Source organism: Trichosurus vulpecula, chromosome 5 (assembly GCF_011100635.1).
Source record: "Trichosurus vulpecula isolate mTriVul1 chromosome 5, mTriVul1.pri, whole genome shotgun sequence".
NCBI lineage: Eukaryota > Metazoa > Chordata > Mammalia > Diprotodontia > Phalangeridae > Trichosurus > Trichosurus vulpecula.
This window is the reverse complement of record NC_050577.1, coordinates 205,787,166-205,859,254: the sequence shown is the minus strand read 5'-3', so window position 1 is coordinate 205,859,254 and position 72,089 is coordinate 205,787,166. Positions and strand designations below refer to the sequence as shown.

Here is a 72,089-nt window from a genome sequence, read left to right as displayed (position 1 = left end):
TGGAGCCAAGATGGCAGCTGGAAAGCAGGGACTAGCGTGAGCTCCCTGCCAAGTCCCTCCAAAAACCTATAAAAATGGCTCTGAACCAATTCTAGAACTGCAGAACCCACAAAACAGCAGAGGGAAGCAGGGCTCCAGTCCAGGACAGCCTGGATTGTTGCTGGGTGAGGTCTTTTGTGCATGGAGCTGGGAGCAGAGCAGAGCCCAGCGTGGGCCACGCGCACCAACCAGACCAGGAGCCGGAACGTACCCTAGCGCCCTGGATCAGTGAGCTTCAGCAGTTACCAGACTTCTCAACCCACAAACACCAAAGACAACAGAGACGGTTAGTGGGAAAAGCTGCTGGGGACAGGGTGATAGAGTTGGAGGTTCAGCCACCACCCCGGGGGCAGTGGAGGTGGGGCAGTTACAGAACTACAGCTGCAGTTGCTTCCGGCCCCAGCCCCACCTGGTGGGAGGAATTAAGTGGCGGATCAGAGCAAGAGTGCAGAGCCTGCTGAAGATCTAAGTCCAGTCTGGGTTGGGGGTTCTTGGGGAAGGAGGAGTGCTGGTGTGGCAGAGCTGGCTGTAATAGCTCTGACATCAACAGTGCATCCCCCCAAGCTTGGAACATAGTATTCTTTACTCTACAAGCAGTCATACCCCGCTGAAAAACTCAAGGGTCAAGTAAGTTGGCTGGGAACATGGCCAGGCAGGGAAAACACACTCAGATTCAGTCTCAGACTTTGGAATCTTTCTTTGGTGACAAAGAAGAACAAAACATACAGCCAGAAGAAGTCAACAAAGTCAAAGAGCCTACATCAAAAACCTCCAAGAAAAATATGAACTGGTCTCAGGCCATGGAAGAGCTCAAAAAGGATTTGGAAAAGCAAGTTAGAGAAGTAGAGGAAAAATTGGGAAGAGAAATGAGAATGATGTGAGAAAACCATGAAAAACAAGCCAATGACTTGCTGAAGGAGACCCCCCCAAAATACTGAAAAATATACTGAAGAAAACAACACCTTAAAAAATAGACTAACTCAAATAGCAAAAGAGCTCCAAAAAGCCAATGAGGAGAAGAATGCCTTGAAAGGCAGAATTACCCAAATGGAAAAGGAGGTCCAAAAGACCACTGAAGAAAATACTACCTTAATAATTAGATTGGAGCAAGTGGAAGCTAGTGACTTGATGAGAAATCAAGATATTATAAAACAGAACCAAAGGAATGAAAAAATGGAAGACAATGTGAACTATTTCATTGGAAAAACCACTGACCTGGAAAATAGATCCAGGAGAGATAATTTAAAAATTACTGGACTAAAGCAAGTTAGAGAAGTAGAGGAAAAATTGGAAAGAGAAATGAGAAGGATGCAAGAAAACCATGAAAAGCAAGTCAATGACTTGCTAAAGGAGACCCAAAAAAAATACTGAAAAATATACTGAAGAAAACAACACCTTAAAAAATAGACTAACTCAAATAGCAAAAGAGCTCCAAAAAGCCAATGAAGAGAAGAATGCCTTGAAAGGCAGAATTAGCCAAATGGAAAAGGAGGTCCAAAAGACCACTGAAGAAAATACGACTTTAAAAATTAGATTGGAGCAAGTGGAAGCTAGTGACTTTATGAGAAATCAAGATATTATAAAACAGAACCAAAGGAATGAAAAAATGGAAGACAATGTCAAATATCTCATTGGAAAAACCACTGACCTGGAAAATAGATCCAGGAGAGATAATTTAAAAATTATTGGAATACCTGAAAGCCAGGATCAAAAAAAGAGCCTAGATACCATCTTTCAAGAAATTATCAAGGAGAACTGCCCTGATATTCTAGAGCCACAGGGCAAAATAGAAATTGAAAGAATCCATTGATCGCCTCCTCAAATAGATCCCCAAAAGAAATCTCCTAGGAATATTGTCGCCAAATTCCAGAGCTCCCAGATGAAGGAGAAAATACTGCAAGCAGCCAGAAAGAAACAATTTGAGTATTGTGGAAACATAATCAGAATAATCCAAGATCTGGCAGCTTCTACATTAAGAGATCGAAGGGCTTGGAATACGATATTCAATGGAGCTAGGATTAAAACCTCGAATCACCTACCCAGCAAAACTGAGTATCATGCTCCAAGGCAAAATATGGATTTTCAATAAAATAGAGGACTTTCAAGCTTTCTCAGTGAAAAGACCAGAACTGAATAGAAAATTTGACTTTCAAACACAAGAATCAAGAGAAGCATGAAAAGGTAATCCAGAAACAGAAATTGCAAGGGACTTACTAAAGTTGAACTGTTTTGTTTACATTCCTACATGGAAAGATGATGTGTATAATTCACGAGACCTCAGCATTAGGGAAAGCTGAAGGGAATATGCATATATATATATATGTAGTTATATATATAGTTTATATATATATATGTATATGTGTATGTATGTATATAAGTATGTGTATGTATATATAATATATATGTATATACATACATACATATATATACACACACACACACATATATATATGTATATATATATATACATATATATATATATATATATATATATATAGAGAGAGAGAGAGAGAGAGAGAGAGAGAGCGGGCACAGGGTGAATTGAAGATGAAGGGATGATATCTAAAAGAAATAAAATCAAATTAACGGATGAGAGAGGAATATATTTTTTTTTTGAGAGAGGAATATATTGAGAGAGGGAGAAAGGGAGAGATAGAATGGGGTAAATTATCTTTCATAAAAGTGGCAAGAAAAAGCAATTTTGTAGGAAGGGAAGAGGGGGCAGGTGAGGGGGAATGAGTGAATCTTGCTCTCATTAGATTTGACTTGGGGAGGGAATACCATACACACTCAATCGGGTATCTTACCCCACAGGAAAGAAGGAGGAAGAAGATAAAAAAGGGGGGATGATAGACAGGAGAGCAGATTGGGGAGGAGGTAATCAAAAACAAACACTTTTGAAAGGGGACAGGGTCAAGGGAGAAAATTGAATAAAGGGGGATAGGTTAGGAAGCAGCAAAATATGGTTAGTCTTTCACAACATGAGTATTGTGGAAGGGTTACACATAATGATACGCATGTGGCCTATGTTGAATTGCTTGACTTCTTAGGGATGGTGGGTGGGAAGGGAAGAGGGGAGAGAATTTGGAACTCAAAATTTTAATAAGAGATGTTCAAAAACAAAAAAAAAGTTTTTGCATGCAACTAGAAAATAAAATACACAGCCAATGGGGCGTAGAAATTTATCTTGCCCTACAGGAAAGGAAGGGAAAAGGGGATGGGAGGGGACTGGGGTGACAGAAGGGAGGGCTAACTGGGGAACAGGGCAATCTTGGAGTCTTTTTGACCATCCTTTCTCTTTGTAATTTTTCCATGTTCTCTTTCAATTATTTTTGATGGATGTTCTTTCAATTTACACTGTTGTAATCATTATTTGTATTATTTTGTTGGCTCATCTTACTTTACTCTCTATCCATTGAAGTCTTTCCATACATCTCTGTATTCAATAATTAGCTATTTCTTACTAATAATTACTAAACAGTAATATTCCATTGCATTTAATTTACTTAGCCATTCTCCCAACTAATGAATATGAAAATCTACTTTATTTCCAGTTATTTGCTACCACAAAAATTTTTTCTATAAGTATCTTGGTTTATATAAGGTCTTTCTTTTAAAAAATTTTTGTACTTTGTTTTTAATTTATGGAATAAAACAAGCATTTCCATAATAGTATAATAAAAAAGATGGTTGTGCATGAAATTTCATATCTATTATGCACAACTTGCTCTTCTTTTTAATTATATAATTATCACATAAAATTTTTCCCCTTTTTTTCTTGAAAAGTTTGATATCTTATTTTTCTTCCCTTCCCCCACCCCCTCTCTGGGGTATATGCCTAGTAGGAGAATCTCTGGGTCAAGGGGTATGGATATTTTAGCCAGTTTATTTGCCATAACTCCAAATTTGTTTTCTAAAATAGTTGTTTGAAATCATCACTCTCTCAATAATACATGTGTATGCATATCAGTTCATTAACCCATCCAGCATCAATGATTCCCATGTTTTGTAAACTTTGCCAGTTTTCTGGGTATGAGGTGAAACTTGAGGGTCTTTTGATTTACATTTCTCTTGTTACTAGTTATTGGGAGCATTTTTTCATATGGTTTTTAATAGTTTGCCACTGTTCTTTTGAAAACTTTGAGAACTTTTTTTGTTTATGTCCTTTGATGACTCATCTATTGGGGAATAGCTTTTGATTAAAAAAATCTTTATCTATATATCTGTTAGTTGCTTGGATACCAAAACCTTTTTGGGGAAATTTGATACAAATATTTTTTCCCGTAGGCGATCCTTTCTTTCTTATCATAGATGCATTAATTTGATCTGTGAGAAATCTTTTTAATTTCACAAAATCAAAATTATCCTTTTTACTTTTTTGTATTTGCATCTATCCTTTGTTTGGCTAACAAAACTGTACTAGTTGGGAACCACTTTCAAAACTAGACAGATCTAACAAAAAAAAATAAACAAGAACAAGTTAAGGACACAAGTACAATTTCAGAAAAGTTAGATAAGATGAATCTCTGGCAATAAGAAAAGAAAGAAGTATACACATTTCTCAGCTTTGCATTGCAAAAATTGATAATGTAGTAAGACAAAAACACATAAACAAATGCAGAAAAGCCTAATATTTAACATATTCTTTACTATCCAAAATACAATAGAAATTATGATCAATTTAGATCAATAAAGAAAATTTTAAGAAAACATTCAAATTTAAATTGAAACTAAATAATATAATCCTAAAGAATTGGTGTCAGTTAACAAATCATAGAACCAAGTTTATTGAAGAAAATGAAAACTATGAAACAACATACCAAAACTTTGGGATTCAATCAAGGTAGTAATTAGGGGACAATTTCTCTTTTTAAACACTTTGATCAAGGAAAGAGAGAAACGGGGCAGCTAGGTTGCTCATTAGATAGAGCACTGGCCAGTCAACAGGATCTGAGTTCCAATCCAGCCTCAAACACTTACTAGCTGTGTGGCCCTGGGTAAATCACTTAACCCTGATTGCCTCCCAGAGAAAAGAAAAAAGAAAGAACAGATCAGTGATTTGGACATACAACTAAAAAACTAGAAGAACTATAAATCACAAAAACCCAACTAAACATAAAAATAGGAATCCTGAAAATTAAAAAGAGACAAAAAATTTTAAAAATCACTAAACTAGGACTTCTGGGTCATATGACTAACAAGATAGAGGACTAAATATTTTCTCTGATCCATGTAGCTTCTCAAATCTCATTCAAACAGAAATTACGTGCCAAAGATAGAGCAATTTAGCTGTCTCCATGGTCCAGGACACCAGAATTCAAAGGCAGGTTTAAAAAAGAAAGACTCATGAACTAAGCTCATTCAGCCCTCCCTCCTCCACTGCCCATTACAATACCAGCAGCAAGGCTGCAGTAATCACCCAAGGACTAGACACATAAGTTTGCACATAATCCAATTCCAAACCATGGTTATCCTGCCCCCTTCTTTCTAATGCTGTAGAGATCTGGGTTCCAGGAGACAGAAATTTGCTTGGGCCACAACAGAAAGACTGTGCTGCAGTGGTAGCATTCAATGCTGCAGACAATTTCTACAGGAGAGCAGAAGAATAGAGGGCAAAAAGCAGGACAAGTCCTCTGGGCTTGAAATAGAGCTTAACTCCCTCCATTCCACCCCCACTTCTAGTCTTAGAGGCCTAAACTACAGAAATCAGCCTTGTAGCACTAGAGTGACAGCTCTCTAAACTGATGGTACCAGTCCAGAGAACTGAGGGAACAGTATAAGACACTGGGATAAGCACTGTGTATGTATGGGGGGCTAGGAAGGGCTGCTTGTGGCATTCCACTAAGCCTAAGAGAAAGAGTTCAGTATTCAGCTGGGGCCAATTATGTCCCCCCCAAAAGTTACTTGAGACCTAGACTAATAAACCATAAATTGTCCACTATGGGAGGAAACTGAGAAGCTTTGAGATCCAGCCCCTAGGGAAATCACCATTACAGAGGAGGGAGTCAGAAAGTGAGCAATAGTGGAAAATAAGGGAGGGGGGCAGGGCACATGAAATTACCAACGATCTCAGGAAGAAAAAAACTCAAAGAGCTAGAACATAAACAGATAAACCAAAAGGGAAAACAGCAACAGCAGAAGGAAATAAAGCCTCCAGATCTAGCAAATAAGTTAGGGCATCTGTGAATAAATATTGCAAAATAAAGGAGAACAACCCAACAACTTAATGAGACAGAGAGCCCTGTGTTCCCTGTGGAGAACACAGAACTACAACACACTGTTCCTGAGTGGTTTAAAAGTGAAATCAGGGGGCTGCTAGGTGGCGCAGTGAGTAGAGCACCGGCACTGGAGTCAGGAGGACCTGAGTTCAGATCCAACCTCAGACACTTGACACAATTACTAGCTGTGTGACTTTGGGCAAGTTACTTAACCCTAATTGCCCTGTCTTTACTCTCAAAAAAAAAAGCAATATGAGAATTATGAGAGCAAAATTTATGGCCTACATAGCAAAAATAATGGGCAGAATAGAAAAACTGGAATCTGTGATAGCAAAAGTCACCAATGAAATGGAAGAGAGAATAATAGTTTGGAATGCAAATACACAGAAGTGAAGGGCAATCTAGAAGAAGAAAAAAAAATAACATTAAAAGAAAATATGTTCCCTCTCCAAGAAAAACATACTAATCTTAGAGATAGAGTGTGTAGAGACAACCTAAGGATCATAGGTCTCCCAGAAGAATATAACAAGACAAAAAACCCTGAATACCATAATAAGAGTACAATAAGAATAATAAGAAATGATGCAAGGGAATTTCTCAGAATTTCTAAACACAGATAATGAAATACCAATGGAAATAATTTATAGATTGCCTCCAGAAAAAAGCCAAAGGCCTCTAACTTCAAGACACATAATGGTTAAATTTTATAAGTCAATTTAGAGACAAGTTCTGCTAGTGATCAGGAGATCTTCACGTATAAAGGAAATAAAATTTAAATAACACAAGACTATTCTGCATCATATATGAAAAAGGTGGATGTTTGATGACAAACAGGAGTTTGAAACATTCTTAGAAAGAAAAACAAACCTGAAGAGATTATTTGCTTCTCAGACACACCAGGCAACAGAAATGCAGCAGCACTGTACAAATGCAGCAGCTAAGGACCCCCACAACAAAAGAGAGACCACAGAGAGACCATTAAGAGACTTCTTTCTAAATACACAAGGAGACAGTGTTGAAGATGGAAATGCCTACAGGTGAATTAATTTTGGGGGGGAAGGGAGGGAATATATTACAAAATGTACATGAAAGAGGGGAGGAAAGAAGGATAGAGGAGAGTGTGTGATATGCTCAGGTCAAATTGAAGGCTATCAATGAGTGGAAGTTGAGCCCTGTGGTCTCAAGAAGAGAAGAGCCTACAGGGGGATGAGTGAGGAGGTGGGAGTAAAGATAGAAAAGGATCAGGGGAAGGAGCGAGGCCTAGCTTTGGTGGTGAGAGGAGGTTCCACTGATAAATGTTCATGTGGCTGACCAAAGATTTTCTTTGAAAGGATATGGGGACTTGTGCTGGGTGTGATCTGGGGGATTTGGTGCTTGAAAAATCTGCTCGTGCTAAATCTGGAAGGAGAGTTGGAACTCCTGTGGGGAACTGACACCTTGAGGAATGGAAGAGTATGGACTGACTCATGGAGGAGATTTTGAAGCAAATGGAGAAAATAAAGGTAACAAGAGAAGGATATAGATCAGGGATGGGTTACATAAGCAACATGATGGGGAGAAGGAACTATTTGTTAATATCCTGAGAACCATTTGTTAATATCCTTTGACCTTTTATTTACTGAGGAATAGGTATTAGTCTTCTATATAGCTATTGTTTATTAAACTTTTAAACACAAATATGATATTTTTGTCGTTCAGTCATGTCTGACTCTGTGATCCCATTTGGGGTTTTCTTGACAAAGACACTGGAGTGGTCTGCCATTCCTTCTCCAGTTCATTTTACAGATGAGGAGCTGAGGTAAACAGGGTTAAGTGACTTGCACAGGGTCACATAGCCAGCAAATGTCTGGGGCCCGATTTAAACTCATGAAGATAAGTCTTCTGGATTCCAAGCCCAGTGCACTATCCACTGTACCATCTAGCTGCCCAATTGTTTACATACCTTAGATACCAAGCCCTTATCAGAGAAATTTGATACAAAGGTTCTTTTGACCACTTCCCTTTTTATCCTAGATGCATATTTTCTGTGCAGAAAAAAAGTTGTTTTCAAACTCCCTCTTCTGCTGTAAACACAGTATAATGTTAATGTTCCTTCAGTTACTTTAGTCTTTAAGATTTAAAGTTGCTAAAGTCTACTCCCCTTCCCAATGATCCAGTTTTCTTGTTTTTTGTTCCACCTTTCTCTTTTCTCTTTCACTTAATCCTGTACTTTAGTTTTTAAATTTCGTATTTTTTGTTCCCCTTTCCAAAAAGATGTCTCTCACTCTCTTTCTTATCCATCTTCCCTTTATGTTTACTAGTACTACTACTATCAACTAGCACTCAACTAGCACTGTGCTTCACAATTTACAAATTTACAATTTTTAATTGCTTTACAATTATTATCTCATTTGAAACTCACAACATCATAGGAGGTAGGTGTATAATTATCCCCATTTTACAGTTAAGGAAACTGAGGAAAACAGTTTAAGTAGACTTGCCTAGGGTCACACAGTTAGTATTTATCTGAGTCCAGATTTTAATTTAATCAACAGTATTTCTATGTAATAATAACAGAAGAAGAAGGGGAACTCCTATCCCAAATAACTATAAAATGCATAAAATATTTGGGGACCAACCTCCCAAAGCACATAGAAGACTTCTATTGATTCAATTACAAAATGCTCCTTAAAGAAATAAACAACTTTAATAGCTAAAGGAATGTTCAATGTTCATGGCTAGGCTGTGTCAATATAATAAAAATAATAATACTACTAAAGTTAATAGTTTTACATAGTTGTATATAGTTTTTATATCTGTTATATTTATACATGTATTTATATATAGTTTTATAGTTAATACAGTTTTAATGCTATATAAATCAGATTACCAAGGAATACTTCATAGAACTTGATGAAATAATAACAGAATCTACTTAGGAAAACAGAAGATCTAGACTATAAAGGGAAATGATAAAAAGAAGTAGGAACACAGGAGGATAGTACTTCCAGACCTTGAACTATAGATATATTTTTTTGAGGGAGGAAGGCAAGACAATTGGAGTTAAGTGACTTGCCCAAGGTCTCACAGCTAGTAAGTGTCAAGTGTCCGAGGCCGGATTTGAACTCAGGTCCTTCTGACTCCAGGGCAAATGCTCTATTCACTGTGCCACCTAGCTGCCCCCTCAAACTATATTAGAAAGCAGCAGTCATCAAAACATTTGGTATTGGTTGAAAAATAGATCAATGGAACAGACATAATATATAAAATATATAATACATATTATATGTTATATTATTACATTGTATTAAGTATGTAAATGCTATATTTCTTTATTGATTTCCCAACTACAGGTTGTCAATTAAAATAAACTTGAATTTGTTTATCCAATCAATGCCTTTATTTACCTGAAATTGTTCTATGATCATTTCAGTGCAGGAGATATAACAATACTTCTGTCATTCTGATGTCCTCTCTGGAGTCTGTCCTCCAAACTCCTTGAAGACAACTGCAAATGTCTCCAGTATTTAGCATTTTGCTGGCCCTGTGCAGCATTAAGGAGGGATTTGTCTTGTGATGCTGACTTCCTTTTCCTTGAAACTGAGTCTTTCCTTTCAATTACTAGTTCCCTCCCTCTCAAACTGCCTTATGCTTAACTACTTTATATTTATATTTATTCTTATTATATTATACTGTGTGTATGTATATATATATATATATGTTCTTGTTGACTTCTCATTAGAATGTAAACTTGTTAATAGGGTTTATTTCTCATTCATTATTTTTGTATTCCCAACACCTTGTACAGTGAATGGAATGGAATCGAATAAACATTTATTAAGCACTTCTATATGCTAGACACTGTGCTAAGAATTTGGTAAATATTATCTCATTTGCTCATTTGATTGTTGATTAATTGAGAGCACCATAGATCATAGCAACCTTTTTGGATTTTGGCTTATCTTGATGTAAGAAATGGGAGGAGGAGTTTTGTTTCCACAGAACTAAAGGTGTGCTTCCCTGCTCTCCCCCACCCCAGCTTTAGCAGAGACCAGGCCTCAAGGTTGGTCAGGTGAGAGGTCAGAGGCTTGTAGGCATGTGCATACTTTTTGAGAAGGCAGTCTGGGGAATTAGAGAGGCCAAACCCACTTGAACCTGTTCAAGCTTATCTAGGGTCTGGTCTTGGTCAAGAATCCAGGGCTACTGATTTGCATCATTTGCATATGTTAAAGAGGGAAAGTAGGGGAAGTAAAAGAATATAGTTTAATCCTAAACTAAGACAAGGAAAATCTAATTAACTTCACTTTTGCTTCTGTATCTTATTATCCTATTTATATAAACTGTATAAACTAGGAAAACTATGTAAAAAATAAAGATTGTAAACTAACCATAACTCTAGCAGGAGTGGAGGGAATGGTTACCCCTGCTCCTGCAGCTGTATTGGTGTGAGTGTTCCTGTGAGCACTACACCCGCTCTCCTGGGGAGTGTAATAAAATTCCTTCCTCTGCCCACTCTGGTCCTGAGTTCTTTGGGTATGAATGGGCAAATCACATGGGTTTTCCTAAGGTCAAGTGAAGGGAAGCAACAGGCAGCGGAAGTTTGCCAGGCTTACTCCTGGATCTTGTCTTGGGGTGTCCTGTGATCCCCACTGCGGTGTTAAGAGGGCTACCACTCTGGATTCCTTTGGGGAACCCTGTGGTCTGCATGGCCTTCTTAAGGGGACATCACATGGGACTTTCGGCCCTGTCTCGTGTCCTGTGGTCCTGTACAGCCTTCCCTAGGGATTATCACAGGGTTCTTCTTCAGGACTTTGGCCCTGCCTAGGAAGTCCAGTGATCCCCAAAACCACGTTTCTCACATTGAGAAGCATTCAGAATAAATTCCTAACCCAATTCTGTTCCCCATCCATCCTCTCAACCCCAACCCCCGAGACAATTTCAGGTTATAAAATTTCCATTTTTGTTTTACTAGCCCAATCTAACATTTACATGGAAAGTCCTAGTGATTTAATGACTGTGAGTTTTAAAGGTAGTCCTACAAGATGTTCACAGTTGATTTACATATCAATGTTTGCCTGAAAGAAACTTCTCCAGGAATTTCCCCTAGGTTTGTTTCTGCATATCAAAAGCTTTAGTCATTACTTCTTTTTCCTTGCTTGAAAGCGGGAAACTGAAAAATACATTTTGTATTCTTCAACTACTTCTAGTTTAGCTGCTTAAAAGATTTTGGGGCCAAACTCCAATTTTCTTTGATTTATTATAAATTATGCCTGAACTTTTGTTTGAAAAGAAAGTTTTATTGATAGTTTTTGTTTTTATGTCATGTTAATTTCAGATTATATTTCTCTTCCTTCCCTATGCTTTGAGTCTTTACTTATACGAAATTTTTTTTAAAAAGATCAGCAAAACCAACTTAAATAGATCCATTTGACAGCATATTCAACATTTTGTAACATAGCCTACCTTCTACTCAACCCAGGAAGAATGGACAACACATTACAAAAAATACACAGAGATGGCTTAAAAGGAAATTCAGAAGGAGACATAGAGAAATAGGACAATTTTGTTACCGTTGTGTTAAATTTAATATACACTTAAAAAACCCTATTGTAATAGTAGTTTAGAGTTTCACATACAAACTTCTTGCTTGTGTTTGTATATTGAAATACTCATATTTGTTTATTTTTGTGAGTTCATAATAGAATTATTTCTTTTATGTTACGTTATAAACTTATGTTTATAACAACTTTATGTTATGTAAGAAAGAATTTTTAAAATGCTACTTAGAGGCTCTTTCTTTGTTTTTTTTTGGGGGGGGGAACCCAATAATTCTTATATTGTTATTCTAAACTCTATCTTGTAGTTCCACTAGTCTTTACTTATAAATTTTACAAGGGTTTTCCCTGAGTTGTCCTTAGTTCTTGTTTTGCTGAATGTTCAACAACTCCTGCCAATTTATCTTCTAGTTTAAGAAGTTTACATTCATTTGATTTGATTCAAATCCCCTTCTCCCCATGCTTCTAGCTGTTCACTTTTTATCATTATTTAGGTTTATTTATTATTTGGGTTTAATTTTTCTCATGATAGGGCTCTTAGTAGAAACAAATCCATCTCTCCAGTGTGGAGCCATAAACCCTAAACTCTGCTATTATTCCTGAATGGAGTGTGTTTGCTCTACTCCCTTTGGCTCCATTCACCATCTCTACAATGTTCTGAACCAAAGCGTCCCTTTCCTGCCACCCCTTCCCTTAGTGTGTCACCTCCTTTATTAGAACATAAACTTCTTGAGGACTTTGGTCCTAAAGGACTTTGCTTTTGTTTTTGTACCCCCGGGCTTGGTATATGGTAAAAGTTTACTAAATGTTTTCCCATTTACTCATTATTTATGCATTGATTCATTCATTGATTATTGTCTGATCAAACAGCCATGCTTAATCTTCATTCCAGTGATCTTTCATTGTGAGGCAACTGATGGCTCCATGGATGGAGTAGTTAGCCTAGAGTCAGGTGGAACTGAGTTCAAATCCAATCTCAGACACTTACTAGCTGTGTGATCCTGCAAAGTTACTCATCCTCTGTTTGCCTTAATTTTTTCAACTGTAAAATAGTGTAATAAGAATACCTACCTCATGGGGTTGTTGTGAGGATTAAATGAGATATTTGTAAAAAGCACTTAGTAGGTACTAAACTTAGTAGGTGCCTGGCACACAGTAGGTACTACTAGATGTTTATTCCCTTCCTTTTCCATCTCCTATGCTAAGGAAATCATTGGCTTAAGTCTGATCCTGATGCTGCTGCTGCTCCAGCTGCTCCAGCCCTTCTGGAAACTTTCAGTGCTCACAAGGTCGCTCCCTAAAGGAAAGATAACATAAAAAAGAGAGAGGAAGGCAGTCAGGGACTGCACAGATAGTTGAGTTGACAGTCTGGGTGGGGAGTATCAGCCCCTGGGGGCATTGTGTAGAAAAGGACTGTCCTCTATCCCTGATGGAATTCTATATTCTTACTTGGAGGACTGAATCCAAAAGGCCCACCAGCCAGAACTTGTCTCTTCTTCTATCAGGTATACCCCACATCATTAGTTCTTCTGCCTTGGCAACCAATTAGGAGACTCTCAGCTGATAAGTTACATCTAGCAAGAATGTTCCCTACAATGCCCTAATGTCCCCAACAATGGTTGACCACAATGGTGACTATACATGGTATAGAGAGGGGTGGAGGGAGAAGGGCCCTATTAAATTTAATAATTTTATGTTGATATTTTGTTTTACATCACCTACAATTTCCACCAATAGCCTTCCTTTATGATAGTCCCCCAGACTCATAACCTAGATATCGTCTTCTACTCCCTACTATCTCTCATCTCCCAAAATTGAATCTGTAGTCAAGGACTCTCGATTTCACCTTTGCAATATCTCTTGAAGATACCCTTTCTCTCCTCTGATTCTGTAACCACATGGTATAAGCCCTCACCATTTCCTCATCACCATCCGGACTGTTGTAATATCCTGCTGATGGGTCTGCCTCCCTCAAGTCTCTCCCTACTCTAATCCATCCTCTATTCAGCCACCAAAGTGATTTTCCTGAAGCATAAGTCTGACCACGTCAGGGGTGAGCTGTTGGTGTCTACTTAGTTTCTGCCAAACTGCTCTCCAGTTTTGCCAGCAGTTTTTGTCAGAGAGTGAGTCCTTGTCCCAAAACCTTGGATCTTCGGGTTTATCAAATGCTAGATTACTACAGTCACTTTCTCCTGTGTATTGTGTACCTAATCTATTCCACTGATCCGCCACTCTATTTCCTAGCCACTATCAGTTGGTTTTGGTGATTATTACTTTGTAAAACAGTTTGAGATCTGGTATGGCTAAGCCACCTTCCTTCAAGTTTTTTTTTTTTGATTCCCTTGATACTCTTGAACTTTTGTTCTTCCAGTTGAATTTTATTATTATTTTTTTCTAGCTCTATAAAATAAATTTTGGTAGTTTTATTGGCACGGCACTGTATAATTTAGGTAGAATTGTCATTTTTATTACATCGACACAGACTTCCCATCAGCAATTGATATTTTTCCATTTGTTTAGATCTGACTATTTGTATGAAAAGCACTTTGTAATTGTGCTCATCTAGTCCATATTTAAAGTCATTTCCCTTTCCCCTGCAACAGATTATTATGGGAGTAGAGTAAGGTGAAAGTGGAGCTGTGTCTTGGCAGGTAGACTCCCAAGTATTTTATATTGTTTATAGTTATTTTAAATGGAACTTCTCTATCTCTTGCTGCTGGACTTTGTGAGTAACATATAGAAATGCTTAGGATTTATATGGGTTTATTTTATTTCCTGCAATTTTTCTAAAGTTGTTAATTATTTCAACTAGTTGATTCTCTAGGATTCTCCAAGTATCCCATTGATCATGGTTCTTTTTAATTGTCATACTTAAATCCCTAGGCCTAGGCTGAGAAAATTCAATTCACTTAAAAAAATTATTTAGCATTTACTATGTATAGAGCACTGGTACTAGGTACTAGGAAAGTGGCAAAGTTTAAATGAAATATACAGTAGCATTTAAAAGAGACAGCCTCCATCTGTTAGTTTCACTTCATCTTCCTTTTTTTTTTTTTAAAAAAAAAGATTAAATAAAATTGAAGACCTTTCTTCCATTTTCATTTTATCATATCTACTCTGTAACCCAGAGTAATTTTTTGGATAGTAAAGTGTTTACCAGAAGGACGGTGGACTTGTTAGTAAGCACCCTGTTCCTATTTTCTGGACCTCATAAGTTTGGAGCCTTATTGTTCTATCACTTAATTCTAACTGTCTTGGAATTAGACTCAGCCACTTTTGGTTTCCAGAGACCTTTGCCTCAACTCTGCTTCATCCACCGCTCTTTGAAGGCATCTGTATTCGAAGTGAAACTGAGTGTCCTGGGTGAAGTGAAACTTCCCCACAGGAAGTAAAAGGAGCTGGTGAATTCACTTTGTTTCTGTTGAAGCAGCTGTTTGGGGGAGCAAGCTTGCAGTCTGCATTTTCTGGAGCTGCCTTGAGGTAACTGAGGTTCTGTGGGACTGGGTTCTGAGAACTATTGGTTTAACAAGAGCTAGTTAGAGCATGTAAGAAAATCTTTTTCAGTGGGGTATCTGGAGTTTGTATATTACAATCTCTGCCTCCAGGGACTTGTCAAGACAAGGACCTATGTAGCATAAGGGTTTGAGTGACACAGACATAGGTGATTAGTTCTTTTTTTGAGTGTTTGTTTTAAAAAGTTTCATATTTAAAGTCATTTCCCTCTCCTTCAGCACAAATTATTATGTGAGCAGAGTAAAGTGAAAAGGGAGCTACGTGATGGTAGGCAGTTTACCACTGTGTCCTCACACAGTAGGCAGAAAATGCTATGATGTTAGGTTACTGAGCAGAAAGAACTTCGTGGGGATGCTGCTGTATTTCTAGGGTGGGGCAGCCAGGGATTGTTGGCATCCTGTGTAATATCACCAGGAGAAGCAGGCATAAGGCACCAAATGAGCATAGGGGACCTAAGAAAAAGTAGATCTGGAGCCTGGGGACTCCTGTCTTCTTCTATCTCTCCTGAAGACTCCTGGTCAAACACCTAAATAGCTTTTAGTATCCTTCTAACACTGGATTTGTTGACATTCTAAGCCTAACTTCAATATACCTTCTCACCCCTTCCTTTCCTATTTTTGTTGTTTCTTTAAAACTTCCATTACATTCATCATTAGGGTTATTGTTTTCATTCTTTATAACTCATCACCACCCTAAGTGAAAGGCTTACCCTCCACCTGCAGTTTCGTAGTTTATTTCATTGTTATTGTCTTGTACCTTCTCTGCCCATCACACCCTTAGCTAATTACTTACAGGCCCTAGGGCTAATATTTCAATACTTCATCATCAACAAATATTTATTTGGTGCTCTAGGGGGACCACCACTTAATTGGGCAAGTAGTAAGAATTTTAATATTGCAGCATGTTAATTTAAAATTTAAGGTTTGTGATGTGTTTTCCTCTCAGCAACTCTGAGAGGTAGGTGCGAATATTGTCGTTCTAATTTAAAAGGCGAGCAAACTAAATCTAAGAACTTAAATAATTTGTCTATGGTCATATACCTCCTGAATAAGACACAAACATGAAAATATAGATAGCAATACTTTATACTGACAGCATTTAACATGATATATTAAATAGGTGTTAAATATATATGTAACACTAATTATTGTAACCATCACTTCCTGAAGGTTGGGTGTGTTACATTTCACCCCTTCCCCAGGGTTGTCTGGAATTTTAAGGTTCTTGGGAATATCTAAGATGTCTGCAAATGACTTCAGCCCCAACCGTGATGTTCCACCAAATGTAGGAGGGTCCTCTGCACCCTACTTGTATTTAGCCACTAATTCATTAACTTCTGCAAAGGAATATTTACTTTAAAAGGCGTAATCACAAATATACAAACTTATTCCCAGAACATGTAGGGCCTAATCTACCCTCTCCCACATACTACCTTAGTTTCTGGGGAGGGGAAGCAGATTAGTTTCACAATTGTTTCAGTTTCTATAGAGCACAGTTCCAGTCCAAAACCTGGCTTGGGCTTAAGTCCCAGGAACTCTGGTTTTTCATGGCTTCCCTGCTGGGCTGGATGGATTCCCAGGTAGAATTTTGGCTGTAAGATCACCATGGCTCAAACTCCTGGATCTGGTGGGGATTGCCTTATGCACCTTAAATTGAGAAGGACAAAAGAAACAGAATGGAGACTCCAGACCCATTTCTTAGAACTGAGGTAAAAGAGAGAGGAAGAGAAAGATATCTCCACCCCCACCCAACCATGGTTCAGTTCAGGCCTCTTGCTTTGGGGAAACTGTGATCTTTACCTTCTGGATGCAACAGGAAAGAGTGTGTAGGAAAAAAAAGAGAGACTGTCTCCATGTGGCAGTCTTTAAAGACTCAGCCCTTTTTTGCTATGTAGCAAATTGAAGGAGACCACTCTCATCCATGTGGTCGGAGAATGCAGGATGCAGGGTACCTTCATATTAGGGAATCTGGGCACGCTCCCAGACCCATTACATATAGTAATTGATGGATTGATTACGGAACCTGAACCTCAGAAGAATAAAATGATTCACCTAAGGTGGGAGGTTAAGAAAATTAAAGCCCTGAGTTTTAGCAACATGATGTAGTGGGAAAAACTCTGGAATAGAAGCCAGAAACCCTGGGTTCTGGTTCTGGCTTTACCACTTACTAACTGACCATAGGGAAATATGACCTTGGGGAAGTCACTTCACCTTTTTGACCCTTTTTCTTCATCTGTAAAATGGGGATTAATTATATCTGCCCTTCTTCACAAAGTTGTCACAAGGATCAAATGAAATGATTAACAAAACACTTCAAAAGCTACAAAGTGCTATGCATATACAACATTATGATTGTAGAGTCCAATGAACCGGATGACTGTTCTCAAATATTCCACCATCCCTTTAGTTGTTCCTTTTGATTCTTCAATCTAATTTAACTGCACTCCCTCAGCTATTTCATTTTCAGTTGATCCAGTTTCTTACTTCTTGAATCACCAAGCTGGTTTCCAATAATTTGATTTGTCCACAATGGGTATTCACCCAAATCCTTCTTCTTTTTCTAGGTGTCCCCATGCTGCTGACTGGCCAGACTAAATGGTCAGCCCTGCTGCTGGCCATAGTGGTCTCTTCCCTCTGCTTAGCCCTTCCCTTAGATGATGAGCGCAAAGCTCTTATAAGGAAAGAAGAAATGTTGCAAATTGGTGGGAAGCTGTTGTTAACAGAACAAGAAGAACTGGCCAATAAGAAACTAATGGACCTCAAAAATTCAGAGATTACACAGGCAATGAAGAAAAGTCAATTTCCGCCTAGTATGCACTTCTTCCAGGCCAAGAAGCTCATTGAAGAAAGTAAAATATTTCATGTCTTAAAGAAGATGCCAAAAGGTAGGGGCCTTTACCTAGGGGTAGGGTGAACTTATCTGGGTGTTAAGCTCATGAAGAGGTGGGAAAACCAATTATCTGGGGAACCTGAAATTAAAACTATTGCTTTGGAACTCATTTTCCCGTTACCAGTTCTTCTGAATGGAAAAGAATAGGGACATAATTTTATTTTTCTTGGGTTTTTTTTAGTGCTTTTTTCTTTTGCAACATGGCTAATATGGAAATATGTTTTTCATGCCTTCACATGTATATTTTTTTTTTTTGCTTTTTGGCAGGGCAAATTGGGGTTAAGTGACTTGCCCATGGTCACACAGCTAGTACATGTGTCAAGTGTCTGAGGCCGGATTTGAACTCAGGTCCTCCTGACTCCAGGGCCGGTGCTCTACTCACTGCACCACCTAGCTGCCCCTCACATGTATATTTGATATCACATTGCTTGCCTTCTCAATGGATGAGGGAAGGGTGAGAAAAGGGAGAGAATTTAGAACTCAGAATATTCAGTAAAGAATGCGAAAAATTTTTTACATATCATTAGGAAATATTTATTGAAATAAAAACAAAAAAAGGAAAAGGATAGGACACAATGGGGAGCTATGCCACTAAATTGCCCTGTTCCCCATATTTTTGCCTATAAAACTGAAAAAGGCAGGCTGAGGATGGTGATCAGTATTGCTTCACAGGAAGCCCAAAGCCCTGCCTTTAAGAAGACTCCACTGACCAATGCTGTTGGAGCCTCAGAAGTATGAGGCTCCAGCTGAGATCTTTGGACCCGGATGAACTTCCAGGATAAAATGGGCTGGAAAAACGTCTGGCATTAACAAAATACTTCAAAAGCTATAAAGTGCTGTGTATATACAACATTATGATTGTGGAGCCCAGCGAGTTGGATGACTGTTCTCAAATATTCCACTATCCCTTTAGTTGTTCTTTTTGATTCTTCAGTCTAATTTAATTGCACTCCCTTAGCTATTTCATTTTCATTTGATCCTGTTTCATACCTCCTAAATCACCAGGTTGGTTTCCAGGGACAGACTGTCACTATCATTCCTTTCTTATCTCAGGAAAATATTCCCCAAAGGCAGGTGTCTCTGTGGAGCCATTCTATCACTGAAGCCCTATACATGAGTGATGAGGAAGTCACCTTAGGAAGTGTCACTCTGAGAGCTGGAGCAAAGGGAGCTGTGGCCATAATTCAATGATCTGGGGCTTCCCAAAACACAGGAGAGATGCTCCAAAGCTCAGCTTGGCCAGTTTCTTGGAAAGCAAGTATACCTCACTGTCATTCCTTCCTACACTGGACAAAGTAGGTTTTAGGAGACTCTAGAGAGGAAAAAAAAAAAAACCCAGAGCTTTGAGAGATTAGTTAAGTAAAGATCTGTGTGTAGGGTGTGTTCAGGCAGGACTGGTACCTCTGGTGTGATGGCTGCTCAGCCCTTCTCAGGGCTGCTTTCTACCTTTGGTGTCCACCTGTTTCAACCTGTGGCTCCAAGAAGCTGTGGCATTGGCAGCGGCCACACCCTGGTAAACTGTTTCGGCAGACGGGCTGAACCAGGTTGAGGGTAACCAAGGGGTCTTAAACCCATTGGTGAGTTAGTGGGGTGTCTACCCCAAGCATGCGAAGACTTCACCTGGTGGAATGGGCAGATGAGAACAATTTGTTCCAATGGCCATGAAGGCAGCTGAAGCAGGCACTGTGGAGTACTTAGAGCTTGGTTAGACATCGAAGACACCAAGGTCATCCACTGCATCTTGAGCCATCACCAGTTGTCTTGATTTTGTCCTGCCACTGGACTGTGATGACTCTGGAGGAGAGAGTGAGGCCAATGACTTCATACAACTGTACCTCACTTAAATCCAATTTATGCACAAATCAAAAGACATCATGTATACCATTTTACCATTATACCTATCTTAAAGTCCTGTGGTGACAGGCAAGTGACAAAGCAGCAGGTGTGGATGTACTGGGAGCTGTAGTCACAATCTTGCACACAGGCAGCCCAGGCCATAGGGTCGTTTCTCACTGGAAGCAGCAGTGAGATTCAGCAGCCCCTGGGTGTCTGAGCAGCCTTTTAAGGATCATACTGCTCACTTCCTGGTGTGAGGAAGGGGCTAGAAAAGGTGCCCTAAAAATTGTCTGCTTACCCAACCCTGGCCTGATTACCTTGGCAGGCAGGGAATCCCACTCCGCAGTCAAAACACAAAGAAATGTACAAAAATGTCTACAAAGATGATTCCACTCACCATTGGTACATGGAATGTGCACATGCTTATCGATAACACAAGATCCAATAGAACTGAAAGTTGAACAGCTCTTGTTGCAAAAGGACTCAGTAGGCATCCCATCCAAACAGCAGCCCTCAGTGAAACAAGGCTGGCAAATGAAGGCCTGCTTACTGAAGTCGGAGCTGGATGCACATTTTTCTGGAGTGGCTGCAGTGAAGGGGAGCGCTGTGAAGTTGGCATAGGTTTTGCAATCAAAACTAATCCAGTAATTGATTGTGTGACATGGGAGACACTGTCACAGGACTGCTCAGCATGGTGTTCCCACATCAGAGAAGGTGCTGTGCCCTATGAACAATGCAGAATTGAAACAGCTCAAAGGCAACGCAAGATGCACAAGTTTGGAGTATCCACCCCAAATGTTCACATGGACTATTTGTGCCCGACCTGTGTTTGAGCATCCAAGCTCGTATTAGTCTGATCAACCACAGTCAGACACATTGAATCTGGACTCAAGCATAGTGATGTCATTTTGGTCCTCTTCGAGAACAAAGGACGACAACCAATCTAGAGTTAAATCCAGAAATTTCCATTAAGGTTTGGATCCAAGAAATTTGGCCAGGGTGGGAATTTCCATGCATGAGTAACACAATCATCTACTCTCTACTTAGGTGAGATATTACTTATGGCAGGGGTGGGGAACCTGCAGCCTCAAGGCCACATATGGCCCTCTAGTTCCTCAAGTGTGACTCTTTGAATCCAAACTCCACAGAACAAATCCTCATAATAAAAGGATTTGTTCTGTAAAACTTTGACTCAGTCAAAAGGCTGCACCCAAGGACCTAGAAAGCCATAGTTTCCCCACTCCTGACCTCTGGCCTCTAATCTGTAGTTTTGTTTTCCTTCTTAGGAGCTGCTTTACACCTCCATGACTTTGGCATCCTGAGTGTTGACTGGTTGGTGAGGAATGTTACCTACAGACCCCACTGCCATCTCTGTTTCACTCCATGTGGCAACCTGAAGTTCAGATTTGCTGACCCTGCCCCTCCAACCCCAAAGCCAGAAGACTGCTCTGAGTGGATTTTGCTAGCGAAGTATAGGAGGCAGCTGCAAAATGTCACTGAGTTTGACCACAGGTGAGTTGTTTGACATTTACAGAGCTTTAAGGTTTACAAAGTGAGGTAAACACAACAAGAGGTATTACTGTGCATATTTTGTAGATAAAGAAATTGAGACTCAAAAAGACAGATCTGCTGAATGTTTCATAGCTAGTAAGAATCTAAGGTGGAATGCCTCCCAGCTTTAGCGCTCAGTTTAGTTAGCTAGTCAAAAAACATTCATTGAGGGCCTAGTGTGTAGAGAACATGGTACATCTAATGTATCTTGCTTCGAGCAATTTCCCTGCATGAAAACCTGCAATATCAATCTCTTCTAGTGAATTTAAAACATGATTTGAAAATCAAAATAAAATAGTAGTCATTGGGCTGGAAATAGAATACAATCTGATTTACTATAAATAAGATAATTTTTCAGGAAGATTTTACAGCATAAAGTGAGTTATCCATATTTGTCTTGTGAGAGGATACGAAAGAAATTCTTTCAGTCTTAAGGTACTTATAACATATCATATTTTCACAAACCTTCTATAGAACATCATAATGCAACTCTCCATTAGAGTCAAAATAACTTGAACAAAATGCTTAAGTCCTGAGAGGATGTGAAATGAGAAAGAATAGAGTATAAGAACCCAAATTTCTCTCCTTGGAGGGAAACCTCTGCTTCTTTTGATCTGAGTCTTTCAGACATTTCTGAGAATTCTGGGAAATAAGTTCCTAGGAAGGGAAACCATGACTCCTCCCTCACTCATCTCTGCCTCCCCCTTACGGAAAGATAGAGTCCTCTGGGCCCATGCAAGAGACATGTAGGTATGGATCTGACATCGCACAATTTCACAAAGAAATTCACAGGCCTCCTTCCCTGAAGCTCCTCCCTGGCATGACTCCCTTTTGCTTCGTGACAGTTTGCTGAAAAACTTCACACTGGTGTTGGAGAACCCTGAGATAGCATACTCAGATCAAGCCGTCATTTGGGCAAGGTTTGAAAACATCTTCAATGCCATCAATGGCCTTGTCCATTATGCGCCAGTGTTTAGAGAGTACTTCGCTAGAGGTCTGGAGGAGTTCTATGAGGACAATGTGCAGTACTTGGAGCTAAGAGCCACGCTGTATCCGGTAAGTCTGCCACCTTCCTCCTAGTTCTCATCCCTCTCCTCATTTGCTCCTTCTACATGCTAGGTTCTCAAGTTTCTCCTTGGAACCTTTGTTGGCTCCTTGTTCTGCTTCCTAAACTTAAGAATTGGGTGAAGGACTCTTGAATCTAACTTCTAGGTCCAGCAAAACCCCACATCAGGCAAAATTGTGAAATAAATGAAATTTCTCTTCATTGTTGTACTTCTCCTTTCAGGGCCACTTTCTTCCTTAGTGACTTCTCCTTCCTGCTGCTTGGTCCTAGAGCCCTCTTACAGTTTCTTGCTGCCCAGAGTCTTTCCCTGGGAGCCTGGACAAGTCTCATGCTTTCCTTGCTGTCAGAGGTAGATTTCTACTGTTCTTGCTTTGGGCCATGAAATGTGTTAGGTGACAACTACATAATCTGATGAACTAATTTGTATCAACATGTTAACGGATCCTGATGAATCCCAGGAAACATTTATATTTTTACATAGACCTTCTGGAGGATTAGTATCTTAATCCTATTTGTAATTTGATATGGAACCGGTATCTGAGGACACATGGGGGTGAGGAAAAGATGGGCATTAAAAACCAGACTTCGAATAGGGTAAGGGTAATTATTGCTTAGAATGGAAGTGGCAAACCTTATTTAAGAACCATACTCCCTGGAAATTAGAATAGGCCATAGAGAAATCAATAATTGCATGAAAAAATAAGAAATACATTTTTAAAAGATTGAAAAGGAAAACAGAGGAAAATATAAGGTATATAGTAGCAGAAACAACTGAAGTGGAATACATGTCAAGGAGAAATAACATAAGAATCAATGGGCTACCTAAAAATTATGACCAAAGAAAAAATCTAGGCATCATATTTCACAAAATTATAAGTGAAAACTGCCCAGATCTCTTAGTGGTGGTGGTGTTGCTCACTCGTTTCAGTCATATCAACTCTCTGTGATTTCATTTCGGGGTTTCTTGGCAAAGATCCTGGAGTGGTTTGCCATTTCCTTCTCCAGCACATTTTACAGATGAAGAACTGAGGCAAACAGGGTTAAGTGACTTGCCCAGGGTCACACAGCCAGCAAGTATCTGAGGACATATTTTTAACTCAGGAAGATTAATCTTCCTGACTCCAGGCCTGACACTCTAACAACTGTAGCACCTATCTACCCCTAACTTCTGTTAGTACCAGAAGTCGAAATGAAAATAGAAAGGATCCATTGGTTGCCTCCTGTAAAATTCTAAAATGAAAACTCCCAGGAATGTCATGGTCAAACTACAGAGCTTTGGGGTCAAAGAAAAATAAAGTACTTCAAGTATACAAACAGAGAAGGTTCAAGTACTAAGGAGCCATAGTGAAGATCACACAAGACTTTGAAGATTCCACTAAAAGAAGAGATCTTAGAATACAGATCTTAGAATTCCAAAAGGCAAAGGATAAGTTTTTCTTTACAACTTATCCTATAACTTATCCTACATAGTCCTACAGGGGATAATGAGTCTTTAATGAAATAGAAGAGTTCCAAACATTCCAGTTATTAAAATATCAGAGCTGAGGAGAAACTTTGAGATGCAAACATGGGAGGAAAGTGAAAACTAGGAAGGTTAGTTCATTTGAACACTTGGAATGGGTTATAGGATGATGAAGTACTTACATTTTAATGGGGGGGGGAGAGGAGAAAGAAGTGTCCCTTTAGAACCCTAATGTCTTCAAGGGTCACAGAAGGTCACAAACAGGATAAAAAGTTGGCCTGAGGGAATTTGTATGAAGTGAAAATTTTCAGTCATTGCAGTTTCTTTAATTTTTCCCTCTTCAGGTTTTAGCAGGTCCTTAATTTTAGCTGTTATTTTATCCACACTGGGTTTAGGGATGAAGTTATTTCTTAGAATTGCTCTGCATTAGTTTGCATTTATTGGTTGTTGTCCTTCATTCTTGAAGAGGACTAAAATGACATCACTATGCTAGATTCAAGTTTCAATGTGTCCAACTGTGGCTGATTAGACCAATGGGAGCTCAGAATGTTCTACCATAGGTTGGGCACAAATAGTCCAGGTGAACATTTGGGGTCGATTCTCTGAATTTGCGCGTCCTGTGTTTCCTTTGAGATGTTTCAATTCTGATTTGCTCATAGGGCACAGCACCTTCTCCAATGTGGGCACATCATGCTTAAGCCCTAGTCTACACCTGCTAAGTATGTTTCCAGTTTTGTTTTGGCATATTAGTGACACATAATGAGACAATATTTAATTTATACTACCATTTAATCTACACTAATTATTTGCCCACTTTAGTTTTCATTGTCATCCTCAATGAGACATTTCCAGCTCATGAGGTATTGGTATTTCTTTTTTTTTTAATTTTTAAATTCATTTTGAACTTAAATACAAAAAGACATACAAAAAAGAACATTTCCATGTATACGGTGCAACATAAAAAGAGAATTCAATATAAAACCATGAATTTCCATTTCACACTGTTTACTTTTTTTTTAAACTATGTAATAAATACTACGCATCATTTTCAAAGCTACCCTGGAGGTTGGGACAGAGCACTCTCTACTCTGGAAGCAGAGTCATACCTTGACAAATAGCTCAAAAGTCAAGTAATTGCCTGGGAAAATGAGCAGACAGCATAAAAGGACTCAGACTATAGAATCTTACTTTGCTGACAAAGAAGATCAAAACATACAGCCAGAAGAAGACAACAAATTCAAAGATCCTACATTAAAAGCCTCCAAGAAAAATATGAATTGGTCGCAGGCCATGAAAGAGCTCAAAAAGGATTTTGAAAATCAAATAAGAGAGGTAGAGAAAAAATTGGGAAGAGAAATGAGAGGGATGCAAGAAAATAATAAAAAACAAGTCAACAGCTTGCTAAAGGAGACCTAAAAAAATACTGAAGAAAACAACACCTTAAAAAACAGACTAGGCCAAATGGCAAAAGAGGTCCAAAAAGCCAACGAGGAAAAGAATGCCTTAAAAAGAAGATTTGGTCAAATAAAAAAGAAGTACAAAAGCTCACTGAAGAAAATAATTCCTTAAAAATTAGAATGGAGCAAATGGAAGCTAATGACATTATGAGAAATCAAGGAATTATAAAACCAAACCAAAAGAATGAAAAAATAGAAGACAATGTGAAATATCTCATTGTAAAAACAACTGACCTAGAAAATAGATCCAGGAGAGATAATTTTAAAATTATTGGACTACCTGAAAGTCATGATCAAAAAAAGAGCCTAGACATCATCTTTCAAAAAATTATCAAGGAAAACTGCCCTAATATTCTAGAACCAGAGAATAAAATAGAAATTAAAAGACTCCATTGATCACCTCTTGAAAAAGATCCCAAAAGGAAAACTCCTAGGAATATTGTAGCCAGATTGCAGAGCTCCCAGGTCAAGGAGTAAATACTGCAAGAAGCCAGAAAGAAACAATTCAAGTATTGTGGAAACACAATCAGGATAACACAAGATCTAGAAGCTTCTACACTAAGGGATTGGAGGGCCTGGAATATGATATTCCAGAGGTCAAAGGAACTAGGATTAAAACCAAGAATTATCTACCCAGGGGAAAAATGGATTTTCAATGAAATAGAGGACTTTCAAGCATTCTTGATGAAAAGACCAGAGCTGAATAGAAAATTTGACTTTCAAATACAAGAATCAAGAGAAGCATGGAAAGCATGGAAAGGTAAACAGAAAAGAGAAATCATAAGGGACTTTTTAAACTGTTTACATTCCTACATGGAAAGATGATACGTGTAATTCATGAGACCTTTCTCAGTATTAGGATAGTTGAAGGGAATACACACACACACACACACACACACACACACACATATATATAGACAGAGGGCACAGGGTGAGTTGAATATGAATATTACCATCTATGGGCTCAGATGTCTGGCAGCAGCTGCTGCCATTGCTGCTACTCATTCAGTCACTCCCAAGGCTTACTCTTGATTTGCTGTGGCCAGGACTGTGCTCCTGTGGCCTGCACTAGACTGCACTCCACTCTCACCCAGGTACAACAGACCTTTCCTGTTGACCTTTAAGTTCTCTTTGGCATCTGTGGACTGAAAGGTCTAGAAACTGCTGCTGCTGCCAGTGATTCAGTTGCCCTGAGGCCCGTTCCTGGTTTGCTGGGGCCGGATCTGCACTTGGTGTGTCCTGTGCCGGACTGCACTCCTCTCTTACCTTGGAGGCCCTTTCCTGCAGACCTTCCAAGTTGTCTTGGAAATTTGTTTCACTCCATCTTCCTGTGGGTTCTGCTGCTCTAGAATTTGTTTAGAGCCATTTTAAAAGGTATTTGAAGGGGTTTGTGGGAGAGCTCAGGGGAATCCCTGCCTTTACTCTGCCATCTTGGCTCCACCCCGTTGTGCTTCCTTCTAAGTTTTCTTTTGTTTTCTGCTATGCACTTTTTATTGTTTTTTCCTTCTTCCCTCCCCACTCTGCCTTAGAGAAGGCTACCATTAGACAGAAATATGTGTATATCTATATATTTATCTTTTTCTGTAGGTGGATAGTATCTTTCTTCATAGATCCTTTGTAGTTCTTTTGAGTATTTATGATACTCAAAATGAATTAGTTGCTCAAGATTGTTCTTATGAAAATATTTCTGTTACTCTGTACAATGTTCTCTTAGTTTTGCTCATTTCACTTTTCTTTATTTCATGTGAGTCTTTCCATGTTTTTCTAAAATCAACCAGCTTGTCATTTCTTATAATATAGTCAATTATATACCACAAATTGTTTAGCCATTCCCCAGTTGAAGGGCATACCCTCAATTTCTGGCTCTTTCCCATCAGAACTAGAGAGTTGCTATAAATATTTTAGAGCACATAAGTTCTTTTCCTTTTTCCCTAAATCACCTTGCATTTTTTCATATGACTATATATAGTTTTGATTTCTTCATCATAAAACTGCCTGTTCATATCCTTTGACCACAGTATTAGTATTTCTAATGTACCTTCTTCATGTGTATCTTATCTTCTTGTGTTACCAGAACACAAAGGGGCTATGGTTATCTGTCACAAATTTTGAGGAGAGCTAACTTGAAACCCTATGTCTCATCATCTATTTTTTTTGAGTCGTATCACACTCATGAGGGGAACTAACTTAATCAGACATGTATCCAAAGCCCAATTCCCTCATGTTTCGGGGTTCCTGCCAGGCCTTCACAGACACCACAGTGGTCTCAGTCCCTGCTCTGTGTTACCCTTTCTTGTTGCATTCCCTCTTTGTCATTTCTCATCTCTCACAGCATGGATAATGGTTTGGTCTTTGATGGCGTTGTTGTTATTATTGTTAATTTTTTAAGATACTGCAGCCGTGTTGATAGGGGGCCTACATTCAAGTCTCAGCAACTGCTCCACCCTGCTTGATCACTTTGGGCAAGTCTTTGGACTGCTTGATGCTCCAGCTGACTCTCTACAGCTTTAAGTTGTTGAGAAGGTATCAATCTATAGGTTTAGAAGGTATTTCCTCATTGAATTTTCCCTATACCAATGAAATTACTGGTTTGGTATAAAATATTAGTAATAACAATGATAATCAATATTTATTTAAGGTTGTAGAGTGTTTTACCTACTTTATCTCATGTAATCCTTACAACATTCCCTAGTTTTTTGGGTCTGGACCTGTGATTTCCTCCCCGAAAGCTCTCTCTTTTAACAAATATTTTTAAAGCAAAAGAAGAGAAAAATCAGCAAACTGATCTATCTATCTAGTATGAAAGTAGTGCAGGGATGGGGTGTCTTTTCATATCTCCTCTTTGGATTCATGCTTGTTCTTTACAATTTTGCAATATTTATATTTGATTGTGGGTATGTGTATTTCTGTTTACATTGTTGTAGTCATGTATATTTTTTTTTGGCTCTGTTTACTTCACTCTGCATCAATTTATGTAGATCTTTCCATGCTTCTCTATATTCATTACATTCATCATTTCTTACAGGACAGTAATATTCCATTACATTAATGTACCATTATCAACAGGCATCTCTTTCATTTCCAGTTCTTTGCTATGATAAAAAGTGCTGCTATAAATATTTTGATGTACAACTAAGTCCCAATTAGTGCAAATAATGAATTCTATGAAGTGGTCCCATTATTGAAATTTGTACTTTTTAAAGTTATAATCATGTGTAAAATGTGGTAATTTTTCTAGCCTGATGGAAATATGTGATGAAAAAGTTTAAATTAAATTTTAAAAATCTTTTTATTAACATAATACAATAGAAAACATTAAGAATAAATGTAGTTTTGATTCATTTATTTAAAAAATAATAGAGCAATTATAATTTTTAAAATGTAAAAGTTATCGGATATTATACTTGAAGATAAACCTACACTGATAATATGAATATGATATGGTTATTGTCAATTAAAACATTTTAGGAAGGTAGACTGAGCTGTCTTCTCTTTCTTAAAATCATCATACATATGATGGCATGTGCAGAGATCTTTATTCACATCTTAATGAATTTGCATGCTTACATTCTCACACAGTGAGCCAAGTATAGTTGGATAAGCTGGGGTATTACCTAAAATCAGTAATGCTTTAAAAGCTATATTGTTGTCCTTATAATATTTTTCAACAGCTGGGCTAAAATAACTTGAAAATCACCGGCGCTTTCTTATGTGATCACCAAAACCCAAGAAGCAACTGATGCCTCTTAGAGCATGAGGATTTCAAGAGTGATGAACAAGCATTGGTTTTAATTTTAAAATTCTTTATTACCTCCCAAGAAAAGTGTTAGGCTTTCCTTAGACACTTTAAACCCTGGTTGAGTTTTTTCTTCCTTAGGAATGGACAGCATCTTTTCCCAGAATAAGCCTATTTCATCCACATTAAAAATTTGTTGATGAATGCATCCACTTTTTTAGAATATTTTCTTCAAAACATCAGGATATTTAGCTGCTGCACCCTCAATCTACACTGACTTTCTCTGCAGTAATTTTATCATTATGCCATTGAACTCAATTTTTAAAGCAATTGAACCAAACAAGGCTTGCAATAAAAATTTATTTACTATGTACTTCATTTCCATTTTTTTTCTTTCTCTTAAACTCAAAGCTTTTATCTGAATGGGTTGCTCAGCTAAGATCAATGCATTTTTTTTTTATAGCAAATGTCATACTGATAAAAAGACACTCTGTTTCTGTCATTGTAACATGGTGGTTCCTCGTTGTTTTTAAACCACAAAAAGCCAATGTAACTTTGTCTTTTTCTTTTACTTTACCTATGTTTTATATTCCATACTGAAGATTCACTTCTTGTTCCATTTTGATCATATTTTTTGTGGTTCAATTACGTCAAATTTTCATTCTAATATAATTACAAGCCTCTTCTTTTTGTACTGGCACTTTTCCATCTGAAGTATTCTTGTTTTTGTCCATTTTGTTAAGGGCTCTTAATTTCTTTTTTTAGCCCAGCTGTTGGTAATATGGGCGCATTATATCCACATGTCAATGATAGGCAATGGCAGACTGACAAAGTAGTGGTATGTTAAAACCCTCAACTAGCTTATCCGTGTCACGTTAATTGAATTTTGGCTAACATTAAATGTGCCCTGGTTTTATTTTATGATTTTTACTACATTTGATTTCCCATTACTAGAACTCATATTAATTGTGACCTAGCTGTGTATGGGAACTTTCTTTTAATCAATTGCTTTCTTGGGATATAATCCTAGTAGTGGAATTTCTATATCAAAAGTGTTAACATTTTAGTCACTTTATTTGCCAAATTGCTTTCCATTATGATTGTACTCATTAGTGTACTTATCTATCTATAGCACCTCCAAATGTTCTTTTCTTTTGCCACCTTTGCCAATTTGCAAGGTGTGAGGCAAAACTCTAGTGTTATTTTGGTATACATTTCTCATATTATTAGTGATTTGGAGCAATCCTTTTTTCTTATTTGTTTATAGCATTCATTTAAAAAATTTTTTTTGAGTTCCAAATTCTCTACCCCTTGCCCCTCCCTCCTCCATTGAGAAGGCAAGCAATATGTCACTTATTCATGTGAAGTTATGGAAAACATATTTTCATATTAGCCATGTTATTAAAAAACCCAATAAAATCAAAAAACATAAAGAAAGTAAAAAAAGTATGCTTCAGTCTGCACTCAGGGTTCATCAGTTCTCATTCTGGAGGTGGATAGCATTTTTTATCATGGGTTCTATGGAATTGTCTTGGATCTGTGTCTTGATCAGAGTAGCTAAATCTTTCACAGGTGATCATCCTTACAATATTGCTGTAACTGTGTACAATGCTCTTGTTCTGCTTCCTTCACTGTGCATCAGTTCATGTAAATCTTTCCAGGTTTTTCTGAAGTCTGCCTGCTCATCATTTCTTATAGCACAATAGTATTCCATCACAATCATATACCACAATTTGTTCAGTCATTCCCCAGTTGATGGACATCCCCTCAATTTCCAACTCTTTGCCACCATAAAAGAGCTGCTATATACATTTTTGTACGTATAGGTCATTTTCCTTTTTCTTTGATCTCTTTGAGATACAGACCTAGAAATGCTATTTCTGTGTCAAAGAGTATGCACAGTTTTATAGTCTGTTGGGCATAGTACCGAATTGTCCTCCAGAATGGTTGAACTACTTCATAACTCCACCAACAGTGCATTAGTGTCCCTATTTTTCCATGGAGCAGTCTTTTAAATGATAGCTAATTGTGACCACTCATCTATTGGGGAAACCTAGCTCTCTTGAATCCCAGGCCAGTAATTTGATGTTGGCTTGGCAATGCCAATATGATTGGAGTGGTCATTTCAGCTAGCCAAGTGGAATTTTCAATTTTATATCTGAGTTCAGAAGAAAAATGGGCAATGGAAACTTCTTATTCCATCATAACATTTATGTAATGCTTTAAGATTTGCCAAGCATTTTCATCAACAGCAACCCTGTAAATTAGAGAGCAGAAATATTCCCATTTTATGGATGAGAAACAGGCTTATAGTGGTAAGGTAGTAAATAGTGTTGGAGGCTAAATTTAAAACTAGGTCTTAGACTCCCGATATGCCTCTCTGAAACTGTAACCCCTAAGACTCTAGCCATTAAAAGGCATACTCCTTGTGAGACATGGTTTTGGAGATCACTGGACCTCCCCAAATTGTGAGAAAATGCAGCTTTGGGGATCACTGGACTTCCTAGGCAGGGCCAAAGTCCTGAGGAAGAACCCTGTGATAATCCCTAGGGAAGGCTGTACAGACCACAGGACTCCCAGAGGAGGACCAAGTGGCAGCCCCCTTAATCTGTGGGGATCACAGGGCCTCCTAGGGGTCAGACCCTACGAGGACCCAAGTGATAGCCCCTTTAGAACGGTGGTAAGATCACAAGGCTCCCAAGTAAGTCCAGGACAAGCTTTCCTACCCATTGCTTCTCTTCACTTGACCTTAGGAAGATCCATGTGATTTGCCCATTCTCACCCAAAAAGCTCAAGACCAGAGTAGGCAGAGGAAGGCATTTTATTATGCTCCTCGAGAGAGCGGGTGTAGTGCTCACTGGAACACTCATACCAATACAGCTGCAGGAGCAGGGGTAACCATTCCCTCCACTCCTGCTAGAGTTATGGTTAGTTTACAATCTTTATTTTTTACATAGTTTTCCTAGGTTATACAGTTTATACAGGTAGGATAGTAAGGATACAGAAGCAAAGGTGAAGTTAATTAGATTTTCCTTGTCTTAGTTTAGGATTAAACTATATTCTTTTACTTCCCCTACTTTCCCTCTTTAACATATGCAGATTATGCAAATCAGTAGGCCTGGATTCTTGACCAAGACCAGACCCTACATAAGCTCGAACTGGTTCAAGAGGGTTTGACCTCTCTAATTCCCCAGACTGCCTTCTCAAAAATGCACATGCCTGCAAGCCTCTGACCTCTCACCTGACCAACCTTGAGGCCTGGTTTCTGCTAAAGTTGGGGTGGGGGGGGGAAGTACACCTTTAGTTCTGTGGAAACAAAACTCCTCCTCCCATTTCTTACACTCCTTATGACTCCAGACTTTCTCATTGTATTTTCTTAGACTTTTTATCACTATCTCCTCATTTCTCACCTGGTTGCACTACTTTGGAACTTCTCTGAGTGACTTCTTCACCAGGCCCCAAGAACCTCATTGTTGGAATAACTTCATCTTATAAGATCTCATCAACCTTGGTATTCTACCTCATCACTACCCTCTGCCTCTCTGAAAAGTGGGGCCATGAACAACAAACCTCCATTTAAGTAGAGGGCTCAGCTCAGACATTTCATTTCTCACCTGACTGGACTACTTTGGGATTTCTCTGATTGACTTTTCCACCATGTCCTCTAGCTGGGCACCTTTGCATCTTTCTCCCCTCCTTCTTTCAACTTTCTATTGTGTTTTATCTTCCCCCATTCGATTGTAAGCTCATTGAGGGCAGGAACTATTTTTTTGCTCCCCACTTTTGTATCCCCAGCATTTAGCACAGCGCCTGGCACATAGCAGCTGCTTAATAAATATTGATTGATTGATTGCGAACTTGGAGGGCCCTCTCCAGTCAGACATCAAAGATCTTGTAAGAATGGTTTAGTTTTTCATAGTCCTCCACAGAGAAATCTGATATCTAGCTCAGATTTTGCTGGGTAGGAAGGTAGGGGGAGTAGAGGGGAAGATTTTCGGGGAATTGAGAAAAGATAAGACCTTTCTGGCTACAGTTGCCTCGGTGGAGTAGGTAGCTTTTGTTCCTGGGCTTTAGTAACACAATAGGAGGCAGAGTTGCAAAGGGAAGTTTCATCAACATCTGTTGGGGCCTTTAATTGCCCTCACTAGTCAGGAAAGGAGTCCGTGTTTTAATTGTAAATGCATCGTTAGTTCTCTTCCGGAGCTTTGGGCACAGACATTGCTAAGGATCTTTGTGAGGGGCCAGACCCTGAACCAATGACCAAATCCTAAGATATCCAGATTCCCTTCAGCTAATTAGCTGTCTTCAAAGTCTTGATGAGGGAGCCGAGAGGATGGATTATGAGCAACTTTAGTGTGACTGAATTGTAGCCCATGCATAATGCAAAAACCAAGAAACCACTGCACTTCCTCTTTCACCTCTACCAATTCATTTTTTTAATCAGCTGTTTTTTCCAAAAAATGCTTCTAAATGCTACTAAAGATAAAAAAGGAGTCACGTCACAGGAGAGATAAGAGAATTTCCAATGTGTATGTTATAAAGATTGGAAAAAAGTACATGTATGGTATAGGGGAAAGAGAATTGGCTTTAGGGTTGGAGGAACTGGATTTGGCTCCATGCTGTGCTATTTGCATCCTCTGTGTAATTCTGTAATTTTCACGTGTGGCCTTAGGTAAGTCACTGCCCCCCAGTTTCCTCCTGCACTGTGCCCCAGTGTAAAATGAGGAGACTGGATTAGATCAGGGATTTTTAACCTCTTTTGCATCATGGATCCCTTGGCATTCTCTTGAAACATATAGACCACTTGTCAGAATGTTTTTTAAATAATTGAAAGAAATGCTAATTTTCAGTTAGAGGTTAGGGAAAATAAAACTGTAATTTTTTTCCCCACCCATGTTCATGGACCCCAAGTAGTGCAGCTAGGTGAGAAATCTATGGACCTCTTGGAGCAGGGACAGCTCGCCTCAGAGTTATTATTCATGTATTAATTAACAATTTAATAAAAATACTTATATTTATTGCTCATGTTTTTAGTCTATAGAGTACTTTCCTTATGACATCCCTTTGGCGGGAAAGGTAATCAAACAGAAATGTTCTTATTTTGCTGATAAAGAAACAGAAGCTCAGGGAGGTTGTCAAAAATAAGAGCTTTGGAAAAGACCCTCCAAGTCAATCAGTCCAGTCACCTTATTTAAAGATGACAAAAATCTGAGACCACAAGGGATTAGGTAACTTCCTAAAATCATGCAGCTAATAAATGACAAACTCGGGATTTGAACCCAGGTCTTCCAAATTCAAGACACTAGGCTGTTTGCTTAGGTCTAAACTTTTTTTAGGATCCTCTCTATCTCTAATACTAGAAAATAGGATCATAGATTTAGAGTTGGATGGGACTAGAGGCCATCTAGTTCAGTGCTTCTTAAACTGTATATGGGGTTGTGTAACTGAATGTGGGGGTCATGAAAAATTTGGCAACAGTGAAAGGTTTCTGAATGTGCAATGACAAAAAATTAATTCAAAATCAAATGCATAATGAATCCGAGGTGTTTATAGCAGCACTTGCCTGTGTTGCATCATGCAATTTCATTGCAGCCTTGGTTCTAAACACAAAGCATGAGCACTCTGCACTGTGTATGCAATCACATCATGCAACAGCAAGGAATGCTGCCAGAAACACCTTGGCTCAGATTGGAGACTATTGTATGTTATGAATTGCGGTGTTTTTACTGTACGTACAAAGTTTTCTGCCCTTACAGAAACATAATAGCTTAATTATGGAAAATAAAGACTTTTGATATTTTCCTACAGTCATTCCTCAGCATGTAAGAATCAAACTAGTATATCTTTGGATTGTATTAGAATGTTTGATTCAAAAAATTGCTGTTATCTTCTTCTTTTACAGAAACATAAGTGTTTAATTGCAATAAGTAATGACAAAAGCCCTTTCGTAATATTTCTCTACTATCTCCCCTGTATCTGTATGTAAGTGTGAACATTAATTTTTTAAATTAAACACAAGCAAATTTGATTTCATAAACTAAAGCTAGTATTTATTTGAGGAATTATTAGCAATATTTATTTGTATTTTAGAACAAAAATATTTTTGGATAAGTGGCTAAATTTAGACAGGAGAGGTAAATACTGATGACAATGAGGCAGAGTCTTTGCTACCACATTGTAGTACATCTAAATTGACAAGAAAAAGAAAATATGTCAAATCATTTTTGCAATATGGATTTACTTCTGATAATGATAATGGTGTGGAAAAACCCCTTTGCTTAGCTTAAATTGTAATGAAGTTTTAGCTGCAGAGTGCATGAAACCAGTCAAATTAAAATAAAACCTTAATGCCAGTGTACTACAATAAACCAAAGGAATATTTTGAATGACTTTTAAAATCTTCAAATAAAGAAAAACAGTGTTTTGAGAAATTTGTTATTATCAATGAAAAGTATTTACTTGCATCTTACAAAATTTCTTATTTAATTGTAAAAGCTAAAAAGCTCTATGTGATAGGAGAAGATCTTGTGTTACCTGCTGCTCTTAAAATGTCAGAAGTGGTTCATAGGAAAAAGTATGGGAATGGAATTCATAAAATTCCTTTATTGAATCATACTGTTTCCAAAAGAATTTCTGAAATTAGTAATGACCAGCAGCTTATTACCAGTCTTGAGGGCAGCCCAAAGTTTACAATTCAGTTAGATTAAACAACTGATATTTCTAACATGGCACAGTTGTTACTTTATGTAAGATATGTTTATGAAGGAAGCATACAGGAGGAATTATTGTTTTGCCAAGGGCACACAGGAGGGGAAGACATATATCTTAAAGTTGATGAATTTTTCACAAGTGAAGGTTTATAGTGGAAAACTTGTGTTGGAGTCTGTACAGATGGTCCCAGAGCTATGATGGGAGAGAATGTTGGATTTGTAGCAAAAGTTAAAGCCTGTGACATTGAATATATGACTTTTACTAACTGCATGATCCATTGGGAGGCACTCGTAGCCAAAAAAATATCACCAGAGTTAAATGTTGTGGTTCACAATACTATCAAAATCATTAACTTCATTAAAAGCTGTGCCCTTAAATGGTTGTTTGTTTTCAAACATGATATATTCAAGCAAAGCAAATTCCCCCACTGGCCTTGTTACACTGGGTTCATTATGTCTCTATAAGGAGGTGGATAGCATGTTTTATCATGAGCCTTCTGAAATCACAGTAGGACATTGTGTTGGTCAGAGTTCTAACATCTTTCAGAGCTGTCTTTAGAATATCGTTATTGTATAAATTGTTCTCCTGGTTCTGCTCACTTCATTCTGTATCAGTTCATACAAGTTTTCCCAGGTTTCTCAGGAACTATTTCCTTTATCATTTCTTATAGTAAAATAGCATTCCATCACATTTATTATCATAACTTGCTTAGGCATTCCCTTATTGACGGGCACACCCTCAGTTTCCAATTCTTTGCTGCTGGAAAAAGAGCTATTATAAATATTTTTGTATATGTGGAGTCTTTTGCTCTTTTTTAAAATCTGTTTGAGGATATAGGCCTAATATTGGTATTATGGGGTTGAAGGGCACAGTTTAATAATTTTGGAGGCATAGTTCCAAATTGCTTTCTAGAACAGCTAGACCAATTTATAGTTCTACCAACAGTGAGTTAATATACTTGTTTTCCCACAGCCCCTCCAGCATTTGGCATTTGCCCTTTTTGTCAGCTTTGCCAAAAGGTGTTTTAATTTGCTGCTCTCTTAATGACAGAGCATTTTTCATATGGTTATTGATAATTTGGATTTCTCCTCCGAAAAAAGTCTGTTCATATCTTTTGACCATTTATCAATTGAAGAATGGCTCTTATTCTAATAAATTTGAACCAATTCTATATATCTCTGAAATGAAATTTTTATCAGAAAAACTTGATGCAAAGACTTTTCTCCCATTTGCTGCTACAAAGAGCTGTCATAAATATTTTTTGTACATGGGACCTTTTCCACTTTCTTTGATCTCTTTTGGGTATAGCCCTGGCAGTGGTATAGCTGGGTCAAAAGGCATGCAGTGTTTGGTCATTTTTTGTGTTTAATTCTAAATTGTTTCCATGAATGTTTGTAAAACCTGTACACAGATTCACCATTAGTGCACCAATGTGTCTGTTCCCCCACAGTGTGTACAGCATTTATAATTTTCTTTTTTTCTCAACTTCAACACTCTAATAGGTGAGAAATAGAATCTCAGAATGTCTTTAATTTGCATTTCTTTAATAGGTAGTGATTTGGAGCATGTTTTCATAGGTTTCTTTGCTTGAGAATTACTTGTTCATATCATTACACCATTTATCAATTGGGGAATGGCTCTTTTTCTTATAAATTTATATAATTTCCTTCTGTATCTTAGAAATGAAACATTTCTCAGAGACATTTGCAATAATTTTTTCTCCAGTTAATTGTTTTTGTTTCAATCTTAATTTTATTTGCAAAAACTTTTTGACTTTATGTAATCAAAATTACCTATTTTATATTTTATGATCCTCTTTAATTCCTTATTTGGTTATGAACTTTTATCCAATTCACAGATTCAACTGATATTTTTTCCCATATCTATCTAATTTTCCTATGATATGACCTTTTATATCTAGGTTAAGTACCCATTTGGAGCTTATCTTTGTATAAGTCATGAGGTGTTAGTCTAAATCTAATTTCTTCCATATTGCTATCTAATTTTCCTAGCAGTTTTTATCAGACGATGGACCCTTATCTAAGCAGCTGGGGTCTTTCTTTGTGTTTTATCAAATACTATTAAATGCATTTGCTTCTGTATGTTGTATACCGCATCAGTTCCACTGAAAGATCACTATTAAGGTATCAAATGAGATAATAAGCTAAAAGCACTTAGTACAGTGCTTTAGTAAGCACTATGTAATATAAAATAAGATAGTAAGCACTATATAAATGTCAGCTGCTATTATTGTCATTTTTATTACTTATCACCAATTTTAAAAATAATTACTACTTTGTAGTATAGCTTGAGATCTGTCACGGTTAAGCCCTCTTCATCTCCCTTTCTTTTCATTATTTTTCTTGATATTCCTGACGTTTTTCCCTCCATATGAATTTCATTGTTATTTTTTCTAGTTCTATAGAGTAATTCTTTGGTAATTTGATTGGTATGGCATTGAATAAGCAAATTGATTTAGAATGTGTTGTTGCTTTATTATATTGGCTCCTCATTCCCATGAAAAATTAATGAATAAACAATTAACTATCGTAACTGTGAATGTGAATGGGATTAACTTGTCCAGAAAATCGAAAAGGTTAGCAGAATGGATTAAAAAGCAAAATCCAACAATATTTTTACAAGGAAACGTGAAGTGAAAATATGAAATTTGATAATATAAAGACTTTGAAATATGGAGATTCACCCAGAGCTAAATTAAGGGGTTGAAGATATATATTATCTTATAATTTTTATTAACAAAGAAGAGAAAGAATGAGTCAATGAATTGGGAATGCAACTAAAAATACTAGAAAACTATCAAATTTTTTTATACCATAGATTTATCTATTTTATTGTTTTTTCATAAAATTAGCTTTTAGTTTTATTTATTAGTTCAATAGTTTTCTTAATTTCAATTTTATTTTTTTTATTTTTATTTTTTAGAAGGCAGAGGAAGTATAACATTTATTTATACACCAGGGAATCCAATCCCAGGACCAGTAACCCCAAATCAATGTAGTAGTAATTATATTCCAAAACCAGTAGGGCCACCTTATTGTAGCAACAAGGAAATTATAAGACAGTATTATAGCAAGGAAGCAAGTCATCCTGTAACCTTCCCCCCCCTAGGGCCTTCCTGTAAACAATCACTCCTGAATCCTAACTCTCCCCTCAGCACTCTCTTCAGTTTTTCTGTGGACCACTGGTTCTCTCAATGTCTGCTCTTCAGCGCCTTTTTTAAAAATTAATGAATTAATTTATTTAATATATTTCGTTTTCAGCATTGATTTTCACAAGAGTTTGAATTAAAAATTTTCTCCCCATTTCTACCCTCCCCCCCACTCCAAGATGGCATATATTCTGGTTGCCCTGTTCCCCAGTCAGCCCTCCCTTCTGTCACCCCACTCCCCTCCCATCCCCTTTTCCCTTCCTTTCTTGTAGGGCAAGATAAATTTCTATGCCCCATTGCCTGTGTATCTTATTTTCTAGTTGCATGCAAAAACTTTTTTTTTTTGTTTTTGAACATCTGCTTTCAAAACTTTGAGTTCCAAATTCTCTCCCCTCTTCCCTTCCCACCCACCCTCCCTAAGAAGTCAAGAAATTCAACATAGGCCACATGTGTGTCATTATGTATAACCCTTCCACAATACTCGTTGTGAAAGACTAACTATATTTTGCTCCTTCCCAAACCATCCCCCTTTATTGAATTTTCTCCCTTGACCCTGTTCCCTTTCGAAAGTGTTTGTTTTTGATTACCTCCACCCCCATCTGCCCTCCCCTCCATCATCCCGCCCTTTTAAAAATCTTCTTCCCTCTTCTTTCCTGTGGGGTAAGATACCCAATTGAGTATGTATGGTATTCCCTCCTCAGGCCAAATCTGATGAGAGCAAGATTCACTCATTCCCCCCTCACCTGCCCTCTTCCCTCCTCCCACAGAACTGCTTCCTCTTGCCACCTTTATGTGAGATAATCCACCCCGTTCTATCTCTCCCTATCTCCATCTCTCAATATATTCCTCTATCATCCCTTAATTTGATTTTATTTCTTTTAGATATCTTCCCTTCATCTTCTACTCACCCGGTATCTGCTCTCTCTGTCTCTCTCTGTCTCTCTCTTTATATATATCCACATACATATACATTCACTTATATATATATATATATATATACACATAAACATATAAATATATATATATATATATACGCATATTCCCTTCAGCTACCCTAATACTGAGGTCTCGCGTATCACGCACATCATCTTTCCATGTAGGAATGTAAACAAAACAGTTTACAAGTAAGTCCCTTGCGATTTCTTTTTCTTGTTCTTTTTCTTGATTACCTTTTCATGCTTCTCTTGATTCTTGTGTTTGAAAGTCAAATTTTCTATTCAGCTCTGGTCTTTTCACTGAAAAAACTTGAAAGTCCTCTGTTTTATTGAAAGTCCATATTTTGCCTTGGAGCATGATACTCAGTTTTGCTGGGTAGGTGATTCTTAGTTTTAATCCTAGCTCCATTGACCTCCGGAATATCGTATTCCAAGCCCTTCGATCTCTTAATGTAGAGGCTGCCAGATCTTGGATTATTCTGATTGTGTTTCCACAATACTCAAATTGTTTCTTTCTGGCTGCTTGAAGTATTTTCTTCTTGACTTGGGAGCTCTGAAATTTGGTGACAATATTCCTAGGAGATTTCTTTTTGGGATCTATTTGAGGAGGCGATATGTGGATTCTTTCAGTTTCTATTTTGCCCTGTGGCTCTAGAATACCAGGGAGGTTCTCCTTGATAATTTCTTGAAAGATGATATCTAGGCTCTTTTTTTGATCATGGCTTTCAGGTAGTCCAATAATTTTTAAATTATCTCTCCTGGATCTATTTTCCAGGTCAGTGGTTTTTCCAATGAGATATTTGACATTGTCTTCCATTTTTTCATTCCTTTGGTTCTGTTTTATAATATCTTGATTTCTCATAAAGTCACTAGCTTCTACTTGCTCCAATCTAATTTTTAAGGTAGTATTTTCTTCAGTGGTCTTTTGGACCTCCTTTTCCATTTGGCCAATTCTGCCTTTCAAGGCATTCTTCTCCTCATCGGCTTTTTGGAGCTCTTTTGCCATTTGAGTTAGTCTATTTTTTAAGGTGTTGTTTTCTTCAGTATATTTTTCAGTATTTTTTGGGGTCTCCTTTAGCAAGTCATTGACTTGTTTTTCATGGTTTTCTCACATCCTTCTCATTTGTCTTCCCAATTTTTCCTCTACTTCTCTAACTTGCTTTTCCAAATCCTTTTTGAGCTCTTCCATGGCCTGAGACCAGTTCATATTTTTCTTGGAGGTTTTTGTGGTAGGCTCTTTGACTTTGTTAACTTCTGTCTGCATGTTTTGGTCTTCTTTGTCATCAAAGAAAGAATCCAAAGTCTGAGACTGAATCTGGGTGTGTTTTCACTGCCTGGCCATATTCCCAGCCAACTAACTTGACCCTTGAGTTTTTCAGCAGGGTATGACTGCTTGTAGAGTTTAGACAACTATGTTCCACTCTTGGGGGGATGTGCCAGCTCTTCCACACCAGCACTCCTCCTTCCCCAAGAACCCCCAACCCGGACTGGACTTGATCTTCAGCAGGCTGTGCTCTCCTGCTCTGATCCGCCACTTAATTCCTCCCACCAGGTGGGCCTGGGGCCAGAAGCAACTGCAGCTGTACTTCTGTAGCTGCCCCACCTCCGCTGCCTCCGGGGCAGTAGCGGAACCGTGAACTCCTTCCACTCCCACAGCTTTTCCCACTAACCTTCTCTGTTGTCTTTGGTGTTTGTGGGTTGAGAAGTCTGGTAACTGCTGCAGCTCACCGATTCAGGGCGCTAGGGCACACTCTGCCTGGCTCCTGGTCTGGTTGGTCTGCGCTGCTCACGCTGGGCTCTGCTCTGCTCCCAGCTCCATGCGGGATAGACCTCACCCAGAGACCATCCAGGCTGTCCTGGGCTGGAGCCCTGCTTCCCTCTGCTGTTTTGTGGGTTCTGCAGTTCTAGAATTGGTTCAGAGCCATTTTTTATAGGTTTTTGGAGGGACTCGGCAGGGAGCTCACGCTAGTCCCTGCTTTCCAGCCGCCATCTTGGCTCCGCCCCCCGAAAACTATCAAATTTAAAACCCGAAGTAAGCACTAGAAATCCTGAAATTAAGGAAACAATTAACACAATTAAAAACAAAAACTTTATTGAATTTATAAGTAAAACAGGAATCTGATTTTAAAAATAGACATGCCATTAGCTAATTTGATTTATTTTGAGAGAAAAAACAAAACTAATGGTATCGAAAAAGAAGAAAGAATAAGGAGAAATAAAATGTATTATTAGTAATGATTTTGCTAACTATATGCAGATAATTATAAAGCAGACAACTGAAAAGAAACAGATATGTACAAAAATGTAAAATACCCAAATTAATATAATAAGAAACAGAAATTTTAAGCAGCTCAGTTTCAGAGAAAGAAATTGAACAAACCATAAATGACTTTCTTAAGAAAGAAAGTTCCAGGACCAGAAGGATTAACAAATGAATTCTACCAAGTATTCAAAGAAAAATTAATTCTGATATTACATATATTTTTTACAAAAATATCAAAAGAAGAGATTTTACCAAGTTCCTTCTGTGACACAGATTTGGTCTTTGCATAAACTAGGAAGATTCAAAACAGAAAAAAATACAACTATAACCACTATCTCTAATGAACATAGATGCAAAGATTTTAAATTAAATTTTAGCAAAGAAAATAAAAACATGTCAAAAAACTTTACATTATGAACAAATTATATTTACACTAGGGGTTCTGGGTTGACTGACTCTTAAGAAAACTACGAAGTTAATTAACCATATTAATAAAGAAATAAATAAAAATCACATTTTTACATCAGTAGATTCAGAAAAAGGTTTTTGACAAAATATAACACTTATTTTTTGCTAAAAACACTACATAGCAGGACTAAATGCACCTTTCCTTATAATGATAACCAATATACTTTTTAAAACCAAGCGTTACCATTTTATGTCATGAAAATAAACTAGAATCTTTTTCATTAAATTCAGGAGTGAAAAAGGATGTAAAAAAGGGTTGTCATCACTTCTATTTTTACATAGTACCAGAAGTGTTCATTGTAATGATAAAAAAAGAAGAAATTGAGGGAAAAGCAAAAAATTAATTGAAACAATAATATCAGTAAACTTGTAGGATATTAAATAAACTAATACAAATAATCAATCCTTCTATATAATATAAATAAAACCCAGTAGAAAGAACTATTCCATTTCTAAGAGAAATTCCATTTAAACTTGCTATAAAATATAAAAGTACTTAGGAGCCTACCTTCCAAGATACACAAAAGAACTACATAAATGTAACTGCAGACAGGAAAAAACGTCTCAATTCTACAATTTCTAAGTTATGTACCCATTTGAAGATTATCTTGGTAAGTAGTTTGAGATATTTGTATATACCTAATTTCTGCCAGACAACTTTCCAATTTTTCCAACAGCTTTTTGTTGATTATTGATTTCTTACTCAAATGGCCAGCTCCTTTGGGTTTATCAAACACTAGGCTACTATCCTTACTTGCTTCTATATATTGTGTACCTAATTTGTCCTACTAATTAATGTCTCTATTTTTTAACCAGTACCAAATTGTTTTGATGGTTACTTCTTTGTAATGTAGTTTGAAATTTGTTCCCACTATGCCTTTCCACTTTTTTCATTATTTCTGTTGAAATTTTAGGCCTTTTATTCTTCCAGATGAATTTTGTTGTTAAGTTTTCTAGCTCTATAAAGTAGTTCTTTGGTATTTTGATTGGTATGGCACCTAATAAGTAAATTGATTTAGGGAGAATCATAATTTTTATTATCTTGGTTCAGCCAATCCATGAACAATTAATATTTCTCTAGTTATTTAGATCTGCTTTTATTCATTTAAAAACTTTTGTAGTTGTATTCATATAATTTCTGATTATGTCTTGGCAAGTAGAATGTCAAGTATTGTACACTTTCTATTTGTTAAATGGAATCTCTATCTCTTTCTGGTGGATGTTTTTGGCATATACAAAAATGCTGATGATTTCTGTAGGTTTTATTTCCTGTTGTACAATTTTGGTGAAGTTGTTAGTTGTTTCATTTAGTATTTTACTTGACTCTCAAGGATTCTCTAAGTAAACCATATCATCTGCAAAAAGCAATAATTTTGTTTCCTCTTTGCCTATGCTTATTCCCTCAATGTCTTGTATTATTGTCTATAGCTAACATTTATTTCTAGTGCTATATTGAGTAGTAATGGCCCACAATATATAGAAACAAACTAACATAGCAGCCTAATGTTTGATAAACACAAAGAAGATGGCTGTACTAAGAAATCCATAATTAATAAAAAAACTTATAAAAACTGGAAATCAGTCTGGCAGAAACTAGGTAAAGACCAGTATTTGATATTTATGAAGATAACCTCCAAATGAGTACGTCTGAGATAAATGGATAGCTTTGCTTTATTCCTGATTTTATTGGAAAGTCATCTACTTTATGTCCATCACAGATAATGCAGGTTCTTTGTTTTAGATAAAGTCTACATATCATACTAAGGAATAACTGTTTATTCCTGTATCTAGGTATCTTCCTTTTAGTCAGCTAAGTGGCACAGTGTATAGAGCACTGGGCCTGAAGTTAGTAAGACCTGAGTTCAAATGTGACCTCAGACACTTACTAGCTGTGTGACCCTAGGCAAGTCACTTAGCCTCTGTTTGCCTCCAGTTTCCTTAACTATAAAAGAGGGATAATGCATGTATCTCCCAGAGTTGTGAGGATAAAATGAGATAATATTTGTAAAGTGCCTGGCATATAGTAGGTACTTAACAAATTCTTATCCCCTTCCTTCTCTTTCTTTTCTTTTCCTAAAGAACAGGTGTTGTATCTTGTCAAAAGCTTTTTCTGCATCTACTGAAATAATAACATGACTTTCATTGTTCTTGTTATTAATTTGACCAAGTGTGTTTACAGTTTCCTTAATATCGAACAAACCCTGCATTCTTGGTATAAAACCAAATTGGTCATAGTATATAATCTTTATATGTTGCTGTAGTCTCTTTGGTGAAATTTTATTTTAATTTTTTTCACTGGCATTCCTTAGGGATATTAGTCCATAGTTTTCTTTCTGTTTTGACTCTGTCTGGTTTAGGTATCATATTTGTATCATAGAAGAAATTTGGTAGGACCTCTTTCTTCTTTTTTGGTCTTTTCAGACAGCTTTTGTAGTATTGAAATGAATTGTTCTTATTTGATAGAATTTACTTGTAAATGCATTTGATCCTGGGGTTTTTTCTTTGGGAGATCATGTATAGCTTATTCAATGTCCTTTTCTGAGAATAGGTTAATTCCTTTATTTTTCTGTTTTGTTAATCTGGGCATTTTATATTTTTGTAAATATTCATCCATTTGGCATATAATTGGTTGAACGTTTCTAATAATTTCTTTAATTTCTTCATTGATTTTGGATTATCCTTTTTTTTTTTTTTTTGGCAGGGCAATTGGGGTTAAGTGACTTGCCCAAGGTCACACAGCTAGTACATGTGTCAAGTGTCTGAGACCGGATTTGAACTCAGGTCCTCCTGACTCCAGGGCTGGTGCTCTACTCACCATACCACCTAGCTGCCCCTGGATTATCCTTTTTAATTTCTGATATGAACAATTTTGTACCAACACTTTATTTTAATCCTATATGAATCTTTATGTTTCAGATGTATTTCTTGTAAACAACATTGTTTAATTCTGCTTTCTAATTCATTCTGCTAGTCTCATCCATTTTATGGATAAGTTTATCCCATTGACAATCACAGTAACTGTTGTTAATTAAGTGTTTCTATCCATCCTTTTCTCTTACACTTTTACTTCTATTTTTGTTTCCTGCCCTGTCTTTAAAAAGAAGAAAAGAGTAGTGATAGAATAGTGTGCCCAAGCACCTACGATGTAGATTTGGTTCAGTCCACTTTCACTCCTCTGTCCTTCTCTTTCCTTTGTTCTGTACCCTATCACAGATTCTTAGCCTTTCTTTCTTTTCTTTTAAACCTGTTTTTGAGACCTACCTTTGCTTAAGCTACCTCCCTCTTATTCCCCCAAAGCTCTGCTGGTTTAGAATGACAAAACTTTGGGCTCCGCTTTGGCCTGAGCCTCTTGCTCTGTTTGGTCCCCATGCAAGCTTTAGCCTGGGATGGAAACTGGAATTCAGACCCTGCTCCATTCCTGGCGTCATAGTCACATATTTATATAAATAGCCACTATTTATATCTGAATTTATTCCTTGCATAGTACTCAGACTAGGGCTGGTGACCACTCCTCACCCTGGAATGCCATCATAAATGCAGGTATCCTCTTCAATCTGCCTTGGATCTGTGACCCTGAACTAAGTGAAAACACTTTTCCCGTAAGGTAGATAGTGTAAGTATCATTATAACCTGTTTAACTGATAAGGAAACTGAGGTTTAGAGAGCTTTAGTGACTTGTCCAAGGACTCACATAGCCAGTAGTGTCAGAGCCAAGATTTGAACTCAGAGCTCTGAGTTCATGTCCTGAGTTCTTTGTACCACAACTCACTCCCATCTCTTTTATCCTCATTCTGCTACAATCCAGCTGTCTCCTAAGCTATGCCAACTTTGCTGTTGGAGTGCTTTTTAGCTCTTAGACTCTAGGTGGGTTTTGTAGGCTTCTGCAAGGGTTTAATAGTTAGCTAAAATACTAGCATTTACATAACTTTTAAAAGTTTGCAAAACACTTTGTATATGTTAATGCATTTGATCCTTATAGCAACACTGAGAAGTTGTTGTTCCTTAGTCCTCCTTTATAGATGAGGAAACTTAGACCAAGAGATGTTAAGTGACTTGCTGGGGGTCACACAGCTAGTAAGTGTTTCTGGTTAGGATTTGAACTCAGGCCTTTCTGACTCCAAGTCCCCTCTATCCCCTTCATCACATAGTTATCTGCTTATGGGAAGGCTGTAAGAAGGGCAGTTTAAGCATTAGTTTACTAGAAAGCAGCAGCAGGCAAGGAAACAATCTTGAATGTATTCATACCACCTGAAACTCTGGAGTCACATTTCTTCTTTGTGGCACTCTGTTCTATGGGAATCAGCATTGGGGTTTGGGACCATGCAAAACAAGGTTTTGTAACGCTTCTCCAGCAGGAAGCACTGCAACAGGCCTGTGGCCCTCCAGCCGCTTGCACCTGCCAAAGGATTTCAGGTGGGCCCACAAAAAATGTAGAGGATGTGAAAGAAAGTAAAGATGTAACAAGTGCTTTGTCCATACCTTGCTTAACCCACCTTCCACTAGTTACTACTGTGCCCATCATGTAACTTGGTGGATGGGTTGCCATTGCACATGCTCTCCTGTTTTTCATGTGAGCCCACAGCAACCATCTATTGTCAGTCCGTCTCTGTTCTGGGAGGAGCACGAGTTGTATCTTCTAAAACCTGAAAAATATATTAAAATTTGTACCGCTTAGCAAAGTAATTTTTTTTGACATTAAGGTGATTTCATGAGAAATAAAAAATCTTAAGTAATAAGTGTAATTAATTGATATTAATTGAAATTTCCCTTTTTAAAAATACGGTTTATTTGCAAAGTAGTTTAATCATTAATTAATTATACCTTTACTTGGAAAGTGAGCTGCTAAACACCTATCTGCAGCCTGAAGAAGTTTAGCCTATTTTAATTTTGGTCCTTACCTACTGCCAAGTTGTGTAGGTCTGTACTACAATAACAATTATGAGTCACTGATTTTACTCTTCCCCCCTCTTTCCAAGATTGTTTGTATGCATAAGGAATTTGTGTATAGTCTTTACTTAAGCAAATATTTGGTACTGGAATTCAATTATCATTGAATTTCAGAGTTGGAAGAGGACATCTAGTATAGTCTGCACCTGAACAAGAATGCCCTCTACATTATACTCAGCCTTTGCTTAAAGACTTCCAGTAAAATGAGGGTCACGTTACCTCTTGAAGCAGCTCAATCATTCCACTTTTGGATAGGCCTAATTATTAGAACATCTTCCCCAGCAAGAAGCCAAAATTTGCTTCTTTTTTTTATTAAGATTTTTTATTTTTAGTTTACAACACTCAGTTCCACATGATTTTGAGTTCCAGATTTTCTTCCCTCCCTCCCCCCCTCCCTCCCCCCCTCCCTCCCCAAGACAGCATGGAATCCGATATATCTTCTACATATAACTTTGCATTAAACTTATTTACACACTAGTCAATTTGTAAAGAAAAATTATGATCAATGGAATGAACCATGGGAAAGAAAAACCAAAACCAAAACCAAAACCAAAACAAAAGAGAAAAAAAAGGAGAGCAAACAGTTTGCCTCAATCTGCATTCAGTCTCTATAGTTCTTTCTCTGGATGTAGACAGCTCTCTCCATTATGAGTCCTTTGGAGTTGTCTTTGACTCTTGTATTGCTGAGAAGAGTGAAGTCTATCAAGGTTAGTCATCATGGAATCCATATATCTGTGGTTGTGTATAATGTTCTCCTGGTTCTGCTCCTCTCACTCAGCATTATATTGTGTAGGTTTTTCCAGGTTATTATGAAGTCTGTATCTTCCCCATTTCTTCTAGCACAATAGTATTCTATTACATTCATATACCACAACTTGTTCAGCCATTGCCCAGTTGATGGGCATTCTCTTGATTTCCAGTTCTTTGCTACTACAAAAAGAGCCACTATAAATACAAAATTTGCCTCTTTTTGACTCTATTCTTTGTTCTTAGTTCTGAGCTCTGGGCCTAACCAGAACAAGTCTAATTCATCTTCCCCACACAATAGTCCTTCATATGTTTGAATACCATTATCATGTGTCCCTTAAATCCTCTCTTCTCCAAGCTAAACCTCCCTGAGTCCTTCAACAGATCCCCACTGTGGCAGGAGTTCTAGTCCCTTTACCCTCTTGGTTACCTTCCTCTGGATACTCTGTAGCTTATCAGGGTTTTTCCTAAAATATGGTGCCCTGGACTCAACTCCACACTCCAGATGTGCTCTGGTCAGAAGAACTCTCACATCAAAATGCTTAATGCTATGTTTCTATTAGAGCTTGGATTCTGCTTGATATAACCTTTGAAAACTGAAAGTCATTTCCACCATAACAAGGTATCTGGGCAGGACTTTAGTGGAAATAACATATAATTAAGATGTACTGGTGGGGGACGTTGCAAGAGTTCAAGAAAGGGGGAGATTGATGAGCCAGCTGTAATATAGTTGAAAGAATATTGGATCTGGAGTCAGAGGATGTGAACAAGGCCCTTTACCTTACCTTTCTGGGTTTTAGCTTCCTCAGCAAGAAGATGAGAGGTTAGATTAAATTATCTTTAATGGCCTTTCCTTTTCTAAATGCCATAATCCTATGAGTAGTGTAGGGAAGACTTCATGGAGGAGGTACCCTTTGAACAGATTAAACAGAAAGATGAATCTTGGAGAATAACAAGAAGTTGCTATGCTTTAAAATTCCTTCTTCCAGATAATGGGTCAGCAATAGATAAAGGTTGAGACCTCATGGAAAGCTCCAGCAGTAGCCTTAGTATATTATCTCTCCCACTCACAGGTCAAGCAGTAGGTCAGTGTTCTTAATACCGGGCCAAAGTGCTGTGGTGCTTTTTTTTGTGGACATAGAAACTGGTGTTGGGAGGTGGGGTTTTGAAATGTCAAGCAATGTACTGCAACAGAGGAAACAATGGAGCCTTGGGGCTGAAAGGGAAGGGACTGCCCCTCCCCCCAGCTTCTGTAGCTCTGGGAGAAAGAGGAAAGCTGAAGCCATCTCATCCTGAAAACAAAAGAGCACTTGGTTCAAAGAGGTATTAGTGGCAACAGCCACTAGCCTGTTGAGAAAACGGGTGGTACCCTGGATTTGTAATCATTATCATCATCATCATCATCATCATCATCATCATCATCATCATCATCGTCATTGTCACCATCATTATTTTGACAAATGTTACTTCAAGGTTAACAGTGTTTTCCCCACAATAAAACAACTTTGTGAGAAAAGTAATGGCAGAATCAGAATCTGAATAAATAGAGTTATTCTGATTTTGAAGACAAGGAAACTTAATCTAAGAGAAATAAAATAATATTCATGGTCACTAGAAAGGATCAGTGCCCACATTTGAACCTGGACTTCCTGATTCTTAGTCTAATGTTCTTTATTACTGTGAGCCAGGTTATTGAAATAGAGGGGAGCCAGTAGGCAACATGATGAAGTAGAAATCAATCAACAAGCATTTATTATGCACTTATTATGTATCAAGTGAAGTGCTAATTGCTGGGAATACAAAGAAAAAGCTTCTAGGAAAAACCACTTTGGCATTTGTGTGGAGGGTAGATTGAAATGGGGAGAAGGGAGGTGGAAAGATAAGGATGGATGCACTGGTCTGGGTGTGTCAAGGCCCTGAATCCTTGTTCAAAGCCTGGGCAACCTTGGACGATTTACTGAACCTCTTTAGGCTTCATTTTCCTTACCTATATAGGACTCTGGTTGTGTTGCCTTCCTAAAGCCACAGAAAGGCATTGAGTCCATCACTGTACTAATTATCCTCCAAAGGAACACAGTATTTGAATTATCCACCAGGGGATGCTCTCCTTGAGCTATCAACCCAGCCTTGTTAGTTACTCTCTGGTAGTACATGAGGTACCACTTTCTAAAGGGCTACACAGTATTTCCTTTGGCCATCACACGGTGCTCAGCTGATTGGTTGCACTCTATACTTATGTGTGGTCAAGGCACTAAAGCAACTTTGATTAACCCCTCATTGACCAGATCTGACAGGATGAGATGGAAATCTACCCCATGCCGTGAATTGATTCCTCTTTCTCCATTTACTTCACATTGCCTTCATAGATTCAATTCAGCTTGCTGAGATCACATAGTTTGTTGTACTTAGGATAAAGTGAAAGGGAAACTAGATCAAAGACAACTCCAACTGTCCCTGGGCTCTGTTTCCTTGCCCTTCCAGATCTTTGGGTGTGGCTGGGGGGAGTGTACCCAAGACTTGTACACACCCAAGACTTAAATTATGAGCAAGAAATAAGAGGAGGGACTTCCATTTCCCATCTCATACTTCCAGTCTGAAAAAGAAATCAACTTTCCCAGCTAACCAGCTCAATGGGATTCATAGTTTCTGATAGTCATAACAACTCTGAATGTTTTTTCTTTGTGACTGAGATAATTTCCTTTGGATTACTGTCATTGCTCCAGGCTTGGAGGCTGTGTTCATGTTGTTATGCTTTCTGGCTGGTGCTGATCATGGTATCTACCCTCTCTCCTTGTGGTCACCAGTTCTCCTTGGCAGTTCAAATCACCAGGGCAGAAGAAGGAAGAGAGGAAGCAAAAAAGGGACAGCTCATTGCCACAATGTACATATAAACTTCCCTTTTTCTCATCACATGATTTCTGCCCTATTGCAAGTAAGAGGTCACTGATGCCTTCAGGTGAAAGGGGGAAAGAATAACTACCCTCTATGTGGGTGACATTCAGAAACAACTCTGCCAGTCTGTCTCTTTCTCTGAATAGCTCCTTCAGGTGTGTGTGTGGTGGGGGGGAGGGTAAGGGGATAAATAATAATTCAAAGAGATAAAGCACAAAGCAAATTTGCTCAGATTCAAGGAAAAAACTCAACAAAGCCTTTTGTTTGCTTGGGAGAGGCCAAACTCAGTTGTTCCTATGCACACCAAGGAGGTGTGTGTGTGGTGCACAATGCTCCCACCACACTTGAAATTAAATGCCTTGCTGGCAATTGCTCAGGGTCTAATTCCATAGATGGGCACCCAGGCTGTGTGGACAATAGCCAGTGTCCTAGTAGTGAATTTGAGTCAAGAATGGAACCAATCCTCCTGATATGGGGAAAAGAGCTGAATCTAGTTTTTCTATTAGTATATGTCTTTCTTTTGGGTATTATTTCTTATATACCTTTCCACCTTTGTCCCTCTTCACCACTGCCATGTTTTTTTAAAAATTATTTTGAACTTAGTAAATATCAAATAAAATAAGCATTTCCATATACGTAGTAGAACAGAGAAAGAAAAGCATGCATGAAGCTGAAAATATCTGTTACAGCTTGCTTTTCTTCTTAGGTATGTAATAAATTCAATATGTAACTTTAAGGCTGTCCTGTTTGTCTGTGATTCCTTTGGGCTTTCTTTCTGTTTTTTTCCTTGCATTTAAACATGTTTCAATAAACCTCTTTTTCTTTCATTTTTTTTTGGGAGAAGCGGGGGCAACTCTATCCTAACCAACTGCTGGCCACTCCATGAAAAAGAGTACATAAGATCTTGATACCTTTATAACAAATATACATAGTCAAGCCAAATAAATTCCTGCAATGGTCATAATCAAAACTATATGTCTTATTCTGCGACTTAAGTCCATCATCTCTTTGTTAGGAGGTGGGTAGAATGTTTCATCACGGGTCCTCTGGAATAGTGATTGGTCATCTTTCAGAGTTGTTTGTCTTTACAATGTTGTTATATAATGTTCCTGTTTATGCTCACTTCACTTTGCATCAGTTCGTATAAGTCTTCCAGGATTCTCTGAAACTATCCCTTTCATCATTTGTTACATAGCACGATAGTGTTCCATTACATTGATATACAATAATTTGCCAGGTAATTCCTAATAGGTAGCAACTTAGCTTCCAGTTTTTTGCCATTACAAAAGGTCTGCTATAAATATGTTTTCACTTTGGGGTCCTTTTTTTTTTCTTTGATCTCTTTGTGATATAGGCCTAGTAGCTGGGTCAAAGGTTTAGTTAATGACTTTTGGGCATAGTTTTGAATTGCTTTTCAGAATTGTGGTACCAATTCACAACTCCCCTCAGCCCTTCCAAAAGCTCTCACTTTCCAGTTTTTCTTTGTCATTTTTGCCAATCTGATGGGTGTGAGGTGGAACTTCAGTTGCTTTAATTTACATTTGTCTAATTTTTAGTGATTTGGAACATTTTTAAAAATGTGGTTGTTGATAGATTTAATGTCTTTCTTTGAAAATTAGTTATTCATATTGTTTGGCCACTTATCTATTATCTTTCCCCAACTATGGAGGAATTCCCATAACTTGAATTGAACACTGAAAACTAAGCTTTGGGCATTTCAGATGGGAAACAGAGACCTGCTCTGGAAAGGGAGATGGGTTCATAACAGACATAGGGAGCCACAGGGAATCTGCTCCTTTCTACTCCTGTTCCTTTCACAGAAGGCTCAGTAAGGATGATGTTTTGTTACAATCAAGTCCTACTTCTCTGAGATCCATTTGGGATCATGTTTTCCTCTCTTCTCTCCACTACTGAGGTATATGAACTAAATGGGCAAACCTATGACCAAGAATGGTCACTGAAGACTTACCAAGAAGTGGCCCAGGAGTTTGCCAAAGACCATCCTGACTTCACTGGAGCCAGAATCATTTATAGCAGCAACAGGTGAGAGAAGGTTGGTTCCTAGGCTTTGGTGTGGGCAGGGTGTCAGGGCCTGAGTGAGAAAGAGGAACAAAGCTAGAAAATGAAAAGGCATGAAATAGTAATATAGTTTGTAAAGATGGAGAGGAGGTGGTATCTGAGCTGACCATTGAAAGAAGAGGATTTCAACAGGTAGAGTTGAGAAGAGAGAAAATTTCAGGTACAGGAAAGTCTGAGTGAATTCAAAGATGTAAGAGAGAGCAGTACATGATTAGAGAATAGCTAATAGTTTAGTTTGATTAGAGTTTAATATGTATGAGGGGGAATATTGTGAAATAAGATTGAAACTAGATTAGGGGGGACTTAAATGTCAAAGCCTGTAAGAAGTTTTCCACAGATGCAGAACCCAATGACATGTGAAAAAAGTTTCCCTGTCCATAGTTCCAAAGATGATGAATCGCTTTGGTGATGAATTGGTGATGAATTTTGAAGAAACTATGCTATCACCTAAGGATTGGAGTAGCGCTGCTGGGTATGGGAGGCAGGGAGTGATAGGAGTGTGATGAAAATAGGGTACCAGCTCCAGAAGCAAGAGGTAATCACTTGGAGAGATATTCAACCATTAACACAATAACAGGTGCTTCTTTCTATTTTTTCTAAGGATAAAAGATGTGGCTCACATTACTGAATCTGTCCGGATAGCTATGAAGCTCAGAGTCAAGTTCCCAGAGAGCATGGCAGGATTTGACCTGGTAGCTTTTATCTTACCCATAACATATGGGGTGGCAGTCTGGGGGCTGGAACTGGTTTTTGGGTAGAGATGGAATGCAAACTGAGTAGTCTGTTCTTCATGAAGGGAATACCTTGGGTGTGTTGAAAAATCATTTGAGAAGAAAGGGTAGAAAGGGCTTGGGGTGGGGTGCACAGAGGAAGCTCAAAAAGAAAGTTCCCAGAATAGGAGGAATAGGATGGTTTGGTCATTGATTATAGCTATTTCTTCCATTATTCCTCTCTTCCCCTCACCTTCCCCCCTGGAAATGACCTTTGTGCCCTCTGGCACCTAATATAATCATTAACCCCACAGAGAAAGAGAGCCAGGAATGACTCTAGAGCAATTATGAAATGGATGAATTTTTTTTCAATACTCTGTTTCTATTCCTAACCTCCATTCTCTGGGAGTTTGCCTCGTGCAACCTAATGTTCTTTCCTCTCTCTGCCCTCCCTCCCCCCATTTTTCTGAGATCTCAAGGCCAGGATTTCAATGTGAAAGCTAGGTAATCTGACAAAGGATTCTAATTAGCAAAAGGGAGACCTGGCTTCCTCCTAGATAAGAAATACATTTTATTTTTTTAATTAAGATTTTTTATTTTTAGCTTACAACACTCAGTTCCACATGATTTTGAGTTCCAGATTTTCTTCTCCCCCCTCCCCCCTCCTTCCCCAAGATGGCATGGAGTCTGATATATCTTCTACATATAACTTCGCATTAAACTTATTTACACAATAGTCAAGTTGTAAAGAAAAATTATGACCAATGGAATGAATCAGGAGAAAGAACAAACAAAACAAAAAAAACACAAAAATAATAACAAAAGAGGAGAAAAAAAACAAAAGAAGAAAAAAGGGAGATCAAACAGTTTGCTTCAATCTGCATTCAGATTCCATAGTTCTTTCTCTGGATGTAAATATCTCTCTCCATCATGAGTCCTTTGGAGTTGTCTTTAAACCTTGTATTGCTGAGAAGAGCCAAGTCTATCAAGGTTAATCATCACAGAATCAATATATCTGTGGTTGTGTATAATGTTCTCCTGGTTCTGCTCTTCTCACTCAGCATCATATTGTATAGGTTTTTCCAGGTTATTATGAAGTCCGTATCTTCCCCATTTCTTCTAGCACAATAGTATTCCATTACATTCATATACCACAACTTGTTCAGCCATTCCCCAGTTGATGGGCATTCCCTTGATTTCCAATTCTTTGCTACCACAAAAAGAGCCACTATAAATATTTTTGTACATACAGGTCCCTTTCCCTCTTGTGTGATCTCTTTGGGATATAGCCCTAGAAGTGGTCAAAGGGTATGCACATTTTTATAGCCCTTTGGGCATAGTTCCAAATTGCTCTCCAGAATGGCTGGATCTCTTCACAACTCCACCAACAATGTGACGGTGTTCCAATTTTCCCACATCCTCTCCAGCATTTATCATTTTCCTGTTTTGTCATGTTAGCCAATCTGACAGGAGAGATGTGGTACCTAAGAGTTGTTTTGATTTGCGTTTCTCTAATCAGTAGTGATTTAGAGTACTTTTTCATATGCCTATAGATATCTTTAATTTCTTCCTCTGAAAACTGCGTGTTCATATCCTTTGACCATTTCTCTATTGGGGAATGACTTATATTCCTATAAATTTGGTCCAGTTCCCTGTGTATTTTAGAGATGAGGCCTTTATCAGAGACACAAGTTGTAAAGATCTTCTCCCAATTTTTTGCTTCCCTCCTAATCTTTGTTGCATTGGCTTTGTTTCTACAAAAACTTTTCAATTTAACATAATCAGAACTATCCATTTTACATTTTGTAATGCTCTCTGTCTCTTGTTGTGTCATAAATTCTTTCCTTTCCCATAAATCTGATAGGTAAACTATTCCTTGCTCTCCCAAATTGCTTATAGTATCAGCCGTTATTCCTAAATCATGAACCCATTTTGACTTTATTTTGGTATATGGTGTAAGATATTGGTCTATGCCCAGTTTCTGCCCTACCATTTTCCAATTTTCCCAGCAGTTTTTGTGAAATAGTGAATTCTTAGCCCAGAAGCTGGATTCTTTGGGTTTATCAAAGAGTAGATTGCTATAGTCGTTGACTACAAGAAATACATTTTAGCTGTGAACTGGCCAGGAAGCCAGGAAGGCCTGGGTTCACATCTCACCTTTGATACATACTATGAGTGAGACCCTGGACATTTCAGTGCTCTAGGCAACTCTCTGAGGTGATAAATTACAGAGAGAGAGAAAAGGTGCCACCTGGCATTGGTAGAAGGTGTTTCCTCCCTATGAAATAAAAAGTATTTCTCTATGCTGATAAAATCACAGATACAGTTTTTATCCCTATGTTTCCTGGTAATAAGGCTCTATCTAGCCTTTGTCACCTAACTTAGAGTGAGAGTAAAGGGGAGTTATTTTTAATTTGGTTTTGGCCTGGGCCTTTGGGAATTCATTCAAGTCACATCTCTCAGCCCTCTACCCCTAGGACTAGCCCTGGAGAGATGAGGGGATAGAAAAGCACAAGTCTGGAATATTTGGGAGGGGGAGGAGTTGTTTAAAAGTTTTGGGATGGTATCTCAGCCTGGTGTAAAGGAAAAGAGTGTTGGAAGCCAAGAAGATTTGGCCTTAAGTCCTAGCTTTGACATTTACTAGTTGTGTTCCCAGGCCCTCAAAGCCTGTTTTTTCCTCCATAAAATGGGAATAATGATACTTATAAACCTTAGAGTTCTGTATAAATTTGAGCTGTTATTATTATCCTCTGTTCATACTTCATACCTTGGATGGAAGTTGTATAGAACTATAGAATGTCAGAAATGAAAAAGACTTTATGGTTTATCTAGTCTAATTCCTTCACTTTATAACTGAGGGAACTGAGTCCCAGGGAGATCATGTTGCCTCTCATATCCAAGATCACACAGCTGGTTACTGGCAGATGAATCTAGAACTAGGTCTCCTGACTCTCAGCCCAGTGCTGTCTCCCCCAAGGCTATTGGTCATCTCCCCAGGTCCTAGTGGCAATGGTGGCTGAATATATGGAAGAGCTGTGATGACAGGGCATAGAACTCATCAGCAAAACTAAGGTGTATATTAGGTAAATGTGCCTTCTCTTCTCTCCCACAGGTGGGTCAAGAGGACAAGGGGCATTCCTTGTGGGAGCTGAAGGAAGCTTTGCTCCTCCCAGCCACTCAAGGCTTTGACTTGCCTTACTTCTTCCACGCTGGAGAGACAGGTGAGCTGCAGCATCCTTAGGAGCCATAAGACATGACCGACAGTATACAACTTTATGGAATATGAGAGAATGGGAATTAATGCACTTCATTATCATTATCTAAAAACACATATGGAGGCTGTCTCAAGTGTATATTAGGCCAATGATGAAAACAGCTGCTTCTTGCTACCAGATGCCTATCTCTTTAGTCTTGAGATGCTGATAATCCAGGTTTATCTTCTGCTTCTATATGGGCTCAATTAATCCTTATAATATTTCCTACTGGCCTCAGTTCATGAAGCATAGCCATTTGCCCAGGCTACTTGAGTCTAGGAAAACTGGCTAGATGAGAGCCCAGTGCAGAGGGCAGGCAGTTTTCTGTATTCTTGGATAGTATATCAACCACAGAGCCCTGCTTTCTTCCGAGGGCTTCTTTTGGGTTAGCACAGAAGCACACTGTAATGCTGGTAGTATACAACCATTACTATCCTGGAATCATAGACTAAGGGCTAGAAGGGACCATGAAGGCCATCAAGTCACAGATCAGGAAACTGAGTCCCAGAGACATAAAGTGATTTGCCTGAAGTCACGGAGGTAGAGAATGACAATCACATTTAGGCAGTGAGTAATGGAGCTGGAAATCAAATTCAGTTTCTCTCACCTAAAATTTAATGCTTTTTTTCACCAAGCCATACATTTCTTATGCATTATAGTATACCCATTGAAAATATCTCTACCTTTCCTGTCATATTGCTTTCATTTTCATCATAATCCTCCTCTCCACAGCCTCCATGTATACAATCTAATTAGATTCAATTTAATTCCGTTCAGAGGGCATTGGAATCAGGAGGGCCTGGGTTAAAATCTTGATTTTGACACAAGTTGTGTGATCATGTGCTATTCACTTAAGCTCTTAGAGCCCCCAAATAATTCTCCAAGACTGTCTGTCATAGATTGATTTGCTGACCTGTACTGGTAGAGGTAGTTTCCACACATAGAATTTCCCAGGACAATGAAATCATAGGTCCAGACCAATAACAACAACACCTTATATTTATATAGCACTACGGTGCTTTCCTCATAACAATCCATGTTGTGGTCCATACAGCTGGTTCCATCCACTAGTAAAGTCTTGATTCTTCACTTCCAGATTGGCAGGGCACTTCCATAGATGAGAACGTTCTAGATGCCCTAGTGCTGAACACCACCAGGATTGGCCATGGATTTGCTCTGGGCAGACACCCGATGGCCAGAAATATCTCTTGGAATAGGGACATTCCTATAGAAGTGTGTCCCATCTCTAACCAGGTATGATTCCCAGGGCTTGTATCTGGGTTTAACTCTAGACCAGATCTCATCAGGAAATGCATGTGAGGTTCCTTCTAGTCCTCTACGAGTGAGTGCTCAATGGTGGTCATTTTTAGGGAGAGCTCTGTTTATTACCAAGACTCCTGTTTCTGCTCTGACTCACATTCCTCTTATGATGCCCATTTCTACATATCCTCTCTTTCTCATCTTGTCAGCAGAGATGCGTAGGAATTATCTGAGCCTGTACCATGAAGCATGGTTAGTGCTGTTAGTGAAAACTGACTTCAGAACCATGGACGGTAACAATGAAGATACTCACAAGGATGGAGGAATTAGGGCTGAAGCAGTGTGAGACACGGAATTGGGGAAGTTAGCTGGAAAAAGAAGAGTTCAACATACAAAATCATCAAATACTAAACTTGGAAGGGATTTTACCAGTCATCTAGTTCAACTCCTTCATTTTATAGAGGAGGATATTGTGGTATAGAGAGGTTAAGTACCTGCCTATGGTCATATTTCCAGTAAGTATCAGAGCCAGGGTTCAAATCCAGGTCTCTTGTCAAGTGCTCTTTTCATTATGCAACATTCAATTCATTAAAGGAGTTTTTTCTTATTTTGAACCTAACAAGCAGCAAATAAAATGAATATTTCCATATACATCACAGAACAGAAGAGGGGATCATAGATGAAAGTGTGAACATCTACTGGCTCCAATCTATCTTTACAGCCTCATTGGACATTACTCCTCCTCCCATACTCCATGACTTAGTGTAGGAACAATTTGGCTAGTAGCTACTGTGGCTGTGTAAGACCAACAGTAACCAGCACACAGAAGGCTGCTAACACAGGTTCTTTGATCTGCTTTACTAAGGAAAGTCATGTTAAGGGGTTAACAATTTTACTTTAATCCAACATACAAATATCATTCACTTAGTTCGGGAGGAAAAGCCAGCATCCTGAACTTCAGAGCAAGTACAAACAAATTACACACACAATATAAACAGACCAAATCACAATTCATAGTTACCAGGAAAGCATCAACATCTGGGTTCACAAGCCGGGAGTCTCCTTGAGTGGCTGCCCAGAGTCCCATGCCACTCTTCCAGTGACTGAGAGCCCCAGACAGAACACCAACCTTTGAGCTTTTATACTCTGTTCAGGGCTTGAAGGATTCACATCTAATCAGCAAAAGGGCATGAGCCTGGGGCTTTACACTTAGTTAGCAAAAGGGTATATGTCTGCCGCTTTGCACCTAGTAAGACTCAATCAAAGACACTCAATTAATTTAGCATTCTAAAACAGTAAAAAAAAAAGTCCCACCTTAATTACCAATACACTTAGCTAAACCAACCTTTTTTCATCTCCTCACACATGCCAATTGCATCTACCATTTCTTTGCCTTTGCGACTCCAGTGGTTTCCTATTACTTCCAGAAGCAAATATAAAATTATTTGTTTGGCATTTAAAACCCTTCTCAACCTGGCCCTTTCCAGTCTTAGTCTCCTCCAATATCCTGTGATCCAGTGACACTGGCCTTCTTGGTATTCTTCAGATAGTACATTCCATCCTCCATCTCTCCATGCCTTTTCATTGGCTATCCTCCATGCTTGGAATGCTCCCCTTCCTAATCTCCACTACTGGTATCTGTGGCTTCCTTTTGGTTTTATTTTCATAGTATTTTATTTTTTCCCAGTTGCATGTCAAGACAATTTTTAGCATTCAGTTTTACAAGATTTTGAGTTCCAGATTTTTCTCCTTCCCTCTCCTCCCCTCTTCCTAAAATATTAGGCAATTTGATATGGGTTAGATATGTGCAATTGTGTAAAACAGATTTCCATATTAGTCGCAATTGTGAAAGAAAAAATAGATCAAAAGGAAAAAAAAACAGGGGAAAAAGATAGTGAAGAAAAGTATGCTTTGATCTGCATTCAGAGTCTGTCAGTTCTTTGTATGGATGTGGATAGCATTTTCTATCATGGGTCCTTTGTACTTGTCTTGGCTCATTGTGTTGCTGAGAAGACTAAGTCATTCATAGTTAATCATCACACAATATTGCTGATACTGTGTTCAATGTTTTTCTGATTCTGCTCATTTCACTTTTCATCAGTTCATATAAATCTTTCCAGGTTTTTTCTGAAATCTGCCTATTGATTGTTTCTTATTGCACAATAGTATTCCATTACATTCTTACACCACAACTTGTTTAGCCATTTCCCAGTTGATGGACATCCCCTCAATTTCCAATATTTTGCCACCAAGAAAAGGGCTGCTATACCAAGGGCTATGCTATTTTGTACATGTAGGTCCTTTTCCCTTTTTTATGATCTTTTTGGGATACAGACCTACTAGTGGTATTGCTGGATCAAAAGGTATGCACAGTTTGGCTGTCCTTTGGGCATAGTTCCAAATTGCCAGTTCACAACTCCACCAACAGTACGTTAGTGTCCCAATTTTTCCACATCCTCTCCAACATTTATCATTTCCCTTTTTTGCATGTTTAATCTAATCTGATAGGTGTGAGGTGGTACCTCAGAGTTGTTTTAATTTGCATTTATTTAATCAAAAGTGATTTAGAGCACTTCTTCATGTGACTAGCTTTGATCAGATAGCTTTGATTTCTTCATCTGAAAACTGCCTGTTCATATCCTTTGATCATTTATCAATTGGGGAATGGCTTGTATGCTTATAAATTTGACCCTCTATATATTTGAGAAATGAGGCCTTTGTCAGAGAACATAATGATTGCTGTAAAAGATTGTTTCCCAGCTTTCTGTTTTTCTTCTAAGCTTGATTGCATTAGTTTTGTTTATGCAAAAGCTTTTTAATTTAATATAATCAAAAGGATCTATTTTTATTTGATAATGCTCTTTATCTCTAGTTTGGTCATGAATTCTTCCCTTCTCTATAAATCTAACAGGTAAAATATTCCTTGCTCTCCCAAATTGCTTATGGTGTCACCCTTTATGTATGAATCATGTACCCATTATGACCATATCTTAGTATATGATGTGAGATGTTGGTCTACACTTAGTCTGTACCCTATTGTTTTCCAGTTTTCCCTGAAGTTTTTATCAAATAGTGAGTTCTTATCCCAGAGGCTGGGTTCTTTGGGTTTATCAAACACTATGGTCATTTACTACTGTGTCTTGTGTACATAATCTCTTCTGCTGACCCACCACTTTGTTTCTTAGACAGTACCAGATAGTTTTGATGATTACTGCTTTATAATATAGTTTGAGATCTGGTATTGCTAGGCTACCTTCCTTTATATTTTTTTCATTAATTCCCTTGAAATTTTTGACCTTCTGTTCTTCCAGATCAATTTTGTTGTTATTATTTCTAGTTCTATCAAATAATCTTTTGGTAGTTTGATTGGTATGGCATGGAATAGGTAAATTAGTTTGGGCAGAATTGTCATTTTTATTATATTGGCTTGGCCTACCCATGAACAATTGATATTTTTCCAATTGTCTAGATCTGACTTTATTTGTGTGAAAAGTGCTTTGTAATTGTGTTCATATAGTTCCTGGGTTTGTCTTGGCAGGTAGACTCCCAAATATTTTATATTGTCTACAGTTATTTTAACTGAAATTTCTCTTCCTATTTCTTGCTGCTTGTAGTTTCCTTTAATACTCAGTTTAAATCTCACCTTCTCCAGAAGGCCTTTCCTCTTCTCCTTTCTACTGCTAGTGCCTTCCCTCTGAGATTACCTTTCATTTGCATGGTATATAGCTTGTATTACAATTATTTGCACGTTATTTTCTACATTACAATGTAAAGTCCTCGAGGTGAGGGACAGTGTTTTTGCCTTTCTTTGTATTCCCATGTCTTAGCACAATTCTGGCACATAGTAAGCATTTAATAAATGCTCATTTACTGAGTGATCTGACATGCCTGTAATGAATTAGTTCCTTATATCTGCCTTGTAGAATCCCTTTCATTTTTTTAAGATGCAATTCAAGCATCATCTTTTGCGTTAAACTTTTCCTGTTCCCCTCAATGGCTAGTGTCTTCCCTTACGAACCACTTTGTACTTAACTACTTTGTATTTATTTACATCATACACACTACTCACACACACATATGTGTTGTTTCCTCCATTTGAATGTAAGCTCCTTGTGAATAGAGATTATTTCATTCTTTGTACTTGTAGCTCTAGTGCCTCGCACAGTCTCTTGTACATAGTAGTTTAATAAATACTTATTGTTTGATTGATCTATTCCTTAGCAAACTCATCCCTAAATATTACCCTGCTAACTAGAATATTGATAGAAGTTGGAAAGGAATTGTGTGTGATATCCTGGGTCTTATCTCTCGACTTCTTTTTGTGACTTGTAGTATACTTTTTGCTTTCCTATTATTCCCTGGCAGGTTCTCCAGTTGGTATCTGACCTAAGGAACCACCCAGCGGCTTCTCTAATGTCCAGTGGGCACCCTATGGTGGTCAGTTCTGATGACCCATCTATGTTTGGGGCCAAGGGCCTGTCTTATGACTTCTATGAAGCTTTCATGGGCATTGGAGGGATGAAGGCTAACTTGAGGACCCTCAAACAGTTGGCATTGAATTCAATCAAGTGAGTGTCCCTGCTCATATCCCATCTCTTCCTCTCTAGAAAGTGTAGTTCACCACATTCCTGGGGCCTAATCTCTCTTCTTCTCCTTCTTTCCTGAACAGAGTCTTTTCCCTGGACCTCCCACCCCACCCACCCCCCCACCTCCAACTCTGATAACTGAAGAATAACAGAACCCTTTCTCAAGGCTGGTACTATCTTTTTGTTCCTGTAGGTATAGCTCCCTGTCAGTGGACAAGAAGAAAACCACTAATGAAGTCTGGCAGAAGAAATGGGACAAGTTTGTGGATGACCTGGCCAGGGGGATGAAGCTATGAAGTAACATATCTATTGAGGATTTTCTTGAGGCCATACCTGCAAGAATTGAGCCTTCTTGAAGAAACACCTCATGTATCTATATCCTGGCTCATATTCTGATATTTGGAAGAGAAAAGTAATAAGCTGGCCCTGTCACCTCTGCAAATAAATGAATCTGTGGGACTCTTCAGAGCCGTGGGGCTTGTGGCCCATATAGCCAGACAGTGACAAATTCCTTGAACTCCTAGGCAAACTAATGCTTTCCTGTGTGCCCATCATCTTGAATCCTGGCTGGCAGTCAGCCCTTTCTCCTTTAGCTTATGCCCTTAGGGTGGGTTTTGGCAGAATAAAACCTGCTACTAGAAGCAGCAGATAGTGCAGTAAAAAGAGCATTGGATTTGGAGGCAGGACACTTATGTTCGAGTCTTGCTCCTGACTAGTTGTGTAGCCTTGGAAAATTCACTTAACCTTGCTCAGTGTTTGTTTTTTTCAGATGTAAGATAGAGATAATAAAATTTACACTACCTACCTCACAGGGCTATAGAAATGGGAGCTATTATTCTACTTATCAGAAGTGCTCTGAGTGGAAGGTTTGAGTGGATAATGTCTAAGGTAGCTCTGACTCAAGGATCTGGTTGCTCTCTGATTGATAACTCTCACCAATGCTTAGGACAGTGTCTTTAGGTCCCAAACTAATAATAAGTCTAGTTTAAAAAAGTTAGGAAAAGTGGGACTGTCCCAGTGAGATATATAGGATTGCCACAGCAGGATGCCATGGCAGTGAATGGGCATCAGCAGTATAGCACCCAGGACCCAAGTACCTACTTGGTAAAATGAGATAGTTGATATTCATGGAGTTGTGACCTAATTCAACCATTTTGTAGAGCAATTTGGAACTATATCCCAAGGACTATAAAAGCATGCATACTCTTTGACCTGGCAATACCACTACTAGGTCTGTACCCCAAAGAGATCAAAGAAAAAGAAAAATGACCTATATGTACAGAAATATTTATAGCAGCTCTTTTTGTGGTGGCACTAAATTGGAAATTGAGAGGATGGCTAAACAAGTTGTGTTATATGATCGTGATGGAGTACTATTGTGTTATAAGAAATGACAAGAGGCATGGTCTCAGAAAAAACATGGCAAGATCTATATGAACTGATGCAAAATGAAGTGGTTTTGTTCCTCAGTGCCTGGCATGTAGTAAGTACTTAATAAAATTTTTCATTCATCCATATTATCTTTATATGTGTATATAGATACACACACATGCACACAATTACCCAAATTCAAGATACTGTTTGGGTCAGCATCAGCTCAAATACACAGCTCATGAATTTCCATCTAGTTTTTACCTGACCAAATCAGATTACATCTTAACATATTAAATGCAAAAGGCAATAATTAAAGTAGAATAGAAATGTTCAAATAGATCTATGCTCTCATCAACTTGGAAGTTCCTTCCAATGAAACCCATCCATACCAGCCCAATCTGTACAACTCTCATACATATCATCCCATAAGTTCATCACATGGGCCCACCCGATCTTTGATTTCTCTGACATTGAGGGTACTAGTGGCACACTCCGGTCATCCACCAGTCATTTTCATTCTTATCACATGACCAATCCATCACCACTATTGTACAATTTTGATGACATCCTTTAATAATAATAATTAGCATTTTTATAGAGCTTTAAGGTTTATAAAGAGTTTTACAAATATCTCATTTTATCTTCACAACAACCCTGAGAGGTAAGTGTTATTATTATCCCCATTTTACAGAGGAAGCAGACAAAGGTCAAGTGACTTGTCCAGGGGTCACATAGCTAATAAGTGTCTGAGATGGGATCTGAACTCAGATCTTCCTGACTCTAGGCCCAGCATTTTGTCTACTGGACCAACTTTATACCTGTTCTTCATGGTTCTTTGTTAGTTATATATTTGGTTAGATGTTGCAGCTTGCTCATACCCACCAAGCACCTTTCCACTGCCCATTGTGATGTTCATCTTAAGTTTTCTAAATGCAGTGGTGTTCCATGTCTTGATGCTATGCAGCAACACCAATAAAAATTTTGCATTGAAAAGATGAGCCTTGCTGCTATGATTGACAGTAAAAGTAAAAGTAAGTTCCCCAAAGCAATCCAGCCTACTCTTTTCATTTCCTTTGTCCATCTATATCCTCTGTCCCAGATATACAACTATTGGACAAGCTCTATATGGGTCCATTTGGATGCATGTTGAAATCTGGGGAGTAGACATGGTAAGTAACAAGGAAAATCCTCCGGGCATACATCACTGAAAAAGCCTCAGTGCGTAAATCACTGGCTGAGAGGGAACACATAGCTTAGACAACCCACACTCTAAGGACCATATTCCCAATAAAATATTGCTCTGTCTCTAAAGCAGCTGCTGCTGGTTATCGCTGGGCTTCTTCCTCTCTTCCACTGCCATCTGCTGTTTAGCTGATGAACTACTACTTACATCAGCTGTTTTTGCAGTTAACTCATTTCTCTTCCCCAATTGGGAAAGTCCCAACTTGTTTGTGAAGTAGTCCATAGCCTCAGGGATACTTCAGCTCTTTTGTGAGTCTGAGTACAGCCCACCCAACCAGCAAAGCCAGACCAGTCATTTTGACTGCTCTTGCTTCCACCCCCTTGCATTGGTGGGTACATAGTAGTCACTCCATATGTATTTGTTGAATGGATTGAGAGTGGGGAAGTGAAGACAGTTGATTTTTCAGTTTCTTATTGTCTGACAGCCATCCATCAGAACACCAATGACTATCAATTAAAGCATCTTGCTATCTGGCCTACTATTGCCTACCTCACCCCACCAGCAACAGGGTGAAATGAGAAGTAGGGGAACAATTTATATAATAACAACATTATAAAGAGTGGCTTTGAAAGATTTTAAGAACCCTAATCAATGCAATATTATGATAATCCAGTATTACGATAAAGTCCAACAAACTGAAGCTGAAACATGCTGTCTACCTCCTGATATTGAGAAGAAAGCCTGAAAATGCAGAATGAGATATGTTTTTGGTACATTTCTTTAAAGGATTGTCCTCTTTATTCTCCAAGGGTAGGCCTTTATTTCTCAATAGGTTTTCTTTTCCTCCCTCTCATATGACTGCCTCAATCAAAATTTCCTTTCTTGGCCACTACTACATAATATGTGTTAAATCTCCCAAGTAGAATGTAAAGTCCTTAAGGTTAGGGATTGACTCATTTAGCACAGTGTCTGGTATATATTAGGCATTTAATAAAAGCACATTGATTAGAGATCACCCTAGAGCTTCACCTAGCAAGACGTGAGGAGACAGAGTGAAGCTGATGATGATTGTTCTATTTTCCTACCATTATTCCCAAATCATCCCAAATCACACTTCCTACATCTATTTATTTTAATGATGATCTCCAAAATAATGTGCCTCTCCCTTGTGTCCCCTAAAAGAGGTAGCAAGTATTAGAAGGAAGATTGGAATCTAAGTGTTCCTTATTCCAAGTCTGATACTCTTAGTGAAATGCAGGATGGATGAAATGGACGGGTGAACAATTGTGTGATCAGGACTATTCTAGTCACTGTAGAATAGAAATTCTGTCTGGGGTGGGCAGGTGGTTGGTATGGATTCTTGGGGTTAGAATTCTAACCAATTGAAAGGACAGGAAAATTTGCAAGATACCAAGGTGGAACATCTTACAGTGGTGGTGGTAAGGGTGTCATAGTTCGGTCATCATACATAAATATATTTAGTTAAAAGTGTCCTCAGAGGTCATCTACTCCAATTCCTTCATTTTATAGATAAAGACACTGACTTGGGCAGAATCACATAGGTAGTAAGCACATTTCTAGATTGAGAACAGGACAGGAGAAAGTTCAGTAACTGGCTATTATTAGGCTCCCTTTGGAAAAATCTAGATAATCCAGACAGTAGTCACTTCTACCACCACATAGATGGTCATGGAATGGATACTGCCACACAGAGGGCTTTTGTAGAACAACTGTCTAAAGACCATTCTAGACCAGCTGAGCCTGACTCAGTTCAGACCTACACCACCAATGACCTTTTTCATTTTGAATATCAGGAGACAAGGCCCAGAAGAGATTGTGGCTTGCCCAACATCACACAGTGAAAGAGCCAATGTAGTACACACTTCCCCTTTCTTTCAGTTTAGCGAACACTCCATTATCCCATCCTGCCTCCCTCAGTGTTCCTATGTGTTTAAAGCATAATCTGATGGTGGCTGCATAGTAGTTTTGTGTGGGTAGGGTTATTCCACTCACTGTCTATAGAATTCAGCAGGACTCACAGAATAACTCTCAGAGGGCTCTCTTCTATTTACTATTTCTCTTCTTTGACTGGAATCCACTGATCCCTCTAAGAGCCACTGTTTCCTTTTTGTTCCAGTATTCATTGCTCAGGTTGATCCTTTGACTTTCTTCCATGGCCCATCTTTATTTAAAATTAACCCCATTCTTGGAAATAGCATCAACTTTCCACCTTCATCAAACATTATTAGAGTCTGAGCACAGAATGCCTATTGAATTTTATTTTTTCTCTTGGTCATTCTTTTTTTTTTTTTTTGTTGTTGTTGTTTTGGAAGGGCAATTGGGGTTAAGTGACTTGCCCAAGGTCACACAGCTAGTACATATGTCAAGTGTCTGAGGCCGGATTTGAACTCAGGTCCTCCTGACTCCAGGGCTGGTGCTCTACTTACTGTGCCACCTAGCTGCCCCTATTTTTTTCTTGGGCTAGGAATTGGGGTGGCTATGGGGGTGTCCATAGATTGTACTATGGCCTGGTAAAGCCATTCAGATGAACAGACCTCTTCCTCTTCTACTACCTGATATACCTTGCCTACCTGATATAACCTCTCTCCTTAATTCTGGGCTTCAGAAATTTGCTATTAAGCTTAAGGGCCTTGTACTAATGGAGCCCACCTCCTGCCCTTTTCTCCCTACTCATTCCCCTCCCTTCCCTTTTAGAATAAAAGAACAAAAAGAAGAATGTGGAAAGGAAGTGGTGATTACTAAGACTGAGGGGAACGGTGGATAAAGTCATAATCCTGAGCCTGTCTCTTATAGGTGACTGTGTATGGGATGTGCTGCTGTCCCCTAGTGCTACCAATTGATTGTGCCTCTGGTGGCCCTCCATCTAAACCCTCAGGTCCTATATGGAAAAAGAAAGTTGTCTTTTTAGTCAATTCCTTCCTCCTAAAGGTTGCGTCACCTGATGCTTACATATGCTGAGGCTGGTGTTCAGAGATGTGAAGAAGTGTAGGGAATGATTTAAATTATATCACGGGAAAAAAAATTCTGCTAATTGATTCGAGAAGGTCCAAGAAAGCCTGTCTTCCCTTCAGGCCCGGAGAAGTGTACAAAGACAGAACGAGAAAGTAGAAAGGGGACTGACCTGGAGTCAGAAGGCCTGAATTCAAGCCCTTGCTCTTAAGCTCTCAGAGTCTCTTTGTCTTGGACCTGGAATGAGGTCCAGCAGGTACAAGTTTCAGAGAAGCAAATTTCAAAGATCAACATGAGGAAAAAAATTCTAACATCATAGCTGGTCCAAAAATGGAATTGACTACTTTGAGAGCTGATAGTCAGCTTATTTGTATTCGGTGCTTTTGCAGTTTATGAAATGTTTTCCCTATAATAAAACTTCAGACAATGAAACAGGTCTATAAAATTTGGACAAGGTTATACAATTAGTAACTTTTGGAACTAGGACCAAAACTTAGGTCTTCTAACTCAAAGTCCACTGCATTTTTCAATGAGTAATCATTGGAGGTCTTCATTTAAAGGCTTGGTAATCAATCAATCCAAAAGCATTTCTTAAGCACTCAACTACATTCTTGGCATTGCACTAAGTACATACAAAGATAAAAATGAATTGGTCCCTGCCTTCAAGAAGCTTAGTCTAATGGAGGAGATGGTATATACAGAATATATACAAAATGAAAAAAAATTAGTTTTGGGAAGCAAAGTACTAGCAGCTAGAGGGAATGGGAAAAGTATAATCATCTCTCATGGATGTATTAGAAGGAATTCCCACTTCAGGTGGGAGCTGGTCTATGTGACCTCTGACTTCTCTTCCAATTTGTATGGTAGAAAGAAAAATAGAAGTATTCAGAAGACTTGGTTCTGCTGTTTACTCTTTGTGTGACATTGGGTAAGTCACTGAACTACTCTGGACCCCAACCTCTCATGTATGAAACAAGAGGATTGGTTAAATCATCTTCTGAGATCTATGCTATCTCCACATCTATGACTTGAAGAACTCTAAGATTCTACACCAAAACAGATGGTTGTCTATCACATTTTTAAAATGCTTCAAGAATAGATATGTCTCTGTTAGGTTGTTCTAGTGTTTACCCATTTTATTGACAGAAAATCTTTCTTTGTGATAAATTTCAGATTCCCTTGCTGCAACTTAATACCATTGTTTTCTAGTTCTATAATCTGTGCATAGTTACTTAGTGCCCTTTTAATAATTACATCCTTTTATGTACTTAAAAATATCACCTTGTTACCAGGAGTGGGGAACCTGTGGCCTCAAAGCCACATGTGGCCATCTAGGTCCTCAAGTGCAGCCCTTTGACTGAATCCAAACTTCACAATATAAATCCCCTTAATAAAACGATTTGTTCTGCGAAACTTGGACCCAGTCAACAGGCCTCTCCCAAAGACCTAGAAGGCTACATGTGGCCTCGAGGCTGCAGATTCCCCACCCCTGAGACCATTACAGTAGCCTTGAGAACCATAGAATTCTAGAGCAGGAAGGAAGCACAGAAATCATCTAATTAAACCCGTGAATTTTACAAATAAGAAAATTGAAAGCTGGAGACATGCGATGACATTCAGTAGGTCACACAGCTAGTAGTATCAAAGCTGAACCTAGATCCATGTCTCCTGACACCCAGTCCAGAACTCTTTTCATTATACCATGTCAACTCTTAACTAACCTTCCTGCTTCTATTCTCTCCTCTATCCCATCCATTTTATGCCTTATCACCAGATTAATTTTCAAAATCACAGCTCTAAGTCTTTCCCTTCCTATAATGAGGTGGTAAGAGAGGCAGTATGATGTAATGGATAGTGTTGGACCTGGAATCAGGAAGATCTAGCTTCAAATCCTGCCTCTGATACTTAATAGCTATGTGACTATAAGTTATTTAATCTCTGAGAATTTTTTCTCATATGTAAAATGAGGATGATAATATCTATAGTAGATACCTTGTAGTATTGTTTTTTTTTGCTTTTTCCCTTTCATTTTTAATTATTTAATATTTTTCAACATTTTCACAAGATTTTGAGTTACAAATTTTCTCCCCATTTCTACCCTCCCCCCACTCCAAGATGGCATATATTCTCATTGCCCCTTTCCCCAGTCTGCCCTCCCTTCTGTCACTCCCCTCCCTGCCCTATCCCCTTTCCCCTTCCTTTCTTGTAGGGAAAGATAGCTTTCTATTCCTGTGTATTTTATCTTATTTCCCAGTTGCATGTAAAAATAACTTTATTTTTTGAGCATTTGTTTTTAGAACTTGAGTTCCAAATTCTCTCCCCACCCACCCTCCTTGAGAAGGCAAGCAATCCAACATAGGCCACACATATATCATTATGCAAAACACTACCATAATAGTCATGTTGTGAACAACTAACCATACTTCCCTCCATCCTATCCTGTCCCCTTTATTCAATTTTCTCCCTTGACCCTGTCCCTTTTCAAAAGTGTTTGCTTTTGATTATCTCCTCCCTCAATCTTCCCTCCCTTCTATCATCCCCTGTCTCTTATCCCCTTCTCTCCTACTTTCCTGTAGGGTAAGATACCCAGTTGAGTGTGTATATTATTCGCTCCTTAAGTCAAATCCAATGAGAGCCAGATTCACTCATTCCCTTTCACCTACCCCCTCTTCCCTTCCAATAGAACTGCTTTTTCTTGCCACTTTTATGTGAGATAATTTACCCCATTCTATCTCTCCCTTTCTCCCTCTCTCAATATATTCCTCTCTCACCCCTTAATTTAATTTTTTTAGATATCATCCTTTCATATTCAACTCACCCTGTGCCCTCTGTCTATAACTATGTATATTCCCTTCAACTACCCTAATACTGAGAAAGGTCTCATGAATGACAAACATCATCTTTCCATGTAGGAATGTAAACAAAATGGTTCAACTTTAGTAAGTCCCTTCTGATTTCGTGTGTTTCTTGAGCTTTCTGTTGTATTTATTTTCAGATAGATGTTTTATTCCTTTGAAGTAAATGGTAGAACAAACAAATCAACTTTGCAAATTCCCAGAAAGAGAAAAGTCCTAACTTCACCACCAAATGCAGAAAGCTCCAGACTCTCTACATATAGCAATGCTTTGAATCCAAGGAAACCAAACAAGGAATGAGCAAATGCCATATTTACCAGAGACTCCATACCATATCTTGGAAACTCCCAAGATCCTATGTGATTAACTTTGAAGCTAAAATATC

The 72,089-nt window shown here is 38.3% G+C and overlaps 1 protein-coding gene across 1 annotated transcript; it reads left to right on the top strand.

The window, feature by feature from the left end:
- The first annotated feature begins 15,218 nt into the window (after nucleotides 1-15,218).
- On the top strand, nucleotides 15,219-64,836 carry ADA2 (adenosine deaminase 2). Its single transcript, XM_036758627.1, has 10 exons — nucleotides 15,219-15,271; nucleotides 17,868-18,188; nucleotides 21,316-21,541; nucleotides 22,426-22,636; nucleotides 53,349-53,476; nucleotides 54,114-54,204; nucleotides 57,335-57,443; nucleotides 58,573-58,730; nucleotides 63,102-63,304; nucleotides 63,516-64,836. Exons 2-10 carry the CDS (start codon nucleotides 17,876-17,878, stop codon nucleotides 63,616-63,618), a joined length of 1,542 nt encoding a protein of 513 aa, XP_036614522.1. The 5' UTR covers nucleotides 15,219-15,271; nucleotides 17,868-17,875; the 3' UTR covers nucleotides 63,619-64,836.
- The last annotated feature ends 7,253 nt before the right edge of the window (nucleotides 64,837-72,089 follow it).

What these genes read in the sequence shown, in the direction of transcription:
- ADA2 (XM_036758627.1), top strand. Translation starts at nt 17,876, where the DNA reads ATGCTGCTGACTGGCCAGACTAAATGGTCAGCCCTGCTGCTGGCCATA. An exon ending in CTTCCACGCTGGAGAGACAG is followed by an intron (nt 57,444 to 58,572) that starts GTGAGCTGCAGC and finishes CTTCACTTCCAG; the next exon opens with ATTGGCAGGGCACTTCCATA. An exon ending in TTGGCATTGAATTCAATCAA is followed by an intron (nt 63,305 to 63,515) that starts GTGAGTGTCCCT and finishes TTGTTCCTGTAG; the next exon opens with GTATAGCTCCCTGTCAGTGG.